Here is a 72,089-nt window from a genome sequence, read left to right on the forward strand (position 1 = left end):
AATCATTGCTTGTCCTCAAGCAATTCACACATAATCAAATGCAATGATTCAAGAGGTGAAACAATATATGCACTTTTGTCAAATTTAATTCCTCATGACCTGAAAAATAATCATCATACAATTGTTCAAATTACATTAAATACTCATAATATCAAGTAAAGGAAAGATAATTATACCTTAATTCAACACGTTAAACGTACTCTCTTACCCTAACCTAATTTCACAAATAAGCAAATCACATAGTCGATTTATAGCCTTCCTCCTCCTATAATCATCTTTTTCTCAAAATTTTACATCTAAGAGGGATTTATTCATACTAATTTTACTTAATTAGTGAGAATGCCTTTTTACGCGAAAATCGACACTTTTAGGTGAAAATTCCCGATTATTCAACATTTCACTTATTGAAGTTGCAATGCATACTCTTAATTCAAGTACCTTTTTACGCGAAAATCGACATTTGTAGATGCCAACCCCCGGTTACTCGGTACAAAAATCATTGGAGTAGAATAATTTTTTCTTTTTTTTTCTTTTTTTTTCCTTTTTTTTTTTTTTTTTTTAGAAATAAAGGACAATAAATAAATATTCCCTCTCAGAAAATATATAAGACTAATCAAAGGAGGAGTATAACCTTTTATCAACTATGTCAATCACTTACTTATAAAATTAAGTAAAGAGAAGAAATTTCATTAAACATGTAAAATTATAGGCATAATTTTCCTCACTTTATCCAATATACTTTCTAAAATGTAAAAATCCTAATTGCATAATAACCATTTTCAAGTTAAATGAGGACTAAACTTTCCAAAATATATATAAAGTTTCAACAATTGGAAGAATTAAACACTTAAGGTTGGAATACTTTGACCCTTTTTGAAATAAAAATGAAAAAATGGAAGAACTTTTGGGCCATAGCGAAATATTGGACAAGATGTTAGAAAAATTTTGACGGAGTTTCCCCATATAAATGGAAGAAAACTCCCTGCCAACAAACCTAATTTCAATCAAATTATCCACATGGCAAATAATTCAAACACAATTCCAACATTTCTAAGCATTTAAATCCACAAAATATCATCACCTAGCAAGTAAATGTAAGTTCAATACTTTCCTCCCCCACACTTAAACTTCACATTGTCCTCAATGTGAGAAAGGAAAAATAACGAAAATAAGAGAAAGTAATACTCCCCTAATGAACTTGCGCGATCCGAATCCATGGCAATGTGATGAATTTCCAACTTTACTTGAAAGAATGGAGACTTCAATTAATGCACCTTGAAAAAAAAAAACAAAAATACAATTCTTAAGAATAAAAGCTTGCAACCTACAAGAAGAAAAGTGGAGTTGAAGGAGGAAAAAGAGGGAAGAATGAGGAAAAGTGGTCCGAGGCTTCGTTTGGAAAGGATCCGAGGTCGTTTTTGAAAGGATCCGAGGTCGGATCATGATAAGTAAGCTCGGATCAAGAAGCTCGAATTTTTTCTGATTGCAGAAGTGGATCCGAGGCCTTGGATCCATATGGATCCGAGCTCGGATCCGTGGCTCGAAGTTTTCTCTGATTGCAGAAGTGGATCCGAGGCCTTGGATCCATATGGATCCGAGGCCTTGGATCCATTAAATCTGCACTTATTGCAGAATTTTTGCAATTTTCAGTTTGAGCTCAATTCTTCAAAATACACCCTAAATCATTTCTATGTCAAAATAAACCATTCACGCACATGTAAAATGATCTAAACATGCATTCTAAACCTCTTTAATGCATCAAAAATCATAATTACTGAATTTGAGGTATTGAGATCTTTGATCAAACTTCTCCTTTTTCACCTCATTTGGTCACTTTTTCAAAACCTACAAATGAAAAACAACAAAATTACTCAAACTTATACTTTAAACATAAAATCACTCCAAAGTAAAATGAACTTAAACAAACATTGGGTTGCCTCCCAATAAGCGCTTCTTTAAAGTCAATAGCTTGACTATATCCCCTCATTTTTCAAGGAGGCTTAGTTAACGAATAATCCACCATTTTAAGCCTTGGTGGATCATTGTAAGGTGACTTAATAGAAAAAGCCACATGATCTAATGATCTGAGAGATGGAAGTGACTTACATATTCCAAGTGTTTCATAGATATTACCTTGAATATGCACCACTTGAGAACTTACCAAAGGAAATGTCATGAGAGTATCTTGGGGAGCAATACCCTTAGAACCTATACTTTCAATGCACTCCTCAAGAGGGGTGAAAAATGAGTCATTAAAACTCACCTCTTGAGGTTCAAAGTTAGTTCCAAAGATATTATCATGTGAAATGGACATTTGCTCATTGAAACACAATTGAGATTCATCATTTTCATCAAAATGCAATCCATTTTCACATACAACATTCCTACCATTCATGCTAGGATCATTTTGCAATTTATTAGAAGAAATAACTTCACACAATGCACTCAATTGCTCATGTATTCGACCAAAGTGAGAAGCTAATTCATCTATTCTTTCCTCAATCCTATCAAAACGATCGGAAGTTGCATTTGCTAGCTTTTCTAATGCTAAATCAAATTGATTAGAAAAATTTTCTACAGCTAGCTCCCAAGATGCATTAGAATCATTAGCTAATGGTTCACTTTCTAACTCCCAAGGCAGAGGTGCATTAGCTAACTTCTCTATTGCCAACTCCCAAGATGGTTTTGATTCATATTAGACACTTTTAGGTTGGTAATCATAAAAACATGAATAATCACTATAAGTACATTGATCATCCCAACCATAAGCAGGAGAATTGCTCCAATTAGCACTATATTGATCAAAACAAGGATTGTAATGCTCTAATTCATCATAATAATCCACATTTTGTGCTTGCATACATGTATTAGTAGCATGATAACCTCCACACAAGTCACAAATCATATGATAAGAATTAAAAGTATTAACATTCCTCCCTTGCTCAATTTCATGCATAATTGTGTCCATTTGAACTTGTAACATGATTACATCAAATTTTGCCTTTAAGCACTTCAAACCATTTTCAAAAGACATACCTTCAGTAATTTCTTGGTTACCTCTGTTGAAGGAGCTTTGCACTTGGTAACCATCCATTACCAATCTTCCACTTCTCAAGCATTGTCCTCCAAATTGACCTACCCTCCTCATTACCTAAAATTGCTTTTAAACAACTTAAAAGCAAGATTAGTAAGAAGAATAGGTGATAAAACACATACACATATAAAATACTAAAATAACAGAAAATAACATCCACATTATAACTAATATTATGTCTAAACTAATAAAGTTGCTCTTCACACCGATATTGCCAAATCTTCCCCGGCAACGGCGCCAAAAACTTGACGTGCGCAGGGTATACATATCAATTTAACCTCATTCTAATCAAGTTTTACATTTATAAACTCCTAAACACCCCACACGCGATTTATCGCAAGTATACGAATCGTGAGCGAGTATAGGGTATTAAGGGTCGATCCCACAAGGAAGATTGCAATTACCGGTACTACTAAAGCTTCTCTATTATTTAGACTATCAATAAATTATAACAAATTTAACCTACTGAAATTATACAAAATGATAGCAAATGAAAGCTCCTTAGGTTGTGGTATCCCTAACTACTCATGCAAGTGCTATATTTGGATCATTGAGTGCTACATCTAGGCTAATTATAGTGTAATTTCCTTAAACATGTGGAACCTACTTTCGTAGTGAATCAACTATACTCATAACTAATCCATACCTATTTTCATGGTTATGAAATTAGCTACAAGTTCATTTTTTCAATGAAATTACATGAAATGAATCACTAAAAACCACATAAGTGCACCTCTACTTTCGTGAGTGTACTCCCTATGTTTAGCACCTCTTGAACTAGTGTTAAATCTCAATTTTCATTGCAGAAACAACACCTTAGATAATCACAATCAATGGTACCAGATTAATCATGATTTAAAGAGCCAAAGTGCTAAATAACTTGCTTAAATCATAGCAGTCAAATAACCAAAGAATAAACACTCACAATCATAGAAAGTTCAACCAAACCCAAGGTATAAACTTTAAAGACACATATTAAACACAAAATCCAGAACTTGTATATTAGCTAAACTTGGAATCAAGTACAAAAGATAAAGAGTTTGGAAGGAATACAACCCTTGTCACATGAGCTTTCTTCCTTGCCTTCTTCATCCTCCATCTTCATCCTAATCTAGATAATAAACAAGAATGGAAAAGCTACACTACTTTATACTAAGCTAAACTAACACTAGGAAGATGAAAGAGCTACATTTCTGCAGCTTCAAGCTTTCTCCCGTAGCTCACTCTATCTCTTACTCTATCATCCCCCCTCTTCCTTTTGCAATGAATTTGGCTATTTAATGATGAAAGGTTGGTCAAGAAATGATGTTTTCAACTCCCTTTTACAGCTGGGAATGTTTCTCACATGTCTAGCATCACATGTGAGTTGGTGGAGGTGAAATTGAGTTTTACGCGTATAAAGCAGCCTTTTCTGACCAGTGATCCGAGCTGCTACAGTGCCTCGGATCCGTATGGATCCGAGCTCGGATCCACTAACCCAGAAACAGCCGAGGGTTCGGATGAATAGTGGATCCGAGTGTGGATCACTTGCTCTGTTTTTGGCCCAACTTCAACCGATCTTTTCTTGATGTTAGAGGCTGAACCAGCTCATGTCTAAAACATGAAAGTTGTAGCCTTTTGAGTTATCTTTCCAATGCATCAAGAATCACCTCATTTGGATCTGTGTAGGCTGAGATATGACTGAAATACCCTTGACTGCTCATTGCCCTGTTTCAGTTTCGACCAGTAGAAATTTGCTATTGTAATTCAGCATTTTGACCTGGAAAACCTTCAAACTGGATTTAGATGTCTTCACCAAAGTTGTAGATCTATCTCTTATCTTCAAATTGGTTCAAGAATCATCTTAAGCCGATCAGTGTAGCTCAAGTTATAGCCGAAATACAAAAATGTGTCAAAACTGTCAAAATACACAAAATCCAAGTAAAAAGTGATAAAAACCTCATTTAATTGAACAAAAGCATTTTATACCAATTATAGCCAAAATGAATCATTTTCTTCCAATAATATACTCAAAGTGACTAAAAATAATATAAAATATCATACAATTATTACGTAAATTAGTCACTTATCAATAATGCAAGCTGAATAGTGAAGTTAAAAATTTGCTAGAGTGGAGGATGGGATTTAAAATCATTATGAAAAATGTTATCGAGTCCATAATATTGTTATTGAAATCTTATGATACGTGTTGCAAGTAAACCAAAAGGGTTGCGAAGAAAAGGTTGTATAACATCCAAATAAAGAATGGAGTGTTTATTATTAGGTGGAAATCACACTCCACTACTAATCAAAACCAGGCCGATAGTAACAACTTTAAAAAAATTAAGCTTGATTTGTATTTTAATCAAGAACTCTTTTTTTTGGTAGAAGGTCAATTGTAATCCAACTAAGCTACTATGGGAGGCTCCAGACCCACAGTGACAGCTATAAAAGAAGGAGGGTTATTATCACTTTACCCTCTTAACGTTCAGTGCCACTATCAATTTTTTTCTTAACGTTATTTTATAGTCATTTTGCCTCCAAAACTAACGATCAAATTTAATGGAATATGTTAATTAAAGTAAAAAGACATGTTTAACCCTTAAAATTATTATCACTTTATCCCTTTAAACTATAACAATCAAAAAAGGATACCATTTGAGGTAGACATTGCTTCCCGCGTTTTCCATCTGCAATCCTGAATTAACTCATGCGTGCAAGCTATTCTTTGTAATCTCAAGTAATCCCTTTTCAGCCACTACATTTTTCTTGGTCCTAAACGGTTTTAATTCTCTTTAAGCTTCTTCATTTCTCATCAGCCCCTGGCCTTTACTCTATCTCTATCTCACCTTCCTTTTCACGTATCACTTTCCTCTTTAGTAGTATAAATTAAGTTTCAAAACATCCCCAGTATCCCCCCAATCGTATCAGATCTGCTTTTGCCGTAACCATTGTAAGGTTTTTCGCTCTGGACTTCTTTTTAATTATTGATATGAACCGACCTACTATGTACTCTTCCTCTTTATTATTATTTTTTTCTGAAAAATTCGAACAATGGCAAGATACAAGAACAGGGAGAAAAATTTACTCATAACTAGCAGTAGTATGTTTTTCTAACCATATTTCTGTTTACATTTTGCAGGTCTACTAGAAAATGGTAACTTTGAGGAAGGGCCAAAGGTATCAAACCTTAAGAAAAGACAGATCATAGGAAAATACTCCTTGCCCAAATGGAAAATTCATGGCATAGTTGAATATGTTTCAAGTGGACGGCAACCTGGTGGTTTTTACTTCGCAATCCCTCGTGGGGCTCAGGCAGCGAGGCTTGGAAATGAGGCTTCCATATCTCAATATGTTAAGGTGAAACCTGGAGCGATATACTCATTGACCTTTGCAGTCACCAGGACTTGTGCCCAAGATGAGAAGCTAAGGGTTCCTGTCCCTGGTTTTTCGACTGAACTCCCAATTCAAACACTGCTTAGCAGCGATGGTGGTGATACTTATGCATGGGCTGTTAAGGCAACTTCTGATGTTGTCAAGGTTACATTTCATAATCCTGGAATTCAAGAGGATCCTACCTGTGGACCTCTTTTGGATGCAATTGCAATCAAGGAGATGCTTCCTCTCAGATACACTAAGGGTAAGTCCTCTTCCAAATTTGGAATTTTTTTCCTATATCATCTGCCTCCCAGATCTTTAAGCAGATATGTGAAAGCTCGATATTGGCCAGTACAAGAAAAATGTTAATGGCGCACACTTATCTGTTAATGATACTCCTCTTGACTTTTCTAATGGCAGCTGTAAATTCAAAGAAAAACATGGCAATTTTTATCTGATTCATATGGCAAAAGGTTGAAAAAAAAAGGGTGCCGTTCACAGAGAAAGGAGTGCCATTAACATTTATCCCAAAATAATTGTCTGAATTGTTGGGCAATGGTCGTAAGTTGATGACAACTATGGCTGCAAACGAGCCAAGCCGAATCGAGTTTTGAGCTAATCGAGCCGAGTCTCGACTAAATTTTACCAAGTTCGAACTCGAACTCGAGCTCGACGAGCCGGCGATTTTCAAGGTCGAGCTCGAAAAAAATAAAAAAATAATTATTTTATTTAAAAAAAATAAATAAAATAATATTTTTTTAAATAAATAATAAAAATATTAAGGATATATATGTAATTTTACTATGAAAATAAATATATATATAATATACGTAATTTTATTTTTAAATAAAAATAATAATAAAAAAAATATATATATACTAAAGGCTTGCGAGCTAACGAGTTTAATATTGTAAGCTCGAGTTTGACTCGAGCTCGACTCGAGCTTGACTCGAGCCGCTCGCAAGCGGCTCGATTCGTTTGCAACCCTAATTACAACCCAACTGCCTTTTTGTTCTTTTTATTATTGACTGTTGATATTCGTTCACGAAGACACTATCTTTAAAATATAAATTTGTAGTTTCTTCTAAATATATAGTAAATGTTAACCAATGCAATGTATATTTCATAATTCATAGAAAGCTCCTAATTTGCACTGAAATTATGCAGGTACCTTGGTCAAAAATGGTGATTTTGAAACTGGCCCTCATGTGTTCAAGAATTTCTCAACTGGGGTGCTGCTCCTCCCTAAGAGGACGGACATCTACTCATCGCTCCCTGGATGGATTGTTGAATCCCTCAAACCAGTTAAGTATAGGGATGGCAACGGGGCGGGGTTGGGGCGGGGGACCCCTCCCCCATCCCCCGCCCCGCTACCTACAAACTCCCCTCTCTCCCGCCCCGTCCCGCCCCGCTTCTCCCGCTGGTGCTTCCGCGGGGCTAATAAAAATTTGTTATATAATTTTATTATAATCAAATTTTAGCAAATAATCAAGTACTAAATATCAACACATCATCAAATTATTATTCATTGTAATTTTACAATTGAAACTTATAAAAACAATCAAACAAAAATTATTTGAATATAATCCAACATGATGAAATAAATATAACTAAAGTAGTCAAGTTTTCACTTTTGACACAAATACAATCACTAATTCATTATTGTGCTTGTGCTTTTTTTAAGAAAAAATGTTATTGTATTAATTGTAATTAGGGATTTAGTATAAATGTATTAGTAAATTTAGTATAACCAATTAATAATTTGTATTAGTACACATATATAATTATTAGTATAATTAATAATATCAATTATATTATATATACTAATAGACATCATATAATACATATAACTAATAATATCATTATCATAAGTTTGTAACTAATTAAATTATATATTATATATATAATTATATATATATTTTTTATTTTTATTTTTTTTAAAGAGGCCCGCCCCCGCCTCGTTTCTAAGTGGGGGGGGAAAAATTCCCCCCTCTCCATTAGCCCCATGCGGGGCGGGTGACCCCGCCCCATTGCCATCCCTAGTTAAGTATGTTGACTCGAAGCATTTCTCTGTTCCCCAGGGACTTGCAGCTATTGAATTGGTTGGAGGAAGAGAAACTGCTATTGCACAAATCATAAGAACAGTACCTAACAAGTTCTACTTTCTTTCCTTCGCTTTTGGGGATGCTAGGAATGGTTGTCATGGATCTATGACGATTGAAGCTTTTGGAGCTAGGAAAACCATAAAAGTTTCATTTACATCAACTGGAATTGGTGGATCCAAGACTGCCATCCTCAAGTTTCAAGCACTTTCAAACAGAACAAGAATAACTTTTTATAGCCCAAATTATCACACAAAGCTTCATGACTATGGTCACATATGTGGTCCTGTTTTGGATGATGTTAAAGTGTTTCCTATCAAATAGTCACTATTAGGGTGAACATCAAAAAGCAACATATAGTTTTGGAAGCTTTTTCTTTTCTTTTTTTTTTTTGTTAGTTCATGAACAAGACAACCCAAACCCATAAACATCGATCCACGGTATGAGGGAGGGGAAGCGGGCATGAGATATAAATTGTGTAATTTATATCTCTATACTATTAAAAAAAAATCTTTCTAGTTTCTAAAGTTTAGGCTTCAAATATTGCATAGGATCAATTTAAGCCATTCATTTTATTTGTTTTTTGTTTTTTGTTGTTATGTCATTGGTGTGTAATGTTGAAAACTACAACCTTGGATTTAAGCTTTTTTTTTTTTTTGGCTAACATTGCATTTTTTTTAAAAATATCTTGACATTACTACAAGTCTATAACCTTGGATTTAAGAAGTGTTTTTTTGGCTAACATTGCAATTTTTAAATATCTTGACATCTATCATTGCTGTGCTGTTATTAGGATTATATAAGAGATAATTTCAAAAACCTCCCTTGAGGTTTTTTCTAATCACACCTAACACCCCTCAAGTTTCTAAAATCACACTTAACACCCTTAGAATGACAACCTTTGTAACATAATAGCCCTTTTATGTAAAAATATATTAAAAAATATGTTTAGTAGAGGGACTATAGTATTCTTCCAATTTTGCCCTTTTGTTAGTTGATTTTTAAATTTTAGAAGATGAAAATAAAAACAAATAGAACTACAATATTTGCATAGAAATTGAAGGAGTGTAAGTACAATAACTGCTGAATTGTATCATTTTTGTTGATTCATATGACCATTATAAGATCTGTGCCAAAGTTTTTGATAGAAAGGAAAAAAAAAATTTGAATACTGTTTGTTAACCAGTTTTTTCAAAAATTTTGTTTTTGATAATTGAAAACCATTATAGGTATATTTAATATGCATTTTTTCCATGATTTCAATTGCATCCCAGCATTTTTTTCACCAAATGAATGATTTTAACATATTTTTCCCTCACCTCTTACTGATTAAACTACATAACAAGATAAAATCGTAGTTAAAAAAAGATAGATTTTCTATGTTTAGATTATCTAAGTACCTCAACGCTGAGTTGAGCTATGACACTGATCCATCGGAAAACAAGCTTGTAGCATTACAGAAGGCTCGGGCTCATCTTCGGCGGTCGCAAGGGGTGGAGCATATGTTTTGGCAACAAAAATCAAGGGTCAAATGGTTGAAGGATGGAGATCGAAATTCGAGATATTTCCATGCAGTGGTGGCAGAGCGCCACCAACGGTCGGTAATCCATCGGATTAAATCATCCACCGGGGATTGGCTGGAGTCTGCGGATGACATTGAGAGTGAAGCCGAATCCTTTTTTAAACGGTTATTTACGGCAGAGTCCCCTAGTGCATCCTTTAATGCTCTTGACGTTATACCGAAATTGCTGACGGACCAGGATAATGACATGCTAGACGAGATCCCTTCTAAGGAAGAAGTTAAGTCAGTGATTTTTGCAATGGATGGTGGGAGTGCGGCTGGGCCGGATGGGTTCTCGGGTAGGTTTTTTACGTGTGCATGGGACATTGTGGCAGAGGATGTCCATGCGGCTGTGGTAAGTTTCTTCTGTGGAGAGGTGCTGCCTAGGAGTATATCTTCCACTTCAATAGTGCTGATTCCGAAGGTCCAGTCTCCGCAGGATTTTACCCAATTCCGTCCGATTAGCTTGTGTAACTTTATCAATAAGGTGATATCCAAGGTTTTGTCGGACAGATTAGCATGGATCTTGCCGAAGATTATTTCCCCTCAGCAGAGTGGCTTTGTGAAAGGAAGGCATATCTCTGATAATTTTCTGTTGGCTCAGGAGCTTATATCTGGTATTCGTCGCTCTAATAGGGGAGGGAATGTGGTGTTAAAGTTGGACATGGCCAAGGCTTACGACCGCATTTCATGGGTTTTCTTGTTACAAGTACTGCGTCGATTTGGTTTCACGGAGAGGTGGATTGATATGATTTGGCGATTAATCTCCAATGTTTGGTTTTCGGTTCTGGTCAACGGCTCTCCTTGTGGCTTTTTCCAATCAACTAGGGGGCTCCGACAAGGTGACCCCATTTCACCGGCTCTTTTTGTTATTGGGGCAGAGGTCCTGTCTAGGTTGCTTAACTCTTTGGTTGGCCAGCGTGGATTCCTGCCGTTTAAGATTCCTTCCACATGTCCTGTCATTACACATCTAGCTTTTGCAGATGACGTAATTATTTTTTGTAGCGGGGTTAAGAGTACTTTGCGGCATGTTATGAAGGTATTGGGGATGTATTGTAGTATGTCTGGGCAGCAGGTAAATTGTCTGAAGAGTTGCTTTGTTACTCATGATAAGTTGAGCCCTGCTCGCCGACGAGTGGTGTCACAAGTTTCTGGTTTTCAGGCCAAGTCCCTCCCACTTAAGTATCTTGGATGCACTCTCTATTCCGGAAGACGGAGATGTAGCTACTTCTTGGACATCTGCTCCTCAGTTGCAAAGCGGGATCTATCGTGGAAGGAAAAGTTATTGTCGCCTGGTGGGCGTTTGGTTTTAATCAGGAGTGTTTTGTCGTCGTTGCCTCTACACATCCTTGCTGTCACGGATCCTCCAAAGGGTGTGCTTCATACCCTCGAGAAGGTTTTTGCAAATTTCCTTTGGGGAAGGTCTGAGGGGGGTAATCGCTACCATTGGATTAGATGGGAGACTATGTGCAAACCGCTTGATGAAGGGGGGATTGGCGTGCGGTCCCTGGCGGATGTGTTGGAGACATTTTCAGTGAAGCTATGGTGGTCCCTCAGGCAATGTTTATCCCTCTGGGCAAAATTTATGCACGATAAATACCTCCATGGCGGTCATGTGTGTGAAGCGGAACTTCAGCGCTTTCAATCTCCCACCTGGAGGAGGCTGGTCAGGTGCCAGGCTCTGGCAGATTCCCATATCCAGTGGGTGTTGCAGAATGGAATGGTCGACTTTTGGCATGAGAATTGGATGGGTGCAGGGTCGTTGTGTCAACAGGTTGAGAATTTTGGTGATCACGCCGTAGCGGACTTCGTGTTGAATGGGAGCTGGAACGTTTCGATGCTTCATCAATGGCTACCTGATAGCATTGTTTCTAGGATTATGCAAATACGCCCTCCTGATATTTTTTCTACACGCCCAGATAGGATGGTGTGGGACTTGGAGACAACTGGTTCCTTCTCCTTCTCATCTGCATATAATTTGGTCCGACAGAAATCCAACATTTCCATCTTCTCCTCTAATATTTGGTTGTCAGCTTTGCCTGTAAAAATCTCTTTTTTTATGATTAGGATGTTATCGGGCCGCCTGCCTGTGATGGAATCGCTGCAGAGGCGGGGTGTCTGCGGTCCATCTCGGTGTTCTTGCTGTGTCAACCCAGCGGTGGAGTCAGTTGATCATGTCTTTTGTGCTGGAGATGTCCCACGGTGGGTATGGAATTCTTTTCAGGTAGAGGCAGGAGACTTTGCACATGTCTCAACGGTAAAACATGCAGTCATTCAATGGTGGATGCGCCCGGCTAAGAACAAGTTGATGAAATTGTTGTATCAGATATTGCCTTCGCTTATTTGTTGGCATCTTTGGAAGGCTAGGAATGTGGCGGTGTGGGAAGGAAAGGTGTTGTCAGCGATACAGGTCCATGGCTTTATTCTTTCGGATCTCTGTGATATTCTTCAGATGCACTTTAAGGATATGGGGGTGGGACGTTATTCGTGGCATCGACTACACATTTCGCTGATGGGGTGGAAGAAGGAAATGAGGGTCACATTAGTCAGGTGGCTGCCTCCGGCTTCTACCCTCCTAAAACTGAACACTGATGGGTGCTCCTTAGGGAATCCGGGGAGGAGTGGAGGTGGTGGGATTTTGCGAGATAGTGCAGGAATTTTCAGACTTGGTTTTGCGGGTTATTGGGGAGAGACGACGAGCCTACATTCAGAATTGAAGGCCTTGTTATTTGGGATTAAGTTGTGTGTCACGCAAAGCTTTTGTTGCTTGCACCTGGAGTCTGATTCCATTCTTTTAGTCCAAATGGTCACGGGGGTTGGTAGATGCCCATGGGCCTTGCAACGAGAGCTGGACGAGTTGCTTGCCTTTCGGAATGCTTTTCAAGCTGTCTCCCACTGTTATCGCCAAGCGAATGTGCCAGCAGATCGGCTTTCTAAGATTGGGACAGATACCCGCTCTACTGTTATCTATAACTCGTTTGCGCAATTGCCGCGTTTGGTTCGAGGAGACCTTAGGTTGGATAGGCTTGGCTATCCTAACTTCCGTGCTTCTTGAGCGCCGGCGTGCTTGTGTTTAGTGATGTTTCCATGTACTGGTTCAGGAAAAAGGGGGGGATAGGTGAGGATAGGTCAAGTCTTTTGTTCATGGCCATGCTGCAAATCTTGTAACTTTTATGATTTTGTATTGAATAAAAACAAATATTATATGGAAAAAAAAAAAAAGATTATCTAAGTACCTCAAAACCTATCTTCTGTTGCATATGCAAAAAAAATAGAGCCCAAATTTTATGGCATTTTTGTTACTTTATTTTTACATAATCGAACATAAATGTTTTTTCCTTTTTCTTGCCTTTTCTTGCATAAGAAATATGAAAAGGCAAAAAGGAATCAACTTGTTTTTATTTTCATCTTCTAGTTTTCAAAAATCAACTTGCAAAAGGGCAAATGTGGAAGAATATTATAGTCTCTCTCTTAAATACATTTTTAATACTATTTTTACCTAAACGGGTTGATATGCTACAAAAGTTGTCATTCTAAGGGTGCTAAGTGTGATTTCAAAAACTTTAGGGGTGCTAGGTGTGATTAGGAAAAACCTCAAAGAAGGTTTCTGAAATTATCCCGTTATATAATTTGAGCTATGATTTGATGTATCTGTTATTAGGATTATATAATCTGAAATATGATTTGATGTATTCATGTGTGTATGTATGTGTGTTTTTAAACGATTTATTCGTTGGATCCTGATTTTGAAAACTTGAATTTAGTATTTGGGTTGCTAGTCATTTTCTTTTTTCATTGGAAGGGAGAACATACTAAATTAATGTAACCACCAAACCATCAATCGATAATCCATTCAGTCTATCCGTCATAGAGTTTTGTTTTAAAAGCGCAATCTGTCCTGATGACCTACCAATTCTTTTGACCGCTCATGGTTATGAAAAAAATTTTAACTAATTACAAATTATTTATTTTTAACTAAAGACTAGCATATGTGAAAATAATTTATAAGTAAGTTGTTTTGAAGGCTTGTAATTAATATAGCTAACCATAGGATGTGGAAGTGTTCATGTTTGAAAGGAAGAAGAAAAATCGCAAATATACACTACACATAGACCATAAGGAAAAAACTCAACATATACATAAGTGAAAATTAAGTAAGTAAAGAAACAAGCATGGATTGTTGCCCATATCAATCAAGACGAAATTAGTAATTAAAACCTGCTAAAATCCTTGTCCTTGTTTATACATTGCATACAACAACACCACTACTGTAATCAAAATATGTATGATACTTCTACTTATTGCCTGAATTCTCACCATCAATTTTGAGAGAGGTCATATTGACACATAACCACCAGCACAACCATTTTGCCATGCTAAGTTGGACAAATCAGTACCACCAATAGCATACTTCCAAACATCCTCCATATTGAAATCAGAGGGGATCATGGTACCCCCTGATAAATGGACCGGTTCCATACTCAAATTAGAGGGCATCATGGTACCCTTTGATAAATGGAACGGTTCAGTGAACTCTTGAGTACTTTGAGTAATTGCTTCGAGCCCACCATGAGAATTAGTGTATCCTTGGAAATCTTGAAATAGATCATGAGGAAATTGGAAACTAGAAAGATCATAGATAACCTGGTTTGAATTGGCATCACCTCCTGTGTCTAGAGCGCTGGTAATATACTCCATACATTGATCGTTTGTAGAACCAGCAGCCAAATCATTGTCCTCATTCTGCATGGGAGCTTCATTCACTGTAAGACACTGGTCAAGATTTTCCCTCATCAATTCTTCCGTGTCACCTTCATTTTCATCTTTGTTTTTGCGTTTTATGTTCATATACAATCTACACAAAACTGGATCCGACTGTCAAAAATGAACAACATGTTAGTAATGTATAATGGAGTTTGGAAATAAAAAAAGCCATGCAAATGGACAGCCTATATTATTTGAGAAGTGGTTACTGAGCACTTAGTAGAATATTGTTGTAAAGACTTGTAGATTAAGAAGTGGACACCACTACTCTTTTACATAATAGTGTATGTATGTACTATACTGACAGAAATCAAGAAGTAAATTGTTCTTGACTTGGTGGGTAGAGCTCGGTTGTCAAAGAGTTTTAATCACCACTTCCCGAAAATTATCAAAAAAAAAAAAAAAAACCCTAACTTGTTTCCTACTGAAAACTTATTCTTATGCTGTATATGAAGATTTCTACCTTCTAATGATTATATCTGTTGGACTCAAGCATGAAAACTGGGAGCGCAGGGAGAGGAAATCTCCTCCCAAGTTCTATATATTCATATTTTTTTTGAAAATTTTTCTATGTTGGTTCTGAAATTTACATGTGCATGCATGTTACATCTTCAAATCCATCGTTGGTTGGGCAACATATATGTCTAGCTACCTAGGCGCACTATGTGTATAAACATCCAAAATGTGCCTATATATCCAAACTAAGACATGCATAGATAACACATAAAAGACATTAAAATGTTTCATGAAATAATCAGATGAGAAGGAGAAGAGAAGAAGTGAGAATAAGCATAGCATGAATTGTTATTCTTATTACTGTCCATTGAAAAGATTATAAGAATACCTTGAAGTATATAAATAATATATAAAGCAAGTTAATCAGAAAATAAGTACTGGCTTGTACCTTGGGGTTATTTGCATGAATTCTATATTCATGCATCTTCCAAGCCGTTTTTTGACCAGGCCCAAGTAAGAAATCTAGTGACTTCCGGTAGCCGACGGTATTGCCATTGTAATAAATCTTCTTGTCTTTGCCGGTGGGTTTCCAAAATCCACCATCTCCACATGATCGAGAGGGACGGCTGCCTTTGGGGTATTTGTTCGTCAAATAGGTGAAGAAGTACCATCCGTTCACGTTATGAAAGCTATCCGATTTGTATCTATCTGCGCATATATAATCAAAAAAGAAATAAGCAAATATATAGCATAGTCATGCAATATTACAACAAAATAAAGAAAAAGGGGATCATAATTTATTTATCAAGGCTGCTTTTATTCAAATTTTGTTAGGGACAAATACCCATTTTTCAGACAGACAAGAATGTTAGTTATTAAATTAGACACATAGCCCAAACCCTAAACTAATCACTTTTACGTACGTGCATCAATGAGAAACCCTCTAACCCCAAATCTCATCTCTATGACGATGGTGTTTTCGTGATCTAAGGTGGTGGGTAGTATTTTAGGGTATCTTTTTGGTCCACCAACTATTTTTCGTGGAACACAATTCACAATAAAATCCACAATCGGAAGAAACCAATCAAAAAACTTGAAATCATGAAGCCTAAAGATGGTTTAAATTTCAAAGATTTTGCCTAATTAATTGGGGATTATGGAATTAAAAGGGGTTCAATTATGCTCTATCGTTAAACAGCAAACACTTGTACATAGCATATTGTTATAAGAACATCAGACTATGTCAAATACTTTCCTTCGCATGGAGTAAAGTTCCCGAAAGGGTTTTCAGAACATATTTATCGAGAAAACGCCTAAAAGATGTTTTCCGAGTTCTTTATCCGAAAACTAGAAAAACAACTGTTAGAATAACATAAAGTTTTTTCAATTGTATAGATACTAACTTGTAAGTTCTTGAGGATTGTGGCCGTAGACATTGGCTTCATGAATTCTGTTAAGTGGTAATGGAGCCTTGGCGATCCTTTTCCTCAAGTAGTGTACAATTAGCTCTTCATCAGTGGGGCAAAACCTGTAACCGCGAGGCATAGAATCCAGAAAATTCTGTGAATTTTCGTGGAGAATTATGCCTTGCTGAACCGGTTGCTGCTGATCATTGAGGAGATACGGCTGGTGTTGATGTTGCAGTGGCTGCTGCTGTTGGCCCTGCAAGGGCGGCCAGTGGTGGTGGAGGAGGTGATCATGGAGGAGGTATGGCTGCTCCTCCCTCTGCTGGTGGTGATTATCCATGCTTGTTGAATGTTGAAGAGGCTTCTTTCGCTGGAGGCGCAGTTACCTAAAATAAGCGCCAAATGAGGTATATATATATTTTTGTCGTTGGGCTGCCAACCTGGCACTAAATGTCCGGTACATCCGTACAAGTGGGGTCGGGTATAGACTCCAGTTGCAGTACAATTCTACTTCTTCTTCTACTTCTCCCCGAATTATACTCAATTATTTTGAAATTTTGGATAACAATAAGAACATTCTTCCATGCCGCCTGTCTATATATCATAATTTTTATAATTTAATACCTAAGGTAATAAAGTTTTAATAAATTTATAATCTAAGACAAAAGAATAAGAGTTAAAGTTGTCTTAATGTAGCATAATCTTTGAAAATTATAGTAATTTAATCCATATTTGTCGTTCCATAACTTTTAAATATTGTTAGTCCACATATAGATTTATGAATTAATCTTCTATATATTGGCACTTTCGCTATTGGATGCGTGATACACAATCTGAATTTAAATTAATCCAAATTTTATATATGTGTCATGTATCTAACCGTGATATTGTACACATTGTTAGTGTATATAAGAATAACTCTAGATTTATACATTTTTTTTTTCTAACTTATGGTATAGGTCCATACCCGTGTTATATCCATCCCATATTTTACTAACTATGCTTATCACTTTATTGTTGAAACTTAACATCGCACTTGTGAAGCTTACCCATAATATTCATGAAAATAAATTTAAGTTTTTTATGGACAAATAGTATGTAAATGGCTAAAACTATAATTTTATAATAATCTTAAATTTACATACCATAATCGAGTGTATATTGCTTCTTGTTTTGAAATTTGCACTAACTTCACTATTCCTATTATTGTTATTGGTAAAAATGCTTCGATTTAAAACACAATAAAATCAAATTTTGTGGCCTTTCTAATATAGTGGTTATTTTTACTCGAAAATTAGTAAATCTTGCTTACATTACACAGATTGTATGCTTTTTCACCAATATAATCAAAAGAACTTTATACCTTGACAAAACAAATAGAAAAAATGACAACACCATGAGTATAATGGTGAGCAACTGCCATACATGTCACATTATGAGTTTAGGCATGATTTGTATAAATAATAACTAATCTAATAATTGGTTGACATGCGATGCATATGACAGGTTAGGGGATTTCAATTGCAACATGAAAATGAAAATGTGATTCTTTTTAAAGAATATCAATAGTGGTTTTCTATAAATGGAAATATATTGTAGCATATACCACTTATGCATTGAAGGAATTTGTAGTTTGAATCGTAGCAATTGAGTACCTATTGCTTTTTAGTTTTTTAAGTACCTATTATTTATTTCATTACAAAGTTTAAATATTTACATTCAGATAGAGTAATGCTAATGACACTTCAATTATTGTTAACGACACTGAGTTTACCTTTATAAAAGTTGGTCAAGAAAATGAAGTGTCAATGACAACAATTGTTAAACTAAAACAATTTTCTTTCTTTTGGGAAAATCAAACTACTTTCCCAAGTATATATTTCACTTTTATGTTTTAAAAAATCTCAATCTGTTAATTAAATTCACAATGTTGCTATTATAAAAAATATTCCTTCTCAAATTAACATGAATGAGTAGATGTAAGATATAAATGTGGTAAAATATCGCTCATACACATGTCATGGATTTTTTAAATTTTCAACAAACAATGATTTTGTTGTTAAAAATATAACATGGTAATCTGTTGTGGTAATTATTTTAGGATTCTTTTGTACATGAAATGAATTTAATTTAAATTACACAATAGATTATATGGGCATGTGAATTTTTTTATTGGTTGAGGTAATTAATATCTTTTTATTGAACCGTTAGTGGTGATTGCTAGTCTTTTTTTTTTTTTTTTTTTTTAGCAGATTCAACGATCACAGATCATTTTCCCTTGATAAGTGATAACTAGTTCCATAATTTCTGTTGCCAAAACCAAGTTCACTTCTGGACACCCTTGCACTTGCGCACATACATGACATCGATAACCAGTATATCCTCAACGTAACAAGAAATATTTATTTCAACAGCACAACATCATTATCCATCAATGGATCAAAATTACTTTTATGTTTAAGACAGAAGATGCAGAAGGAGGGCGCAGAATAAGGAACAAGGTTCATATTTTGGCATCAGAATTTGCAGGAGTGAACTTGAGTGAAATGCTATTGACACAATGACGCTCGTCTGTTGGTGTCGGGAATCCTTCACCCTTAAACACATGACCAAGATGCCCACCACAAGCAGCACATGTAATTTCTATCCTCCTTCCATCTGGGTCAGGAGTGCGATTTATTGCTCCAGGAATGCCCTCATAGAACGCTGGCCATCCACATCCAGAGTTAAATTTAGTTGTGGACCTATACAGGGGAGTTCCACATCCTGCACAGTTGTAGACACCTTCACCATAGAACTTGTCATATTCCCCTGTACCTGGATACTCGGTCCCTTTTTGTCTGAGAATGCGGAACTGTTCAGGAGAAAGAACTGCACGCCATTCTTCCTCAGACTTCTGAACTGATCCGGGTGCAGCAGTCATGGCTACGACCCCACCTCTGATGCCTCTCTTGCTCTGATAGTGAACCGATGCCAAGTGGTGATTGCTAGTCAAGGGTGAAACTACAATAAAAAATAAAGTTAGTGAGAAAAGTGCAAATGGCTATGGGTTTTAGTGCTTAAAACAAAACAAAAAAAGGATAAAATTTTTCTTTTTGAGTTATAAAGTGTCCTTCCATGTGATAGAACTCTCTATTAAAATTTGAAACGGTTAAGAATTCACAAAATTTTTTAAATTTTAATAGTAAGTTTAACTTAAAGAAAAATAAATTTTATCAACCAGGAAATTTACTGAAATTGTAAATTTCCTATATGACTAAAACTTACTGTTTTAGGGGATGTACTTACCAATTTTCTAATAAACTTACCAACACTAATATTGATTATTTAATACGATATTGGAAAAAATGCTAAAAAACTAAGGGGGTGCTTGGTTGGAGGGTATAGGAATCAAGAATTGGATTGAGCCCCAAAATTGTTGCTTGGCTAATGGGTATAGGTTTTGAAATTTTGGAATGATTCATGAAAAATTAGTCACTCTCCATACCCAAGTAGATTGGAGGGTTTTGATGAATCCCACATTTGATTCCAAAATCTTAAAAAAAAAAATTATTTTTGGGATTTTTTTTAAATATATACTGGCTCTGTTTCTATATATTAATATTTATTATTTCAATTTTGTTTTATAATATGTATATTAATATATATTTAATATATATATAAATATATATATTTATTTCAATTGATATAATATATCTAATATACATATTAATATTAATATAATTTATATATATAATAAAATATAAATATTAATTGAAATATACATATTATAAAACAAAATTGAAATAAATATATTTATATATTTATATAAATATATTTTAAACAAAAATATTTATATATAAATATATATTATTTATTTCATTTGATATAATATATATAATATACATAATTGAAATATACATATTAATATTACTATAATTTATATATATATAATATACATAATTGAAATATACATATTAATATATATTAATATACATATTATAAAACAAAATTGAAATAAATATATTTATAAATTTATATAAATATATAAATCAATACTATCAAAACTATAATAGGCTTGAATACATTAGATGGTAATCACGAAGTTAACCAGTCTCATCTAATCAGATCTAAACTTGTAGATCTACACTATCAGTAGCATAAATAAGAAAGATGGTAATCACGAAGTTAATAAACTATTTTTCCTAAACAGATTATAAAGGATAGTGTGAAAATTTACAAGAAAAGATCTTACCTTTTGAGAAGAATTAACTATACATGACGACCATATTTCCATCATATTAAAGATAGTAAAATAAACCTACGAGAATAGATCTAAATCTTTTGAGAAAGATTAACTATGCATGACGACCATATTTCCAAACAAAATCATAAGATTGATAGTAAAAACCCATTTTCCCTGGATCTGATCTTGTGACACTTCCCCGTCCTAGAGCATCACACCCTAAGAACCTCAACGCCCCTACAGAGCCAAATCCCTCATGGTCTTACCTGGACCGGACGTTGGCACTTACTGGATCCATGTCATTCAATCAGATCCAAAGTTGTGAAATCAATACTATCAAAACTATAATAGACTTGAATACATTAGATGGTAATCACGAAGTTAACCAGTCTCATCTAATCAGATCTAAACTTGTAGATCTACACTATCAGTAGCATAAATAAGAAAGATGATAATCACGAAGTTAATAAATTTCATCAGGAAGATTTAATCTTGTAGATCTACACTACCAACATCATAATGGTATACTAAATATAAATAAATTTATAAATATATATAAATATATTTTAAACAAAAATATTTATATATAAATATATATTATTTATTTCAATTGATATAATATATATAATATACATAATTGAAATATACATATTAATATTACTATAATTTATATATATAATATACATAATTGAAATATACATATTAATATATATTAATATACATATTATAAAACAAAATTGAAATAAATATATTTATAAATTTATATAAATATATATAAATAAATATATTTATATAAATATATTTTAAACAGAAAATTAATATTTATATATGAATATATATATATGGTGGATGAGTATGTGGGATAAGCATTTGAACGAGGAAGAAGAAAGATATGAAAAGAAAAAAGAAATTAAAGGTAAAAAATTGATTATTAAATTTTGATACCCATTCCTTACCAATATTTACCAAGCAACCCCATTTGTAATCATACCTTTGTCCAAAACCCATACTAATTTTTTGTAAATGTTTCCAATTACAATTCCGATTCCTAAACATGAACCAAGCGGCCCCTAATCTTTTGCCAAAGTTAATGGAATCCGGCAGTAGTGGATTACCCCATTGTTGTTACTATGACTTGCAATACCGTAGCATTGTCCTTTAATAAGGACACGCTGGGAGAGGAATGGGTTGGATAGTAAGAAGGGGTGAATGTAAGTAAGAGAAATCTCCTATTTATATTTAAGAAAAAAAGTTCACAGTATAATGCAAGCAGAATAGTGAAGTTAAAAATTTGCTAGAGCGGAGGATGGGATTTAAAATCATTATGAAAAATGTTATCGAGTCCATAATATTGTTATTGAAATCTTATGATACGTGTTGCAAGTAAACCAAAAGGGATGCCAAGAAAAGGTTGTATAACATCCAAATAAAGAATGGAGTGTTTATTATTAGGTGGAAATCACACTCCACTACTAATCAAAACCAGGCCGATGGTAACGACTTAAAAAAAATTAAGTTTGATTTGTATTTTAATCAAGAACTCTTTTTTTTGTTAGAAGGTCAATTGTAATCCAACTAAACTACTGTGGGAGGCTCCAGACCCACAGTGACACCTATAAAAAAAGGAGGGTTATTATCACTTTACTCTCTTAACATTCAGTGCCACTATCAATTTTTTCCTTAACGTTATTTTATAGTCATTTTGCCTCCAAAACTAACGATCAAATTTAATGGAGTATATTAATTAAAGTAAAAAGACATGTTTAGCCCTTAAAATTATTATCACTTTATCCCCTTAAACTATAACCTCATTATCAATTTACTCCATAGAGTTTTTTTTAGACAATTTATCTCACCATTAAATTAACTTAGTAAGTTAAAGAGTTTTAGAAGAAAGTACCCTCCTTTTTGTATAATAAAAATAATAAAAAATTTAGAGTGACTCTTCTCCTTTTTAGTATCAAGAAAAAAAAGTCAAAGTGCTAATCTCTTTCTTCTTGACAATTTTATTAATATTGAAAAAATAGAAAGATAGGGAGGGGAATGGGAGAGAGAGAGAGAGAGAGTTCAATTCTTTTTTTTAAAATACAAATAAGAAAGAATTAAATACTTTTATTATATAAAAATTAATTCACTTTTCTGTTTACGACCAAATTCCAATCCTAATTCCGACAACCTTAAAGTAATATGATAATGCTAGACTCTTCTTTATTTTCTTTCTTTGCAAAATCTGATATTCTGTCTCCTTCTTTCCTATCTTCTTTTCTTTTCCAAATATTAATAAGTGTGAAAAATTTTTTGAGAAAACCATTTTATTTTTATGTTTTTGGATCTCTTAAAGTAAAAAAAAACGGAAGAATAACCTTTTCAATTTTTTTTTAATTATATACAAAAAAGAGTAAATATATTAAAATTTTTTTGACCATACTAGTTAGAGTAACGATGAGATAAAATGCCTAGAAAATAATGTTAGGAATTAAAACGACTGTATCACTATAATTTTAAGGGATAAAGTGATAATAATAATAATGTGATAATGCTATAAAATAACGGAATATTTTTGTCTAAAATTTCTTAATATGTTGGATTGAATTACTTATAGGGTGAAATGACTAAAAGATAATGTTAAGGGTTAAATTGATAGTAGTAATATAGTTTAAAGGGATAAAGCGATAATAATCCAAAAAAAATTAAGCTTGATATGTATTTTAATCAAGATTTTTGTTGGTATTTTAATGCAACTAAACTACTAGGGGAGGCACCTATTAAATCTACTAATGGAGATTTGATTGAGGCCACTGGCCATTTGGTCCAGTGGTCATCACCATAATGGTGATGCTGGAGGTCAGGGGATCAACCCCTGCCTCCCACAATTTGGCCACAATATGTGGCTGGTCTTAGTTGACCATCCCTTTGCCCCTTCCCCTAGACTAGGCTAGAGTAGGTTATACAACATCTATCGTTGCGATAAAAAAAAAAGGATTTGATTGAGGGATCTGCTTCAGAAATTTATACTCATCACCGTACCCAAGTACGGCCACGTGCTCGCAATTCTTGGAGTTGGTATTTTAAGGATGATGTTTTTACCCGATCTTCAACATCGCCAAAAACTTCTAACCATAACTAGTAAAATGCTTTCATATCAATTACGAGATTAGTTATCAATTGGGATCAATACGTTGGTTCCTTTACAATGCCAATCCCATGTTTATTATTTTGACATTCAATTAATGTCTCACTCAATAGATAAGTGAAGCATATGATCTACACATGCTTATATAGTTCATTAGAAGATGCCGTTAGAATAAAGAAACTCAAGATCCAATCTCAAGTGCCAAGCAAGACCTTGAAAGTACTTTGGAGGTATTTGAATATCAAGAACTGAAATAAAAGAAATGAAGCTTCGTCATGTGGGATATCCAGAGATTCAAAGTACATAGTACAAATCACGCCAACCTATGAAGACTTCAGTACCCTTTGGAAATGGAATTGCAGACTTTATCACTCATCTCAACGGCTAGATTAATGTCCAAGATGGGCCTAATATTTGTTTTTTGTTTTGGGAACGAGAAATTGAGACAATCCGACACACTCAAGCCTGGTTGTATGGCATGATATTGATAACATGTCCCTCTTATCTATTCTTAGACCTTCTAACTTAAGTTTTAAATATATGTATACATTCTCATTTGCTTTTATCCTGCGTCACATTGGCAGTTTCACTGCTAAAAATGGCTTCCATTCTCTCCCTCTGCATTTTATTCATAATGTGTATTTACCAAAGCCTTTCTTTCGCGGCTGTTGCGCCATTTCTTGATGGTATGCTTTAAATAGTCTTTAATTTTTTTCATATAAAATTGCTAAATTAACTTTTCTTAGGTACGAGCTAACCCTGGTACAATTTTTTTTTTTTTTTTTTTTGGGTTTATGCCAAATAAAGTCACTTTACCATATCATTTTTATGTCAGCACTCAGCACATGACGGAGCGAATATCAAATCTTACCTATTAATTTCACTTGACATGCAAACATGATCCACGTAAATTGTAGAAAAATCAAATGCGCAGCGTTAATTTTCTCTAACATGTTCAACATCAAGAGCAACACGAACCCGTTTGAATTTTTGATTTTGAATCTAATGGTGTTTGACTTGTCTTTTCGATACTTGGAAAAGGTTTTTCGCTCTGGACTTCTTTTTAATCATTGATATGAACTGACCTTCTATGTACTCTTCCTCTTTATTATTATTTTTTCTGAAAAATTCGAACAATGGCAGGATACAAGAACAAGGAGAAAAATTTACTCATAACTGGCAGTAGTAGTATGTTTTTCTAACCATATTCCTGTTTACATTTTGCAGGTCTACTAGAAAATGGTAACTTTGAGGAAGGGCCAAAGGTATCAAACCTTAAGAAAAGACAGATCATAGGAAAATACTCCTTGCCCAAATGGGAAATTCATGGCATAGTTGAATATGTTTCAAGTGGACCGCAACCTGGTGGTTTTTACTTCGCAATCCCTCGTGGGGCTCAGGCAGCGAGGCTTGGAAATGAGGCTTCCATATCTCAATATGTTAAGGTGAAACCTGGAGCAATGTACTCATTGACCTTTGCAGTCACCAGGACTTGTGCCCAAGATGAGAAGCTAAGGGTTTCTGTCCCTGGTTTTTCGACTGAACTCCCAATTCAAACACTGTTTAGCAGCGATGGTGGTGATACTTATGCATGGGCTGTTAAGGCAACTTCTGATGTTTTCAAGGTTACATTTCATAATCCTGGAATTCAAGAGGATCCTACCGGTGGACCTCTTCTGGATGCAATTGCAATCAAGGAGATACTTCCTCTCAGATACACTAAGGGTAAGTCCTCTTCCAAATTTGGAATTTTTTTCCAATATCATCTGCCTCCCAGATCTTTAAGCAGATTTGTGAAAGCTCGATATTGGCCAGTACAAGAAAAATGTTAATGGCACACACTTATCTGTTAATGATACTCCTCTTGACTTTTCTAATGGCAGTTGTAAATTCAAAGAAAAACATGGCAATTTTTATCTGATTCACATGGCAAAAGGTTGAAAAAAAAAAGGGTGCCGTTCACAGAGAAAGGAGTGCCATTAACATTTATCCCAAAATAATTGTCTGAATTGTTGGGCAATCGTCGTAAGTTGATCACAACCCAACTGCCTTTTTGTTCCTTTTATTATTGACTGTCGATATTCGTTCACGAAGACACTATCTTTAAAATATAAATTTGTAGTTTCTTCTAAATATATAGTAAATGTTAACCAATGCAATGTATATTTTATAATTCATAGAAAGCTCCTAATTTGCACTGAAGCTATGCAGGTAACTTGGTCAAAAATGGTGATTTTGAAACCGGCCCTCATGTGTTCAAGAATTTCTCAACTGGGGTGCTGCTCCTCCCTAAGAGGACGGACATCTACTCATCGCTCCCTGGATGGATTGTTGAATCCCTCAAACCAGTTAAGTATGTTGACTCGAAGCATTTCTCCGTTCCCCAGGGACTTGCAGCTATTGAATTGGTTGGAGGAATAGAAACAGCTATTGCACAAATCATAAGAACAGTACCTAACAAGTTCTACTTTCTTTCCTTCGCTTTTGGGGATGCTAGGAATGGTTGTCATGGATCAATGACGATTGAAGCTTTTGCAGCTAGGAAAACCATAAAAGTTTCATTTACATCAACTGGAATTGGTGGATCCAAGACTGCCATCCTCAAGTTTCAAGCACTTTCAAACAGAACAAGAATAACCTTTTATAGCCCAAATTATCACACAAAGCTTCATGACTATGGTCACATATGTGGTCCTGTTTTGGATGATGTTATAGTGTTTCCTCTCAAATAGTCACTGTTTGGGTGAAGATCAAACAGAGTGATCAAAAAGCAACATAGTTTTGGAAGCTTTTTCTTTTCTTTTTTGTTAGTTCATGAACAAGACAACCCAAACCCATAAACATCGATCCACGGTATGAGGGAGGGGAAGCGGGCATGAGATATAAATTGTGTAATTTATATCTCTATACTATTAAAAAAAATCTTTCTAGTTTCTAAAGTTTAGGCTTCAAATATTGCATAGGATCAATTTAAGCCATTCATTTTATTTGTTTTTTGTTTTTTGTTTTTTGTTGTTATGTCATTGGTGTGTAATGTTGAAAGCTATAACCTTGGATTTAAGCATTTTTTTTTTTTGGCTAACATTGCATTTTTTTTTAATATCTTGACATTACTACAAGTCTATAACCTTGGATTTAAGAAGTGTTTTTTTGGCTAACATTGCAATTTTTAAATATCTTGACATCTATCATTGCTGCACTGTTATTAGGATTATATAAGAGATAATTTCAAAAACCTCCCTTGAGGTTTTTTCTAATCACACCTAACACCCCTCAAGTCTCTAAAATCACACTTAACACCCTTAGAATGACAACCTTTGTAACATAATAGCCCTTTTATGTAAAAATATATTAAAAAATATGTTTAGTAGAGGGACTATAGTATTCTTCCAATTTTGCCCTTTTGTTAGTTGATTTTTAAATTTTAGAAGATTAAAATAAAAACAAATAGAACTACAATATTTACATAGAAATTGAAGGAGTGTAAGTACAATAACTGCTGAATTGTATCATTTTTGTTGATTCATATGACCATTATAAGATCTGTGCCAAAGTTTTTGATAGAAAGGAAAAAAAAATTTTGAATACTGTTTGTTAACCAGTTTTTTCAAAAATTTTGTTTTTGATAATTGAAAACCATTATAGGTATATTTAATATGCATTTTTTCCATGATTTCAATTGCATCCCAGCATTTTTTTCACCAAATGAATGATTTTAACATATTTTTCCCTCACCTCTTACTGATTAAACTACATAACAAGATAAAATCGTAGTTAAAAAAAGATAGATTTTCTATGTTTAGATTATCTAAGTACCTCAAAACCTATCTTCTGTTGCATATGCAAAAAAAATAGAGCCCAAATTTTATGGCATTTTTGTTACTTTATTTTTACATAATCGAACATAAATGTTTTTTCCTTTTTCTTGCCTTTTCTTGCATAAGAAATATGAAAAGGCAAAAAGGAATCAACTTGTTTTTATTTTCATCTTCTAGTTTTCAAAAATCAACTTGCAAAAGGGCGAATGTGGAAGAATATTATAGTCTCTCTCTTAAATACATTTTTAATACTATTTTTACCTAAACGGGTTGATATGCTACAAAAGTTGTCATTCTAAGGGTGCTAAGTGTGATTTCAAAAACTTTAGGGGTGCTAGGTGTGATTAGGAAAAACCTCAAGGAAGGTTTCTGAAATTATCCCGTTATATAATTTGAGCTATGATTTGATGTGTCTGTTATTAGGATTATATAATCTGAAATATGATTTGATGTATTCATGTGTGTATGTATGTGTGTTTTTAAACGATTTATTCGTTGGATCCTGATTTTGAAAACTTGAATTTAGTATTTGGGTTGCTAGTCATTTTCTTTTTTCATTGGAAGGGAGAACATACTAAATTAATGTAACCACCAAACCATCAATCGATAATCCATTCAGTCTATCCGTCATAGAGTTTTGTTTTAAAAGCGCAATCTGTCCTGATGACCTACCAATTCTTTTGACCGCTCATGGTTATGAAAAAATTTTTAACTAATTACAAATTATTTATTTTTAACTAAAGACTAGCATATGTGAAAATAATTTATAAGTAAGTTGTTTTGAAGGCTTGTAATTAATATAGCTAACCATAGGATGTGGAAGTGTTCATGTTTGAAAGGAAGAAGAAAAATCGCAAATATACACTACACATAGACCATAAGGAAAAAACTCAACATATACATAAGTGAAAATTAAGTAAGTAAAGAAACAAGCATGGATTGTTGCCCATATCAATCAAGACGAAATTAGTAATTAAAACCTGCTAAAATCCTTGTCCTTGTTTATACATTGCATACAACAACACCACTACTGTAATCAAAATATGTATGATACTTCTACTTATTGCCTGAATTCTCACCATCAATTTTGAGAGAGGTCATATTGACACATAACCACCAGCACAACCATTTTGCCATGCTAAGTTGGACAAATCAGTACCACCAATAGCATACTTCCAAACATCCTCCATATTGAAATCAGAGGGGATCATGGTACCCCCTGATAAATGGACCGGTTCCATACTCAAATTAGAGGGCATCATGGGAGAAAGTGATTTGGTGAAGGTTATTTGAAGACTAAATGGTGAAAAGTGGTGTTTTAGTGAGTGGTGTGTGTTTGAGGTGTTAGTATGTGAGTTGGGTTGAAGAAGAAGGGAGAAAAATTGTGAGAAATCCGTGAAACGGATTCATCTTACGCTGGTTACTGTTCACAATCCGGCCAGAAATTGGAGGGATTCGTGGAGGGATTGCTGGAGGGATTCTGGGCAGAAATTTTTTTTTTTTTTAATTTTTACTGTTGCATATCCGGCCAGTTTCTGGCCGGATTCTTGGCCGGATTTGCTACAGTGGATTTTTTTTTTTTTTTACAATCCGGCCAGTTTTTGGCCGGATTTTCGGCCGGATTCTGTCTAGAATGCTCGAAAAAATTTTCTTTTCTCCCCTGACTATCCGGCCTTCAATCCGGCCAACATTTGGCCGGATTTGCTGCAGAAAAAGCTGTTTTCTGCAGTTTTTCCTCCAAATTTGCTTGGCCAACCTTCCACATTCAACCTACTTCATGTTCTTTGAATAAAATTCAAATTTAACATGATCATGCATGAATATAACTTAAACATGAAACACCTTACATGCATGAAATGCAGCAATTGAACATGAAAACTCCCTTTTTGCCTTAATATAAACACCTTTGCAATTGAAATCATTTGCATGAACCCTTGTCATTGCCACCTACAAAACACACAAAAACATTAATCGAACAACTAAAACTTACTAAAAACAAGCCAACATGAAGAAAAGTGGAGTTGAAAAGTGATCCAAGCCTTCGTTTTTAAAAGGATCCGAGGTCGTTTTTGAAAGGATCCGAGGTCGGATCATTGTGAGTGAGCTCGGATCAAGAAGTTCGAATTTTTTTCTGATTGCAGAAGTGGATCCGAGCTCGGATCCATTGAATCTGCACTTATTGCAGAATTTTTGCAATTTTCAGTTTGACCTCAATTTTTCAAAATACACCCTAGATCATTTCTATGTCAAAATAAACCATTCACGCACATGTAAAATGATCTAAACATGCATTCTAAACCTCTTTAATGCCACAAAAACCACAATTACTGAATTTGAGGTATTGAGATCTTTGATCAAACTTCGCTCTTTTCACCTCATTTGGTCACTTTTCCAAAACCTACAAATGAAAAACAACAAAATTACTCAAACTTATACTTTAAACATAAAATCACTCCAAAGTAACACCAACTTAAATAAGCATTGGGTTGCCTCCCAATAAGCGCTTCTTTAAAGTCAATAGCTTGACTATATCACCTCATTTTTCAAGGAGGCTTAGTTAACGAATAATCCACCATTTTTGGTCGTGGTGGATCATTAAATGGTGACTTTATAGCCAAAGCCACATAATCTAATGATGTGAGAAATGAAAGTGACTTACCTATCCCAAGTGTTTCATAGATATTACCATGAATATGCACCACTTGAGAACTTACCAAAGGAAATGTCATGAGAGTATCTTGAGCAGGAATACCTTTAGAACCTATACTTTCAATGCACTCCTCAAGAGGGGTGAAAAATGAGTCATTAAAACTCACCTCTTGAGGTTCAAAGTTAGTTCCAAAGATATTGAGAGTGTTTGGATATCAAAATTATTCCAAAAAATATTTCGCTTGCATCACAAACACATTTCCCAATCTACCTTTTTATATTTCCAACTACCTTTTTACCTCACATACATCATATCACAAAAAGTGTTACAGTAATTATTCTAAATAATATTTCAAAAAATACACTATCCAAACAAACCCATTATCATGTGAAATGGATATTTGCTCATTAAAACACTCTTGAGATTCATCATTTTCATCAAAATGCAATCCATTTTCACATACAACATTTCCACCATTCATGCTAGGATCATTTTGCAAATTATTAGAAGAAATAACTTCACACAATACATTTAATTGCTCATGTATATCACCAAAGTGAGAAGCTAATTCATCTAACCTTTCCTCAATCCTATCACAACGGTCAGAGGTTGCATTTGCTAGCTTTTTTATGGCTAAATCAAATTGATTAGAAAAATTTTCTACAGCTAGCTCCCAAGATGCATTAGAATCATTGGCTAATGGTTCATTTTCTAACTCCCAAGGTAGAGGTGTATTAGCTAACTTCTCTATTGCCAACTCCCAAGATGGTTTTGATTCATATTGGACACTTTCAGGTTGGTAATCATAAAAACATGAATTATCACTATAAGTACATTGATTATTCCAACCATAAGCAGGAGAATTGCTCCAATTAGCACTATATTGATCAAAACAAGGATTGTAATGCTCTAATTCATCATAATAATCCACATTTTGTGCTTGCATACATGTATTAGTAGCATGATAACCTCCACACAAGTCACAAATCACATGATAAGAATTAAAAGCATTAGCATTCCTCCCTTGCTCAATTTCATGCATAATTGCGTCCATTTGAACTTGCAACATCATAACATCAAATTTAGCCTTTAAGCACCTTAAACCATCTTCAAAAGACATACATTCAGTAAATTCTTGGTTACCTCTATTGAAGGAGCTTTGCACTTGGTAACCATCCATTTCCAATCTTCCACTTCTCAAGCATTGTCCTCCAAATTGACCTACCCTTCTCATTACCTAAAATTGCTTTTAAACAACCTCAAAAGCAAAATTAGTAAGAAAATTAGGTAATGAAACACATACACATAAAAAACACTAAAATAACAGAAAATAACATTCATATTATAACTAATATTATGTCTAAACTAATAAAGTTACTCTTCACACCGATATTGCCAAATCTTCGGCGCCAAAAACTTGACGGGTATTTTACATACGTGCAAGCTAAAAAATACCGAATTACACCCGTTCACTGCAAGTATACAGATCAACTAGTAGTTTAGGGTATATATCGGGTCGATCCCACAAGGAAGAGTGAACAATTACCGGTATTACTAAAGTTCTCTATTATTTAGACTATCAATAAATTATAACAAATTAAAACCTATTGAAATTATACAAGAAAATAGCATATGAAAGCTCCTTAGGTTGTGGTATCCCTAACTACTCATGCAAGTGCTATATTTGGATCATTGAGTACTACATCTAGGCTAATTATAGTGTAATTTCCTTAAACATGTGAAACCTACTTTCGTAGTGAATCAACTATACTCATAACTAATCCATACCTATTTTCATGGTTATGAAATTAGCTACAAGTTCATTTCTTTAATGAAATTACATGAAATGAATCACTAAAAATTACATAAGTGCACCTCTACTTTCGTGAGTGTACTCCCTAAGTCCCTATGTTTAGCACCTCTTGAACTAGTGTTAAATCTCAATTTTCATTGCAGAAACAACACCTTAGATAACCACAATCAATGGTACCAGATTAATCATGATTTAAAGAGCCAAAGTGCTAAATAACTTGCTTAAATAATAGCAGTCAAATAACCAAATAATAAACACTAACAATTATAGAAAGTTCAACCAAACCCAAGGCTTAAACTTTAGATACACATAATGAACACAAAATCCAGAACTTGTATATTAACTAAACTTGGAATCAAATACAAAAGATAAAGAGTTTGGAAGGAATACAACCCTTGTCACATGAGCTTTCTTCCTTGCCTTCTTCATCCTCCATCTTCATCCTAATCTAGATAATAAACAAGAATGGAAAAGCTACACTACTCTATACTAAGCTAAACTAACACTAGGAAGATGAAAGAGCTACATTTCTGCAGCTTCAAGCTTTCTCCCGTAGCTCACTCTATATTTTTCTGCTATGGACTCCAATCTCTGCTATCTACTCCAATCTCTTCCTATCTTTGCAATCAATTTGGCTATTTTATGATGAAAGGTGGTCAAGAAAATGAGGCCTATACCACCCTTTTACAGCTGGAAATGTTTCTCACATGTGTAGCATCACATGTGAGTTGGTGGAGGTGAAATTGAGTTTTCCGCGTAAAAAGCAGCCTTCTCTGACCACAATCCGGCCAGGAATCCGGCCACAAATCCGGCCAAATTCAGGCCGGATTGCTACAGTAAATCTGGGCTGCTACAGTGATCCGAGCTGCTACAGTACCTCGGATCCACTAACCCAGAAACAGCCGAGGGTTCGGATGAATAGTGGATCCGAGTGTGGATCACTTGCTCTGTTTTTGGCCCAACTTCAACTGATCTTTTCTTGATGTTAGAGGCTGAAACAGCTCATGTCTAAAACACGAAAGTTGTAGCCTTATGCGTTATTATTCCAATGCATCAAGAATCACCTCATTTGGATCTGTGTAGGCTGAGATATGATGGAAATACCCTTGCCTGCTCCATGCCTTGTTCCAGCTTCGACCATTAGAAATTTGCTATTGTAATTCAGCTTTTTGACTTTGAAAACCTTCAAACTGGATTCAGATGTCTTCACCAAAGTTGTAGATCTATCTCCTATCTTCAAATTGGTTCAAGAACCATCTCAATCCGATCGCTGTAACTCAAGTTATAGCCGAAATACGAAAATGTGTCAAAACTGTCAAAAATACACAAAATCCCACTAAAAAGTGATAAAAACCTCATTTAATCACTTAAAAGCATTTTTCACCAATCATAGCCAAAATGATTCATTTTCTTTCGATAATATAACCAAAGTGACTAAAAATAATATAAAATATCATACAATTATTACGTAAATTAGTCACTTATCAGGGTCGATCCCACAGGGAAGAGTGAACAATTACCGGTATTACTAAAGCTTCTCTATTATTTAGACTATCAACGAATTATAGCAAATTTAAACTACTGAAATTATACAAGAATAACAAATAAAAGCTCCTTAGGTTGTGGTATCCCTAACTACTCATGCAAGTGCTATATTTGGATCATTGAATACTACATCTAGGCTAATTATGGTGTAATTTCCTTATGCATGTGAAACCTACTTTCGTAGTGAATCAACTATACTCATAACTAATCCATACCTATTTTCATGGTTATGAAATTAGCTACAAGTTCATTTCTTCAATGAAATTACATGATATGAATCACTAAAAACCACATAAGTGCACCTCTACTTTCGTGAATGTACTCCCTATGTTTAGCACTTCTTGAACTAGTGTTAAATCTCAATTTTCATTGCAGAAACAACACCTTAGATAATCACAATTAATGGTACCAGATTAATCATGATTTAAAGAGCCAAAGTGCTAAATAACTTGCTCAAATCATAGCAATCAAATAACCAAATAATAAACACTAACAATTATAGAAAGTTCAACCAAACCCAAGGTATAAACTTTAAAAACACATATTACACACAAAATCCAGAACTTGTATATTAACTAAACTTGGAATCAAATACAAAAGATAAAGAGTTTGGAAGGAATACAACCCTTGTCACATGAGCTTTCTTCCTTGCCTTCTTCATCCTCCATCTTCATCCTAATCTAGATAATAAACAAGAATGGATGAACTATACTACTCTATACTAAGCTAAACTAATACAAGGAAGATGAAAGAGCTACATTTCTGCAGACTCCAAGCTTCTCCCGTATGTCTCTCTATATCTTACTCTATCATCCCTTTTCTCCACCCCAGCTCGTTACCACCTGTCAATTGTTGGCAGGTGGAGGTATTGCGATTCCTGCCTTAATTTGTCTTATTCTGAACCCTAAATTGCGAAAATTTTGCACCTTTGCTTGGGCTTCTTGTTGGAAAACAGCGGGCAGTAATTTTGGGCATTTTCTGGTCTAATTTTGGGTAGAGTTGAGTTAAACTGCTGCGATATTTGGGGTACTTTGGGAGTTAGTTGACCATTGCTTCTGGCTTTAATTTCCGTTCATTTTTGGCGCTGTTTGGGTGTTCGAATCTATTTTGTGCACTGGATTGGTTATTTGCTTTAATTTCTCCCTATGCACTCACCAGTGGTACTGGTGACGGTAGTTGTTTAATATCTGATAATCCTGTGTTCTGGATTGCCTAATTAAGCGAGTTGTGCCTATTGGGCGTTTTTGGTTGAGTCGTTCCAGTCCACCCTGAGTTTGAGTTTCTTTATAGCTAATAGCAGGGGTGATTTAGGCATATTCTGGGGGTGCTTTTTGGACAGAATTGGGTTTAATTGCTGCCATAGTGGGGGTATTTTCTGTTATTTATTGAATTATTGGCCGCTTGATTATTTTTCCCTGTGACTCACCAGTGGTACTGGTTGATTAATTTTCCAGTTTAAGTTCTTGCGGTTGAGTTGCTGCCGTTGAATTTAATTCTTTCCTGTCTGTGCACCAGTGGTACTGGTTGCAGTGTTGCTTTCCATTTCTTAATCCTCTGTACTGGCCTGCCTATTTGATTCTTGGGTTTTGGTGCCTGAACTGTTCTCGAATTCTAACCATTGGTTGTTGCCATTGCCTGTTGCTTGGCCCAATTGCTAAGTTTTGATCGTTTGAGTTGTGCAATTTCTTGTCCAATTGGAGCCATTTGGACAGATTTTGGGTGGGCAAGTTTTGCCGCTCTCTGTTGATCTTTGGGAGGCATTTCTGACCGTATTCTACGTATTCAAATTGGTTGAATTCACTGCTTTGTTAAGGTTATTTTTGGTATCACTTGGGTTCTACTTGGCTGATTTCTGTCTTGCGTCCCTTGAAGTGCCTTTGGTTGGGTATTTTCTGCATTTGTTTGTTGAATTGGAAGGCTACTGTGCCACTTCCATTGCTTATTGCTGTTGGTGGCGTCTAATTGACTTGCTGGGAGTATTTTACCTATTGATTTCAATTGCTAAATCTTTAGAGCATTTGTTGCGATTTTGGACTGCCTGCATTTGACCCAATTGGGGCCACCCGTGAGTATTGATTGAAATTGCTGTATTGTTGGGATATTTGTCTTGTCTCCGGGTGCCTGGGTTGTGCATTTTGTTGATTGGGTTGTCTACTAGGGAGGCACCGGTGGCTATTAAATTATTATTGCTTTGAATTTGCTGTTTACATTACCTGTGGGCAATTTTTGTCTCTTGTTGATTGAAATGACATTTGGAGAAAATGGTAAGACCCGAGCCCTCTTCTTCTGCGCCTCCCCCATCGATGGCCTCTGATGTAAGTCGCACCACTTGCGGGCTCAGATTCACAACGTAGATGAGCGAGTGACGAACATCACCCGCCAAGTGGCAAGGATATCTCAGAACTCGGCTTCCCCCCACTGTTCCCTCCTATCCCTTAGCTGTTCAACAGGGAAGTTTCATTGTTCTCTTCGCTTTCATTACTTTATTACCTCCATTGAGGACAATGTAGGATTTAGGTGTGGGGGGAGCAGTTATGGTGCTAGTGTCTTTCATTTTTTTTTTCTTTCTTTTTAGTGATTGGCTCGTAAGTGCATGCCAAGGTTTGATGTTGGATTATTGCCTCTATTTCTACTCTTGCCAAGTTTTAATAATAAAAGGGTATCAAGTTCATGTGGTTGAATCCAAGAATATCTCTTTGGTGAATATCGATGATTGTTTTACTCTTATAATTTTTGGTTAACTTTCCTAGGCATAGGGAATGATTATTGGCATTTTCATGTGAATTGGTCCGGTTATTAACTTTAGTTCTCCATGTTTGAAAATGAGGCTAGCTGATGCAAGTTTTCTTTTGGTTTTTGTGTTATATTGAGTTTTTGTGATTTTTAGCTATGAATAAACTTGACTGTACTCCGCTAGTATTTACTACCGAGTAACCGGGGATTTTCACCAAAAGTGTTGATTCTCGCGTCAAAAAGTAGTAATTGCTATGAGTACGTGGTCACGTGGCAATAGAAGCTGAGTAACCGGGCTCCTTCATCTGGCCAATGTTGGAGTTCGCGTCAAAAGGCTCTAATGGCTAGCGACTAAGTCTTTTGTTACTATTCAAAAAAAAAGAAAAAAAAAAGAGAAAAGTAGAAAAAAATGTGAAAAAAAAAGTGAAGGTTGTGTTAGTGTGTAATAAAAGTCAGCTTGCCGAATTATGGATTTAATGTTGAGATTTTGGTTAATAGTTGGACCATTTGCTGATAAATGTTATGTGTTATTCCTTTTTCTTAGATTAGTTAACCTGAAATTGGAGAAATTTGTGGTTTAGAAGCTAACCGGAGTGATGTTTCTTGGATCTTGATCACCCATGCTTGATATATATTTTTCTTGGTATCTTGGCAAATTGTTGGATAGAGCAATAGCCATTGTCAAATATTAGTACTTGTTTGCTGTTCTCATGCTTGAGGACAAGCATGGTTTAGGTGTGGGGGAAATTGATAGGTTGCGATTTTATCATTTATTTTATTATTAATTTCTCCTATTACCTGACCCAATCTGGATTAATTGTGGAATTCTACTCACTTTTAGTATTTTACATATATTTCAGGGAGTAGAACGAAAATATAATAACAGGTGCTAATTTGGCAGAAAAAGAGTTCAGATGATAGAGATTGTCCTAGGGGCATTTTTTGGAACAACAAAACATGAGCCCTTGTTGGGCAAATTGGGCCGAAGTCTTCATTTTTCCGCACAGGAGCCGCCGCAAGGGGCACTACTTTATATAGGACAATTGCGCAGGAGAAAAGGGGTCTTCTTCCCCCTGGGGGAGCCGTCGCACAGAGGGAGCTGGCTTCCTTCTTAGTTTCTTCCATTTTTATAGTTTAGCTTTTCCTTTGACCGTTTGGTCTCCTTCGTCTTGTAGTGGAGAGCTTTTGACTTTTCCTTGGAATATTTTGTGGCTACCTCTACGTGAGTCAGGAGCACTGAAGACTAAATCATCCATTGTTACTTTACTTTGCTTTATTCCTTCGAGTGAATTGCATTTCCCAATTTCGGAGTTGATGGCCGCGACTCTTGTTACAATTTTGTGTGGATTTTGTTCATCAATTATGAACTAATTTCCTCACTCTAGTCAAGGAACAACGAAGGCTCTGGGTCGTCTAAAATTTGTGAAATCGATTTAATTTTATCTTTTTCTTTCATTTATTGGTATCCGCATATTTCTTGGTTGCTATGCTTATGGTTATTTAATTAATTGATTGTCTTGGATCCAGATAATTAGTTGATTGGATAATCTATTGTCAATTAGGGCATTAAATCCGTAATTGTTTAATTGCTCTAAAATAGTGGCAACTGGCATGATTAGGTTTGTGTCAGGGAAATACGCGGGCTAATCTAAAATAACCCTGGTAGTGCGTTATTTGATTAGAATAGGGCTCCTCTAATATGTAAGGCAATTGGGGAATTAAATCTTATGGGCGTACCTAGGATTATTTCTCAATTAGAGCAGTGATTAACGGGCGTACCTTGATCACCGACACAGTAAGGAGGGGTTGACTGCCATCGCTTGTTTGGTAGTTATAACCTATTTATTAATAAATAATTGGAATTGCCTTTGCTTATCGATGATCAATTAGGTGAACCATTGCTGAAGTTATTCCTTGGCTAGATCCTTAATTATCACTCATTAGATTTTATTAATTTGTTATTTAATTTTTAGTAGTTTCTTAGATTTTATTTGAATTTATTTGATTGTCACTGTCTGCACAAAAACACCCCCTTGTCACTGTGAACTTGAAAAGAAACAATTACTCCCAGTCCCTGTGGATTCGACCCTACTCACCACTATCTACAGAAATTATTTTTAGTTTGAGCAGGTATTTATTATTGCACAGGCTGACGACCTGTCAGCCATCCTCAAGTTTCAAGCACTTTCAAACAGAACAAGAATAACTTTTTATAGCCCAAATTATCACACAAACCTTCATGACTATGGTCACATATGTGGTCCTGTTTTGGATGATGTTAAAGTGTTTCCTATCAAATAGTCACTGTTTGGGTGAAGATCAAACAGAGTGATCAAAAAGCAACATAGTTTTGGAAGCTTTTTCTTTTCTTTTTTGTTAGTTCATGAACAAGACAACCCAAACCCATAAACATCGATCCACGGTATGAGGGAGGGGAAGCGGGCATGAGATATAAATTGTGTAATTTATATCTCTATACTATTAAAAAAAAAATCTTTCTAGTTTCTAAAGTTTAGGCTTCAAATATTGCATAGGATCAATTTAAGCCATTCATTTTATTTGTTTTTTGTTTTTTGTTGTTATGTCATTGGTGTGTAATGTTGAAAACTACAACCTTGGATTTAAGCTTTTTTTTTTTTTGGCTAACATTGCATTTTTTTTAAAAATATCTTGACATTACTACAAGTCTATAACCTTGGATTTAAGAAGTGTTTTTTTGGCTAACATTGCAATTTTTAAATATCTTGACATCTATCATTGCTGTGCTGTTATTAGGATTATATAAGAGATAATTTCAAAAACCTCCCTTGAGGTTTTTTCTAATCACACCTAACACCCCTCAAGTTTCTAAAATCACACTTAACACCCTTAGAATGACAACCTTTGTAACATAATAGCCCTTTTATGTAAAAATATATTAAAAAATATGTTTAGTAGAGGGACTATAGTATTCTTCCAATTTTGCCCTTTTGTTAGTTGATTTTTAAATTTTAGAAGATGAAAATAAAAACAAATAGAACTACAATATTTGCATAGAAATTGAAGGAGTGTAAGTACAATAACTGCTGAATTGTATCATTTTTGTTGATTCATATGACCATTATAAGATCTGTGCCAAAGTTTTTGATAGAAAGGAAAAAAAAAATTTGAATACTATTTGTTAACCAGTTTTTTCAAAAATTTTGTTTTTGATAATTGAAAACCATTATAGGTATATTTAATATGCATTTTTTCCATGATTTCAATTGCATCCCAGCATTTTTTTCACCAAATGAATGATTTTAACATATTTTTCCCTCACCTCTTACTGATTAAACTACATAACAAGATAAAATCGTAGTTAAAAAAAGATAGATTTTCTATGTTTAGATTATCTAAGTACCTCAAAACCTATCTTCTGTTGCATATGCAAAAAAAATAGTGCCCAAATTTTATGGCATTTTTGTTACTTTATTTTTACATAATCGAACATAAATGTTTTTTCCTTTTTCTTGCCTTTTCGTGCATAAGAAATATGAAAAGGCAAAAAGGAATCAACTTGTTTTTATTTTCATCTTCTAGTTTTCAAAAATCAACTTGCAAAAGGGCGAATGTGGAAGAATATTATAGTCTCTCTCTTAAATACATTTTTAATACTATTTTTACCTAAACGGGTTGATATGCTACAAAAGTTGTCATTCTAAGGGTGCTAAGTGTGATTTCAAAAACTTTAGGGGTGCTAGGTGTGATTAGGAAAAACCTCAAGGAAGGTTTCTGAAATTATCCCGTTATATAATTTGAGCTATGATTTGATGTGTCTGTTATTTGGATTATATAATCTGAAATATGATTTGATGTATTCATGTGTGTATGTATGTGTGTTTTTAAACGATTTATTCGTTGGATCCTGATTTTGAAAACTTGAATTTAGTATTTGGGTTGCTAGTCATTTTCTTTTTTCATTGGAAGGGAGAACATACTAAATTAATGTAACCACCAAACCATCAATCGATAATCCATTCAGTCTATCCGTCATAGAGTTTTGTTTTAAAAGCGCAATCTGTCCTGATGACCTACCAATTCTTTTGACCGCTCATGGTTATGAAAAAAATTTTAACTAATTACAAATTATTTATTTTTAACTAAAGACTAGCATATGTGAAAATAATTTATAAGTAAGTTGTTTTGAAGGCTTGTAATTAATATAGCTAACCATAGGATGTGGAAGTGTTCATGTTTGAAAGGAAGAAGAAAAATCGCAAATATACACTACACATAGACCATAAGGAAAAAACTCAACATATACATAAGTGAAAATTAAGTAAGTAAAGAAACAAGCATGGATTGTTGCCCATATCAATCAAGACGAAATTAGTAATTAAAACCTGCTAAAATCCTTGTCCTTGTTTATACATTGCATACAACAACACCACTACTGTAATCAAAATATGTATGATACTTCTACTTATTGCCTGAATTCTCACCATCAATTTTGAGAGAGGTCATATTGACACATAACCACCAGCACAACCATTTTGCCATGCTAAGTTGGACAAATCAGTACCACCAATAGCATACTTCCAAACATCCTCCATATTGAAATCAGAGGGGATCATGGTACCCCCTGATAAATGGACCGGTTCCATACTCAAATTAGAGGGCATCATGGTACCCTTTGATAAATGGAACGGTTCAGTGAACTCTTGAGTACTTTGAGTAATTGCTTCGAGCCCACCATGAGAATTAGTGTATCCTTGGAAATCTTGAAATAGATCATGAGGAAATTGGAAACTAGAAAGATCATAGATAACCTGGTTTGAATTGGCATCACCTCCTGTGTCTAGAGCGCTGGTAATATACTCCATACATTGATCGTTTGTAGAACCAGCAGCCAAATCATTGTCCTCATTCTGCATGGGAGCTTCATTCACTGTAAGACACTGGTCAAGATTTTCCCTCATCAATTCTTCCGTGTCACCTTCATTTTCATCTTTGTTTTTGCGTTTTATGTTCATATACAATCTACACAAAACTGGATCCGACTGTCAAAAATGAACAACATGTTAGTAATGTATAATGGAGTTTGGAAATAAAAAAAGCCATGCAAATGGACAGCCTATATTATTTGAGAAGTGGTTACTGAGCACTTAGTAGAATATTGTTGTAAAGACTTGTAGATTAAGAAGTGGACACCACTACTCTTTTACATAATAGTGTATGTATGTACTATACTGACAGAAATCAAGAAGTAAATTGTTCTTGACTTGGTGGGTAGAGCTCGGTTGTCAAAGAGTTTTAATCACCACTTCCCGAAAATTATCAAAAAAAAAAAAAAAAAAAAACCCTAACTTGTTTCCTACTGAAAACTTATTCTTATGCTGTATATGAAGATTTCTACCTTCTAATGATTATATCTGTTGGACTCAAGCATGAAAACTGGGAGCGCAGGGAGAGGAAATCTCTTCCCAAGTTCTATATATTCATATTTTTTTTGAAAATTTTTCTATGTTGGTTCTGAAATTTACATGTGCATGCATGTTACATCTTCAAATCCATCGTTGGTTGGGCAACATATATGTCTAGCTACCTAGGCGCACTATGTGTATAAACATCCAAAATGTGCCTATATATCCAAACTAAGACATGCATAGATAACACATAAAAGACATTAAAATGTTTCATGAAATAATCAGATGAGAAGGAGAAGAGAAGAAGTGAGAATAAGCATAGCATGAATTGTTATTCTTATTACTGTCCATTGAAAAGATTATAAGAATACCTTGAAGTATATAAATAATATATAAAGCAAGTTAATCAGAAAATAAGTACTGGCTTGTACCTTGGGGTTATTTGCATGAATTCTATATTCATGCATCTTCCAAGCCGTTTTTTGACCAGGCCCAAGTAAGAAATCTAGTGACTTCCGGTAGCCGACGGTATTGCCATTGTAATAAATCTTCTTGTCTTTGCCGGTGGGTTTCCAAAATCCACCATCTCCACATGATCGAGAGGGACGGCTGCCTTTGGGGTATTTGTTCGTCAAATAGGTGAAGAAGTACCATCCGTTCACGTTATGAAAGCTATCCGATTTGTATCTATCTGCGCATATATAATCAAAAAAGAAATAAGCAAATATATAGCATAGTCATGCAATATTACAACAAAATAAAGAAAAAGGGGATCATAATTTATTTATCAAGGCTGCTTTTATTCAAATTTTGTTAGGGACAAATACCCATTTTTCAGACAGACAAGAATGTTAGTTATTAAATTAGACACATAGCCCAAACCCTAAACTAATCACTTTTACGTACGTGCATCAATGAGAAACCCTCTAACCCCAAATCTCATCTCTATGACGATGGTGTTTTCGTGATCTAAGGTGGTGGGTAGTATTTTAGGGTATCTTTTTGGTCCACCAACTATTTTTCGTGGAACACAATTCACAATAAAATTCACAATCAGAAGAAACCAATCAAAAAACTTGAAATCATGAAGCCTAAAGATGGTTTAAATTTCAAAGATTTTGCCTAATTAATTGGGGATTATGGAATTAAAAGGGGTTCAATTATGCTCTATCGTTAAACAGCAAACACTTGTACATAGCATATTGTTATAAGAACATCAGACTATGTCAAATACTTTCCTTCGCATGGAGTAAAGTTCCCGAAAGGGTTTTCAGAACATATTTATCGAGAAAACGCCTAAAAGATGTTTTCCGAGTTCTTTATCCGAAAACTAGAAAAACAACTGTTAGAATAACATAAAGTTTTTTCAATTGTATAGATACTAACTTGTAAGTTCTTGAGGATTGTGGCCGTAGACATTGGCTTCATGAATTCTGTTAAGTGGTAATGGAGCCTTGGCGATCCTTTTCCTCAAGTAGTGTACAATTAGCTCTTCATCAGTGGGGCAAAACCTGTAACCGCGAGGCATAGAATCCAGAAAATTCTGTGAATTTTCGTGGAGAATTATGCCTTGCTGAACCGGTTGCTGCTGATCATCGAGGAGATACGGCTGGTGTTGATGTTGCAGTGGCTGCTGCTGTTGGCCCTGCAAGGGCGGCCAGTGGTGGTGGAGGAGGTGATCATGGAGGAGGTATGGCTGCTCCTCCCTCTGCTGGTGGTGATTGTCCATGCTTGTTGAATGTTGAAGAGGCTTCTTTCGCCGGAGGCGCAGTTACCTAAAATAAGCGCCAAATGAGGTATATATATATTTTTGTCGTTGGGGTGCCAACCTGGCACTAAATGTCCGGTACATCCGTACAAGTGGGGTCGGGTATAGACTCCAGTTGCAGTACAATTCTACTTCTTCTTCTACTTCTCCCCGAATTATACTCAATTATTTTGAAATTTTGGATAACAATAAGAACATTCTTCCATGCCGCCTGTCTATATATCATAATTTTTATAATTTAATACCTAAGGTAATAAAGTTTTAATAAATTTATAATCTAAGACAAAAGAATAAGAGTTAAAGTTGTCTTAATGTAGCATAATCTTTGAAAATTATAGTAATTTAATCCATATTTGTCGTTCCATAACTTTTAAATATTGTTAGTCCACATATAGATTTATGAATTAATCTTCTATATATTGGCACTTTCGCTATTGGATGCGTGATACACAATCTGAATTTAAATTAATCCAAATTTTATATATGTGTCATGTATCTAACCGTGATATTGTACACATTGTTAGTGTATATAAGAATAACTCTAGATTTATACATTTTTTTTTTCTAACTTATGGTATAGGTCCATACCCGTGTTATATCCATCCCATATTTTACTAACTATGCTTATCACTTTATTGTTGAAACTTAACATCGCACTTGTGAAGCTTACCCATAATATTCATGAAAATAAATTTAAGTTTTTTATGGACAAATAGTATGTAAATGGCTAAAACTATAATTTTATAATAATCTTAAATTTACATACCATAATCGAGTGTATATTGCTTCTTGTTTTGAAATTTGCACTAACTTCACTATTCCTATTATTGTTATTGGTAAAAATGCTTCGATTTAAAACACAATAAAATCAAATTTTGTGGCCTTTCTAATATAGTGGTTATTTTTACTCGAAAATTAGTAAATCTTGCTTACATTACACAGATTGTATGCTTTTTCACCAATATAATCAAAAGAACTTTATACCTTGACAAAACAAATAGAAAAAATGACAACACCATGAGTATAATGGTGAGCAACTGCCATACATGTCACATTATGAGTTTAGGCATGATTTGTATAAATAATAACTAATCTAATAATTGGTTGACATGCGATGCATATGACAGGTTAGGGGATTTCAATTGCAACATGAAAATGAAAATGTGATTCTTTTTAAAGAATATCAATAGTGGTTTTTGATGGGTTTTTTTTACATACATGCAAGTTTAATTCCGATTTTACACCCGTTGGACTGCAAGTATACAGGTCGCAATTGTAGTACAAAATGTGTATCGAGTCGATCCCACGAGGAGCAATTTAAACAATTACTAAGCCCTTGTTTTCTCTATTATTTAGACTTACAATGAATTTGAGCAGAGAAAGTCTAATGCTGTAATCTACAAATCTGATATACAAATCTAGTTTAACAAATGCTGAATGCAAATAGAGAAATTTCACTTAAGGAAGATTCTAGGGATGTAGATTCCACTTATGGCATAAACAACACAAATGAAAGGATTTACTTCTTGATATTATTCTTGTTTAACCAGAGATTCATTTTCAAAATTTCCAAGTCTCATTTTCATGATGAAATGGCCTAAAGCAATATAGATTTCCCTATTTTCATGGTGAAATACTACTACTACTCTGTTTTATTTCATGAAATGCTAAATAATCCACCTAAGTGTATCTCTATTTTCATGAACATACAACTCAAGCTCTACTCATGTGTTTCCATTGTTATTACCAATTCTCATTGAACAATAACAACTATAACCAAACTATTGGTGATCAATCAATAGCAAGTAATCACAGCTACACAAGTAGACAAGTTAATACAAGATATAACAAGTGTAAATCACATTCAATTTATACTACTTAGCCATAAGTTTCATCTACTCCCTAGATGAAGAAAGTTAGCTACTCATGTATGATTCAACAATCAGAATCACAAGTTTATTGCTGCAAAACATCATACAGTACAAGTATAAGAAAGATAAAAGAAAGCTTAGCCAACTGAAGGTGAAGCTCTCTAATTCCTGCTATGCTCTTGCACAATCTGATTACAAGTGAAAAACTTTAAAGACAAAGTGCTTCTCCAAGAACTCCTAACTAGAGAGAAACTTGTTACAAAATGAAAAAGTAGCTACGTCTGGTAATGCCAGGCTTCTCCTCTGTGTTTCTGCATAAAAGGTGGAAGAAATTCCATTCCTCTCACTTCATAATTTCCTCCACTCAGATTTTGTAAAAAGAAGTCAAAGATATGATGTTTCCTTTTGTCCATACTCATTTGGTCTTCTCTTTTGTTGCAGAAGCATGTGCCACCGATTTCTGTCCCTCAAAATAGCTGGAAAGTTGTGAAAAAGGTAAAGAAAAACGGCTGTTGCACTTGCTGAGGAGAGAGACAGATCCGAGCCTCGGATCTGAGGAGTGAAAATGGATCCGAGCTCGGATCTTCAGGATCCGAGGGATTTCATAATGGATCCGAGGTCGGATCGTCCTGACCTCGGATGCTCTCCGCCAGAAGTACAGACGAGGGTTCGGATCCATCTTGTGCACACGGATCCGAGCTCGGATCCGTGTTGACCAATTTCCAGTTTTTCACTTCTTCTCTTTTTCTACATTTTTGCTCCCAATTTCTTGTGTACTTTGTCCTCTGGATGACCCTTACATTTCTTTGAACTTGTGCATGAATTTCATACATCAATTACCTTCACAAATTCACAAGATTAACGCATTAATTCACTCATTTATCAATTTTTGAAACCTTAATCAATATTTAAGCAATTATCACCAAAAGAGTTCAAATATGGCTTAATCTTCTCAGAACATACCAAAAATTAATGCCAAATTCATACAAAATGTACGTTAAATATTCACTTATCAGTTTTCTATAAATGGAAATATATTGTAGCATATACCACTTATGCATTGAAGGAATTTGTAGTTTGAATCGTAGCAATTGAGTACCTATTGCTTTTTAGTTTTTTAAGTACTGACGTGCGCAGGGTATACATATCAATTTAACCTCATTCTAATCAAGTTTTACATTTATAAACTCCTAAACACCCCACACGCGATTTATCGCAAGTATACGAATCGTGAGCGAGTATAGGGTATTAAGGGTCGATCCCACAAGGAAGATTGCAATTACCGGTACTAAAGTTTATACCTTGGGTTTGGTTGAACTTTCTATAATTGTTAGTATTTATTATTTGGTTATTTGTTTGCTAAGATTTGAGCAAGTTATTTAGCACTTTAGCTCTTTAAATCATGATTAATTTGGTACCATTGATTGTGATTATATAAGGTGTTGTTTCTGCAATGAAAATTGAGATTTAACACTAGTTCAAGAGGTGCTAAACATAGGGAGTACACTCACGAAAGTAGAGGTGCACTTATGTGGTTTTTAGTGATTCATTTAATGTAATTTCATTGAAGAAATGAACTTGTAGCTAATTTCATAACCATGAAAATAGGTATGGATTAGTTATGAGTATAGTTGATTCACTACGAAAGTAGGTTTCACATGTTTAAGGAAATTACACCATAACTAGCCTAGATGTAGTATTCAATGATCCAAATATAGCACTTGCATGAGTAGTTAGGGATACCACAACCTAAGGAGCTTTTATTTGTTATTTTCTTGCATAAGTTCAGTAGATTTTACTTGTTATAATTTATTGGTAGTCTAAATAATAGAGAAGCTTTAGTAATACCGGTAATTGTTCACTCTTCCTTGTGGGATCGACCCGATATATACCCTAAACTACTAGTTGATCTGTATACTTGCAGTGAACGGGTGTAATTCGGTATTTTTTAGCTTGCACGTATGTAAAATACCCGTCAGTACTACTAAAGCTTCTCTATTATTTAGACTATCAATGAATTATAACAAATTTTACCTACTCAAATTATACAAAATAACAAATAAAAGCTCCTTAGGTTGTGGTATCCCTAACTACTCATGCAAGTGCTATATTTGGATCATTGAATACTACGTCTAAGCTAATTATAGTGTAATTTCCTTAAACATGTGAAACCTACTTTCGTAGTGAATCAACTATACTCATAACTAATCCATACCTATTTTCATGGTTATGAAATTAGCTACAAGTTCATTTCTTCAATGAAATTACATGAAATGAATCACTAAAAACCACATAAGTGCACCTCTACTTTCGTGAGTGTACTCCCTATGTTTAGCACCTCTTGAACTAGTGTTAAATCTCAATTTTCATTGCAGAAACAACACCTTAGATAATCACAATCAATGGTACCAGATTAATCATGATTTAAAGAGCCAAAGTGCTAAATAACTTGCTCAAATCATAGCAATCAAATAACCAAATAATAAACACTAACAATCATAGAAAGTTCAACCAAACCCAAGGCTTAAACTTTAAACACACATATTGAACACAAAATCCAGAACTTGTATATTAACTAAACTTGGAATCAAATACAAAAGATAAAGAGTTTGGAAGGAATACAACCCTTGTCACATGAGCTTTCTTCCTTGCCTTCTTCATCCTCCATCTTCATCCTAATCTAGATAATAAACAAGAATGGAAAAGCTACACTACTCTATACTAAGCTAAACTAACACTAGAGAGATGAAAGAGCTACATTTCTGCAGACTCCAAGCTTTCTCCCGTAGCTCACTCTATTTTTCTGCTATGGACTCCCATCTCCTTCCTTTTGCAATGAATTTGGCTATTTAATGATGAAAGGTTGGTCAAGAAATGATGTTTTCAACTCCCTTTTACAGCTGGGAATGTTTCTCACATGTCTAGCATCACATGTGAGTTGGTGGAGGTGAAATTGAGTTTTACGCGTATAAAGCAGCCTTTTCTGACCAGTGATCCGAGCTGCTACAGTGCCTCGGATCCACTAACCCAGAAACAGCCGAGGGTTCGGATGAATAGTGGATCCGAGTGTGGATCACTTGCTCTGTTTTTGGCCCAACTTCAACCGATCTTTTCTTGATGTTAGAGGCTGAACCAGCTCATGTGTAAAACATGAAAGTTGTAGCCTTTTGAGTTATCTTTCCAATGCATCAAGAATCACCTCATTTGGATCTGTGTAGGCTGAGATATGACTGAAATACCCTTGTCTTCTCATTGCCCTGTTTCAGCTTCGACCAACAGAAATTAGCTAATGTAATTCGGCTTTTTGATTTTGACAACCTTCAAACTGGATTCGGATGTCTTCACCAAAGTTGTAGATCTATCTCTTATCTTCAAATGGGTTCAAGAATCATCCCAATCCGATCATTGTAACTCAAGTTATAGCCGAAATACGAAAATGTGTCAAAACTGTCAAAATACACAAAATCCAAGTAAAAAGTGATAAAAACCTCATTTAACCACTTAAAAGCATTTTATACCAATTATAGCCAAAATGAATCATTTTCTTCCAATAATATATCCAAAGTGACTAAAAATAATATAAAATATCATACAATTATTACGTAAATTAGTCACTTATCAAACTCCCCCACACTTAAATCATTGCTTGTCCTCAAGCAATTCACACATAATCAAATGCAATGATTCAAGAGGTGAAACAATATATGCACTTTGTCCAATTTAATTCCTCAAGACTTGGAAAATAATCATTATACAATTATTCAATTTACACTAAATACTCATAATATCAAGTAAAGGAAAGATAATTATACCCTAAATTCAACAAGTTAAACTTAATCTCTTACCCTAACTTAATTTTACAAATAAGCGAATCACATAGTCAATTTATAGCTTTCCTCCTCCTATAATCATCTTTTTCTCAAAATTCTATAACTAAGAGGGATTTATTCACACAAATTTTACTTAAATAGTGAGAATGCCTTTTTACGCGAAAATCGACACTTTTAGGTGCAGATCCCCGGTTACTCAACATTTCACTTATTCAAGTTGCTATGCATACTCTTAATTCAAGTACCTTTTTACGCGAATGTCAACATTTGTTGATGCCAACTCCCGGTTACTCGGTACATGAATCATTGGAGTAGAACAATTTTTATTTACTTTCTCTTTTTTCTCTTTTTTTTTTTCTTTTTTTTCTTTATTTTTCCCTCATAGAAAAAAAAATATTTATAGAAATAATCAAAGGAGGAGTATAACCTTTATCGACTATATCAATCACTTACTTGCAAAATTAAGTAAAGAGAAGAAATCTCATTAAACATGTAAAATTATAGGCATAATTTTCCTTACTTTACCAAATATACTTTCTAAAATGTAAAAATTCTAATTGCATAATACTATTTCCAAGTTAAATGAGGACTAAACCTTCCAAAATACATATAACATTTCAACAATTGGAAGAATAAGGTTGGAACAATTAGCCCTTTTTGAATGAAAATGCAAGAATTTGAAGAACTTTTGGGCCATAGTGAAATATTGGAAAAGATTTTAGAAAAAATTTCACAGAGTTTCTCCTTATAAATGGATGAAAACTCCCTGCCAACAAACCCAATTTCAAGCAAATTATCCACATGGCAAATATTTCAAACACAATTCCAACATTTCTAAGCATTTAAATCCACAAAATATCATCACATAGGCTTAAAATGCAAGTTCAAATATTTTCCTCCCCCACACTTAAACTTCACATTGTCCTCAATGTGAGAAAAGGAAAATAAATAAAGAGTAAAAGAAAATACTGCTCAATTGAACTTGCGCAATCCGAATCCATGTCCAAGTAATGAATTTCCAACTGTATTTAAGAAAGAGTGGAGAGTTCACTTATTGCACCCTGAAAAAGACAAAATAAAAACAAATAAATTTCTTAAAAATAAAAGGTTGCAATCAACAAAATCATGCAATTTAAGGAAAAAGGAAAAATGATCAAGCATGTGGAACCATACAATGTTCAAGGGATAAAAACATGAAATGAGCTAATCTTTGCTAATCAAATATATGCATTAGTATCCAAAGCAAAGGGAAGCTAATTTCACACAAAAAATCCACAATCATGAACAAAATAAGTTTCATTTATACATTTTGTCATCAATGATCAAATCCCCGCAAGTACAAAAGCAATCTCAAAATGGAGGCGAACACACCAAGCCAAAATATAAATGACCTTCTTGAGAATTCATGAAATACTAGAAACCATTGAACCACAAGGATTATAAGCGCATTTATGAATTTCATCAATTAAGGTCATCTTCAATTCACCTTTTCTTTTAGAATTACCTAAGAATTCAAGAAATTATTCAACCAAGCCCCTTTTCATTCATTTGGTAATCTAAATTACTCACATGAATATCATAAACTCCCACAAAGCTAATTAAAATGCTACATTGGCCACTTAATATGCAACTTTGTCACCAAGCCAAATTAGGCATAAATTTAGCAAAAATTCACCAAATAATTACAAACTCATGAGTTAAATATCACCAATAATCATCAATAAGTTCAATAAGCACAATGTAAAGCACCAAACTTCACAAAATGAAAAAAATTCGAAATTGCCCCAAAAAATAAAAAAAAATAAAAATTGGCAAAATTCAAATGACAACATTTGGTGAAGATTTGTTACCTCAAACTTGTTGGTTGATGATTATGGATGCAAATGGTGAAGAAACCCCCAAAAATTTCACTCCAATTCGGCCTCAAATGGATAGTTCAAAAATTTGAAACCCTTGTTCTTGCTAAGCTCAAATCCGAATTTAGACTTGTTTTTGAAGAATTTTTAGCTATGAAATCATCTCTCAAGTGAAAAAGGAGTGTTTTGGTATACTTGGTTTGAAGATTGGATGGTGAAAAGAGTGAGTTTAGTGAGTAGTGTGTGTTTTAGGTGTGAGTGCGTGTGTAAGTTGAAGAAGAGAGGAAAAAGAAAATGGGGAATCCGTGCGCGGATTCCTCTTTTTGCGCAAAACTGGACAGAATCCGGCCAGTTTCCGGCCGGATATCCGGACGGATTGTCGGCCGGATTCTGGCCAGTGAGTTGGAAAAAAATTTCGGATTGCAGAAGTGGATCAGAGGCCTCGGATCCATATGGATCCGAGCTCGGATCCGTGGCACGCAGTTTTCTCTGATTGCAGAAGTGGATCCGAGGCCTTGGATCCATATGGATCTGAGCTCGGATCCGTGGATTCTGCATTTATTGCAGAAATTTCTGCAATTTTTAGTTTGGCCCCAACTTGAAACACACTCTCTAATTCGTGCTCTACAATGAAATTTTGAACAATTCAACACTTTACACACATGGAAAGTGACTTAAACATGAATCTCAACACCTCAAATCAAATCAAAAACATGTAGAATCCAAATTGAGGGTTGAAGTTCTTGGATCAAATAGTCCCCTCGACACTTCCAAAGCACATGATGGTGCTCAAATGGTTCAAAAGAGTGCAAATAGGTCATGAACACATTTAAACACTTGAATGCACTTCAACTTCATTCAAATGACTAACTTAACCTCATAACATAAAATTAAGCATTGTAAAACTCAAAAAATAAAGGTTAAGCTTCCCTTTTTCGCATTAGTCTCCACTCCTTATAAACTCCTTTGCACTTGAAATAATTCGCATGATTCCTTGTCATTGCTACCTACAAAACACACAAAAACATTAATCAAACAACCAAAACTTACTAAAAACAAGAAATCGTTGGGTTGCCTCCCAACAAGCGCTTCTTTATAGTCATTAGCTTGACTATATCACCTCATTTTTCAAGGAGGTTTAGTTAACGAATAATCCACCATTTTAGGCCGTGGTGGGTCATTAAAAGGTGACTTTATAGCAAAAGCCACAAGATCTAATGATGTGAGAAATGGAAGTAGCTTACCTATTCCAAGTGTTTCATAGATATTACCTTGAATATGCACCACTTGAGAACTTACCAAAGGAAATGCCATGAAAGTATCTTGGGTAGGAATATCTTTAAAACCTGTACTTTTTATACACTCCTCAAGAGGGGTGAAAAATGAGTCATTAAAACTCACCTCTTGAGGTTCAAAGTTAGTTCCAAAGATATTATCATGTGAAATGGACATTTGCTCATTGAAACACAATTGAGATTCATCATTTTCATCAAAATGCATCCCATTTTCACATACAACATTCCCACCATTCATGCTAGGATCATTTTGCACATTATTAGAGGAAATAACTTCACACAATGCACTCAATTGCTCATGTATATCACGACGTGCGCAGGGTATACATATCAATTTAACCTCATTCTAATCAAGTTTTACATTTATAAACTCCTAAACACCCCACACGCGATTTATCGCAAGTATACGAATCGTGAGCGAGTATAGGGTATTAAGGGTCGATCCCACAAGGAAGATTGCAATTACCGGTACTACTAAAGCTTCTCTATTATTTAGACTATCAATGAATTATAACAAATTTTACCTACTCAAATTATACAAAATAACAAATAAAAGCTCCTTAGGTTGTGGTATCCCTAACTACTCATGCAAGTGCTATATTTGGATCATTGAATACTACGTCTAAGCTAATTATAGTGTAATTTCCTTAAACATGTGAAACCTACTTTCGTAGTGAATCAACTATACTCATAACTAATCCATACCTATTTTCATGGTTATGAAATTAGCTACAAGTTCATTTCTTCAATGAAATTACATGAAATGAATCACTAAAAACCACATAAGTGCACCTCTACTTTCGTGAGTGTACTCCCTATGTTTAGCACCTCTTGAACTAGTGTTAAATCTCAATTTTCATTGCAGAAACAACACCTTAGATAATCACAATCAATGGTACCAGATTAATCATGATTTAAAGAGCCAAAGTGCTAAATAACTTGCTCAAATCATAGCAATCAAATAACCAAATAATAAACACTAACAATCATAGAAAGTTCAACCAAACCCAAGGCTTAAACTTTAAACACACATATTGAACACAAAATCCAGAACTTGTATATTAACTAAACTTGGAATCAAATACAAAAGATAAAGAGTTTGGAAGGAATACAACCCTTGTCACATGAGCTTTCTTCCTTGCCTTCTTCATCCTCCATCTTCATCCTAATCTAGATAATAAACAAGAATGGAAAAGCTACACTACTCTATACTAAGCTAAACTAACACTAGAGAGATGAAAGAGCTACATTTCTGCAGACTCCAAGCTTTCTCCCGTAGCTCACTCTATTTTTCTGCTATGGACTCCCATCTCCTTCCTTTTGCAATGAATTTGGCTATTTAATGATGAAAGGTTGGTCAAGAAATGATGTTTTCAACTCCCTTTTACAGCTGGGAATGTTTCTCACATGTCTAGCATCACATGTGAGTTGGTGGAGGTGAAATTGAGTTTTACGCGTATAAAGCAGCCTTTTCTGACCAGTGATCCGAGCTGCTACAGTGCCTCGGATCCACTAACCCAGAAACAGCCGAGGGTTCGGATGAATAGTGGATCCGAGTGTGGATCACTTGCTCTGTTTTTGGCCCAACTTCAACCGATCTTTTCTTGATGTTAGAGGCTGAACCAGCTCATGTGTAAAACACGAAAGTTGTAGCCTTTTGAGTTATCTTTCCAATGCATCAAGAATCACCTCATTTGGATCTGTGTAGGCTGAGATATGACTGAAATACCCTTGTCTGCTCATTGCCCTGTTTCAGTTTCGACCAACAGAAATTAGCTAATGTAATTCGGCTTTTTGATTTTGACAACCTTCAAACTGGATTCGGATGTCTTCACCAAAGTTGTAGATCTATCTCTTATCTTCAAATGGGTTCAAGAATCATCCCAATCCGATCATTGTAACTCAAGTTATAGCCGAAATACGAAAATGTGTCAAAACTGTCAAAATACACAAAATCCAAGTAAAAAGTGATAAAAACATCATTTAACCACTTAAAAGCATTTTATACCAATTATAGCCAAAATGAATCATTTTCTTCCAATAATATATCCAAAGTGACTAAAAATAATATAAAATATCATACAATTATTACGTAAATTAGTCACTTATCAAGTACCTATTATTTATTTCATTACAAAGTTTAAATATTTACATCCAGATAGAGTAATGCTAATGACACTTCAATTATTGTTAACGACACTAAGTTTACCTTTATAAAAGTTGGTCAAGAAAATGAAGTGTCAATGACAACAATTGTTAAACTAAAACAATTTTCTTTCTTTTGGGAAAATCAAACTACTTTCCCAAGTATATATTTCACTTTTATGTTTTAAAAAATCTCAATCTGTTAATTAAATTCACAATGTTGCTATTATAAAAAATATTCCTTCTCAAATTAACATGAATGAGTAGATGTAAGATATAAATGTGGTAAAATATCGCTCATACACATGTCATGGATTTTTTAAATTTTCAACAAACAATGATTTTGTTGTTAAAAATATAACATGGTAATCTGTTGTGGTAATTATTTTAGGATTCTTTTGTACATGAAATGAATTTAATTTAAATTACACAATAGATTATATGGGCATGTGAATTTTTTTATTGGTTGAGGTAATTAATATCTTTTTATTGAACCGTTAGTGGTGATTGCTAGTCAAGGGTGAAACTACAATAAAAAATAAAGTTAGTGAGAAAAGTGCAAATGGCTATGGGTTTTAGTGCTTAAAACAAAAAAAAAAGGATAAAATTTTTCTTTTTGAGTTATAAAGTGTCCTTCCATGTGATAGAACTCTCTATTAAAATTTGAAACGGTTAAGAATTCACAAAATTTTTTAAATTTTAATAGTAAGTTTAACTTAAAGAAAAATAAATTTTATCAACCAGCAAATTTACTGAAATTGTAAATTTCCTATATGACTAAAACTTACTGTTTTAGGGGATGTACTTACCAATTTTCTAATAAACTTACCAACACTAATATTGATTATTTAATACGATATTGGAAAAAATGCTAAAAAACTAATCTTTTGCCAAAGTTAATGGAATCCGGCAGTAGTGCATTACCCCATTGTTGTTACTATTACTTGCAATACCTTAGCATTGTCCTTTAATAGGGACATGCTGGGAGATGAATGGGTCGGATAGTAAGAAGGGGTGAATGTAAGTAAGAGAAATCTCCTATTTATATTTAAGAAAAAAAGTTCACAGTATAATGCAAGCTGAATAGTGAAGTTAAAAATTTGCTAGAGTGGAGGATGGGATTTAAAATCATTATGAAAAATGTTATCGAGTCCATAATATTGTTATTGAAATCTTATGATACGTGTTGCAAGTAAACCAAAAGGGATGCCAAGAAAAGGTTGTATAAAATCCAAATAAAGAATGGAGTGTTTATTATTAGGTGGAAATCACACTCCACTACTAATCAAAACCAGGCCGATAGTAACGACTTAAAAAAAATTAAGCTTGATTTGTATTTTAATCAAGAACTCTTTTTTTTGGTAGAAGGTCAATTGTAATCCAACTAAACTACTGTGGGAGGCTCCAGACCCACACTGACAACTATAAAAAAAGGAGGGTTATTATCACTTTACCCTCTTAACGTTCAGTGCCACTATCAATTGTTTCCTTAACGTTATTTTATAGTCATTTTGCCTCCAAAACTAACGATCAAATTTAATGGAGTATATTAATTAAAGTAAAAAGACATGTTTAGCCCTTAAAATTATTATCACTTTATCCCCTTAAACTATAACATCATTATCAATTTACTCCATAGAGTTTTTTTTTAAACAATTTATCCCACCATTAAATTAACTTAGTAAGTTAAAGAATTTTAGAAGAAAGTACCCTCCTTTTTGTATGATAAAAATAATAAAAAATTTAGAGTGACTCTTCTTCTTTTTAGTATCAAGAAAAAAAAGTCAAAGTGCTAATCTCTTTCTTCTTGACAATTTTATTAATATTGAAAAAAATAGAAAGATAGGAAGGGGAACGGGGGAGAGAGAGAGCGAGAGAGAGAGAGAGAGAGAGAGAGAGAGAGAGAGAGAGAGTTCAATTCTTTTTTTTTAAATACAAATAAGAAAGAATCAAATACTTTTATTATATAAAAATTAAGGGTTAAAAACAAAAAAAAACCCCTGTAGTAAGCCTAATACACAGAAAAGTCCCTTATGGTTTCAAAATATACAACACGACACCTCATGCTGTGTATTAGGTTTATCACAGGGGGCTTTTTTGTTTTTTACCCAAAAATTAATTCACTTTTCTGTTTACGACCAAATTCCAATCCTAATTCCGACAACCTTAAAGTAATATGATAATGCTAGACTCTTCTTTATTTTCTTTCTTTGCAAAATCTGATATTCTGTCTCCTTCTTTCCTATCTTCTTTTCTTTTCCAAATATTAATAAGTGTGAAATTTTTTTTGAGAAAATCATTTTATTTTTATGTTTTTGGATCTCTTAAAGTAAAAAAAAAAGGAAGAATAACCTTTTCAATTTTTTTATTTTTAATTATATACAAAAAAGAGTAAATATATTAAAAATTTTTTGACCATATTAGTTAGATTAACGATGAGATAAAATGCCTAGAAAATAATGTTAGGAATTAAAACGACTGTATCACTATAATTTTAAGGGATAAAGTGATAATAATAATAATGTGATAATGCTATAAAATAACGGAATATTTTTGTCTAAAATTTCTTAACATGTTGGATTGAATTACTTATAGGGTGAAATGACTAAAAGATAATGTTAGGGGTTAAATTGATAGTAGTAATATAGTTTAAAGGGATAAAGCGATAATAATGTGATAATGCTATAAAATAACGGAATATTTTTGTCTAAAATTTCTTAACATGTTGGATTGAATTACTTATAGGGTGAAATGACTAAAAGATAATGTTAGGGGTATAATTGACAGTAGTAATATAGTTTAAAGGGATAGCGATAATAACCCAAAAAAAATTAAGCTTGGTATGTATTTTAATCAAGATTTTTGTTGGTATTTTAATGCAACTAAACTACTAGGGGAGGCACCTATTAAATCTACTAATGGAGATTTGATTGAGGGATCTGCTTCAGAAATTTATACTCATCACCGTACCCAAGTACGGCCACGTGCTCGCAATTCTTGGAGTTGGTATTTTAAGGATGATGTTTTTACCCGATCTTCAACATCGCCAAAAACTTCTAACCATAACTAGTAAAATGCTTTCATATCAATTACGAGATTAGTTATCAATTGGGATCAATACGTTGGTTCCTTTACAATGCCAATCCCATGTTTATTATTTTGACATTCAATTAATGTCTCACTCAATAGATAAGTGAAGCATATGATCTACACATGCTTATATAGTTCATTAGAAGATGCCGTTAGAATAAAGAAACTCAAGATCCAATCTCAAGTGCCAAGCAAGACCTTGAAAGTACTTTGGAGGTATTTGAATATCAAGAACTGAAATAAAAGAAATGAAGCTTCGTCATGTGGGATATCCAGAGATTCAAAGTACATAGTACAAATCACGCCAACCTATGAAGACTTCAGTACCCTTTGGAAATGGAATTGCAGACTTTATCACTCATCTCAACGGCTAGATTAATGTCCAAGATGGGCCTAATATTTGTTTTTTGTTTTGGGAACGAGAAATTGAGACAATCCGACACACTCAAGCCTGGTTGTATGGCATGATAACATGTCCCTCTTATCTATTCTTAGACCTTCTAACTTAAGTTTTAAATATATGTATACATTCTCATTTGCTTTTATCCTGCGTCACATTGGCAGTTTCACTGCTAAAAATGGCTTCCATTCTCTCCCTCTGCATTTTATTCATAATGTGTATTTACCAAAGCCTTTCTTTCGCGGCTGTTGCGCCATTTCTTGATGGTATGCTTTAAATAGTCTTTAATTTTTTTCATATAAAATTGCTAAATTAACTTTTCTTAGGTACGAGCTAACCCTGGTACAATTTTTTTTTTTTTTTTTTGGGTTTATGCCAAATAAAGTCACTTTACCATATCATTTTTATGTCAGCACTCAGCACATGACGGAGCGAATATCAAATCTTACCTATTAATTTCACTTGACATGCAAACATGATCCACGTAAATTGTAGAAAAATCAAATGCGCAGCGTTAATTTTCTCTAACATGTTCAACATCAAGAGCAACACGAACCCGTTTGAATTTTTGATTTTGAATCTAATGGTGTTTGACTTGTCTTTTCGATACTTGGAAAAGGTTTTTCGCTCTGGACTTCTTTTTAATCATTGATATGAACTGACCTTCTATGTACTCTTCCTCTTTATTATTATTTTTTCTGAAAAATTCGAACAATGGCAGGATACAAGAACAAGGAGAAAAATTTACTCATAACTGGCAGTAGTAGTATGTTTTTCTAACCATATTCCTGTTTACATTTTGCAGGTCTACTAGAAAATGGTAACTTTGAGGAAGGGCCAAAGGTATCAAACCTTAAGAAAAGACAGATCATAGGAAAATACTCCTTGCCCAAATGGGAAATTCATGGCATAGTTGAATATGTTTCAAGTGGACCGCAACCTGGTGGTTTTTACTTCGCAATCCCTCGTGGGGCTCAGGCAGCGAGGCTTGGAAATGAGGCTTCCATATCTCAATATGTTAAGGTGAAACCTGGAGCAATGTACTCATTGACCTTTGCAGTCACCAGGACTTGTGCCCAAGATGAGAAGCTAAGGGGTTCTGTCCCTGGTTTTTCGACTGAACTCCCAATTCAAACACTGTTTAGCAGCGATGGTGGTGATACTTATGCATGGGCTGTTAAGGCAACTTCTGATGTTTTCAAGGTTACATTTCATAATCCTGGAATTCAAGAGGATCCTACCTGTGGACCTCTTCTGGATGCAATTGCAATCAAGGAGATACTTCCTCTCAGATACACTAAGGGTAAGTCCTCTTCCAAATTTGGAATTTTTTTCCAATATCATCTGCCTCCCAGATCTTTAAGCAGATTTGTGAAAGCTCGATATTGGCCAGTACAAGAAAAATGTTAATGGCACACACTTATCTGTTAATGATACTCCTCTTGACTTTTCTAATGGCAGTTGTAAATTCAAAGAAAAACATGGCAATTTTTATCTGATTCACATGGCAAAAGGTTGAAAAAAAAAAGGGTGCCGTTCACAGAGAAAGGAGTGCCATTAACATTTATCCCAAAATAATTGTCTGAATTGTTGGGCAATCGTCGTAAGTTGATCACAACCCAACTGCCTTTTTGTTCCTTTTATTATTGACTGTCGATATTCGTTCACGAAGACACTATCTTTAAAATATAAATTTGTAGTTTCTTCTAAATATATAGTAAATGTTAACCAATGCAATGTATATTTTATAATTCATAGAAAGCTCCTAATTTGCACTGAAGCTATGCAGGTAACTTGGTCAAAAATGGTGATTTTGAAACCGGCCCTCATGTGTTCAAGAATTTCTCAACTGGGGTGCTGCTCCTCCCTAAGAGGACGGACATCTACTCATCGCTCCCTGGATGGATTGTTGAATCCCTCAAACCAGTTAAGTATGTTGACTCGAAGCATTTCTCCGTTCCCCAGGGACTTGCAGCTATTGAATTGGTTGGAGGAATAGAAACAGCTATTGCACAAATCATAAGAACAGTACCTAACAAGTTCTACTTTCTTTCCTTCGCTTTTGGGGATGCTAGGAATGGTTGTCATGGATCAATGACGATTGAAGCTTTTGCAGCTAGGAAAACCATAAAAGTTTCATTTACATCAACTGGAATTGGTGGATCCAAGACTGCCATCCTCAAGTTTCAAGCACTTTCAAACAGAACAAGAATAACCTTTTATAGCCCAAATTATCACACAAAGCTTCATGACTATGGTCACATATGTGGTCCTGTTTTGGATGATGTTATAGTGTTTCCTCTCAAATAGTCACTGTTTGGGTGAAGATCAAACAGAGTGATCAAAAAGCAACATAGTTTTGGAAGCTTTTTCTTTTCTTTTCTTTTCTTTTTTGTTAGTTCATGAACAAGACAACCCAAACCCATAAACATCGATCCACGGTATGAGGGAGGGGAAGTGGGCGCATGAGATATAAATTGTGTAATTTATATCTCTATACTATTAAAAAAAATCTTTCTAGTTTCTAAAGTTTAGGCTTCAAATATTGCATAGGATCAATTTAAGCCATTCATTTTATTTGTTTTTTGTTTTTTGGCTAACATTGCATTTTTTTTTAATATCTTGACATTACTACAAGTCTATAACCTTGGATTTAAGAAGTGTTTTTTTGGCTAACATTGCAATTTTTAAATATCTTGACATCTATCATTGCTGCACTGTTATTAGGATTATATAAGAGATAATTTCAAAAACCTCCCTTGAGGTTTTTTCTAATCACACCTAACACCCCTCAAGTCTCTAAAATCACACTTAACACCCTTAGAATGACAACCTTTGTAACATAATAGCCCTTTTATGTAAAAATATATTAAAAAATATGTTTAGTAGAGGGACTATAGTATTCTTCCAATTTTGCCCTTTTGTTAGTTGATTTTTAAATTTTAGAAGATTAAAATAAAAACAAATAGAACTACAATATTTACATAGAAATTGAAGGAGTGTAAGTACAATAACTGCTGAATTGTATCATTTTTGTTGATTCATATGACCATTATAAGATCTGTGCCAAAGTTTTTGATAGAAAGGGAAAAAAAATTTTGAATACTGTTTGTTAACCAGTTTTTTCAAAAATTTTGTTTTTGATAATTGAAAACCATTATAGGTATATTTAATATGCATTTTTTCCATGATTTCAATTGCATCCCAGCATTTTTTTCACCAAATGAATGATTTTAACATATTTTTCCCTCACCTCTTACTGATTAAACTACATAACAAGATAAAATCGTAGTTAAAAAAAGATAGATTTTCTATGTTTAGATTATCTAAGTACCTCAAAACCTATCTTCTGTTGCATATGCAAAAAAAATAGAGCCCAAATTTTATGGCATTTTTGTTACTTTATTTTTACATAATCGAACATAAATGTTTTTTCCTTTTTCTTGCCTTTTCTTGCATAAGAAATATGAAAAGGCAAAAAGGAATCAACTTGTTTTTATTTTCATCTTCTAGTTTTCAAAAATCAACTTGCAAAAGGGCGAATGTGGAAGAATATTATAGTCTCTCTCTTAAATACATTTTTAATACTATTTTTACCTAAACGGGTTGATATGCTACAAAAGTTGTCATTCTAAGGGTGCTAAGTGTGATTTCAAAAACTTTAGGGGTGCTAGGTGTGATTAGGAAAAACCTCAAAGAAGGTTTCTGAAATTATCCCGTTATATAATTTGAGCTATGATTTGATGTATCTGTTATTAGGATTATATAATCTGAAATATGATTTGATGTATTCATGTGTGTATGTATGTGTGTTTTTAAACGATTTATTCGTTGGATCCTGATTTTGAAAACTTGAATTTAGTATTTGGGTTGCTAGTCATTTTCTTTTTTCATTGGAAGGGAGAACATACTAAATTAATGTAACCACCAAACCATCAATCGATAATCCATTCAGTCTATCCGTCATAGAGTTTTGTTTTAAAAGCGCAATCTGTCCTGATGACCTACCAATTCTTTTGACCGCTCATGGTTATGAAAAAAATTTTAACTAATTACAAATTATTTATTTTTAACTAAAGACTAGCATATGTGAAAATAATTTATAAGTAAGTTGTTTTGAAGGCTTGTAATTAATATAGCTAACCATAGGATGTGGAAGTGTTCATGTTTGAAAGGAAGAAGAAAAATCGCAAATATACACTACACATAGACCATAAGGAAAAAACTCAACATATACATAAGTGAAAATTAAGTAAGTAAAGAAACAAGCATGGATTGTTGCCCATATCAATCAAGACGAAATTAGTAATTAAAACCTGCTAAAATCCTTGTCCTTGTTTATACATTGCATACAACAACACCACTACTGTAATCAAAATATGTATGATACTTCTACTTATTGCCTGAATTCTCACCATCAATTTTGAGAGAGGTCATATTGACACATAACCACCAGCACAACCATTTTGCCATGCTAAGTTGGACAAATCAGTACCACCAATAGCATACTTCCAAACATCCTCCATATTGAAATCAGAGGGGATCATGGTACCCCCTGATAAATGGACCGGTTCCATACTCAAATTAGAGGGCATCATGGTACCCTTTGATAAATGGAACGGTTCAGTGAACTCTTGAGTACTTTGAGTAATTGCTTCGAGCCCACCATGAGAATTAGTGTATCCTTGGAAATCTTGAAATAGATCATGAGGAAATTGGAAACTAGAAAGATCATAGATAACCTGGTTTGAATTGGCATCACCTCCTGTGTCTAGAGCGCTGGTAATATACTCCATACATTGATCGTTTGTAGAACCAGCAGCCAAATCATTGTCCTCATTCTGCATGGGAGCTTCATTCACTGTAAGACACTGGTCAAGATTTTCCCTCATCAATTCTTCCGTGTCACCTTCATTTTCATCTTTGTTTTTGCGTTTTATGTTCATATACAATCTACACAAAACTGGATCCGACTGTCAAAAATGAACAACATGTTAGTAATGTATAATGGAGTTTGGAAATAAAAAAAGCCATGCAAATGGACAGCCTATATTATTTGAGAAGTGGTTACTGAGCACTTAGTAGAATATTGTTGTAAAGACTTGTAGATTAAGAAGTGGACACCACTACTCTTTTACATAATAGTGTATGTATGTACTATACTGACAGAAATCAAGAAGTAAATTGTTCTTGACTTGGTGGGTAGAGCTCGGTTGTCAAAGAGTTTTAATCACCACTTCCCGAAAATTATCAAAAAAAAAAAAAAAAAAAAAAAACCCTAACTTGTTTCCTACTGAAAACTTATTCTTATGCTGTATATGAAGATTTCTACCTTCTAATGATTATATCTGTTGGACTCAAGCATGAAAACTGGGAGCGCAGGGAGAGGAAATCTCCTCCCAAGTTCTATATATTCATATTTTTTTTGAAAATTTTTCTATGTTGGTTCTGAAATTTACATGTGCATGCATGTTACATCTTCAAATCCATCGTTGGTTGGGCAACATATATGTCTAGCTACCTAGGCGCACTATGTGTATAAACATCCAAAATGTGCCTATATATCCAAACTAAGACATGCATAGATAACACATAAAAGACATTAAAATGTTTCATGAAATAATCAGATGAGAAGGAGAAGAGAAGAAGTGAGAATAAGCATAGCATGAATTGTTATTCTTATTACTGTCCATTGAAAAGATTATAAGAATACCTTGAAGTATATAAATAATATATAAAGCAAGTTAATCAGAAAATAAGTACTGGCTTGTACCTTGGGGTTATTTGCATGAATTCTATATTCATGCATCTTCCAAGCCGTTTTTTGACCAGGCCCAAGTAAGAAATCTAGTGACTTCCGGTAGCCGACGGTATTGCCATTGTAATAAATCTTCTTGTCTTTGCCGGTGGGTTTCCAAAATCCACCATCTCCACATGATCGAGAGGGACGGCTGCCTTTGGGGTATTTGTTCGTCAAATAGGTGAAGAAGTACCATCCGTTCACGTTATGAAAGCTATCCGATTTGTATCTATCTGCGCATATATAATCAAAAAAGAAATAAGCAAATATATAGCATAGTCATGCAATATTACAACAAAATAAAGAAAAAGGGGATCATAATTTATTTATCAAGGCTGCTTTTATTCAAATTTTGTTAGGGACAAATACCCATTTTTCAGACAGACAAGAATGTTAGTTATTAAATTAGACACATAGCCCAAACCCTAAACTAATCACTTTTACGTACGTGCATCAATGAGAAACCCTCTAACCCCAAATCTCATCTCTATGACGATGGTGTTTTCGTGATCTAAGGTGGTGGGTAGTATTTTAGGGTATCTTTTTGGTCCACCAACTATTTTTCGTGGAACACAATTCACAATAAAATCCACAATCGGAAGAAACCAATCAAAAAACTTGAAATCATGAAGCCTAAAGATGGTTTAAATTTCAAAGATTTTGCCTAATTAATTGGGGATTATGGAATTAAAAGGGGTTCAATTATGCTCTATCGTTAAACAGCAAACACTTGTACATAGCATATTGTTATAAGAACATCAGACTATGTCAAATACTTTCCTTCGCATGGAGTAAAGTTCCCGAAAGGGTTTTCAGAACATATTTATCGAGAAAACGCCTAAAAGATGTTTTCCGAGTTCTTTATCCGAAAACTAGAAAAACAACTGTTAGAATAACATAAAGTTTTTTCAATTGTATAGATACTAACTTGTAAGTTCTTGAGGATTGTGGCCGTAGACATTGGCTTCATGAATTCTGTTAAGTGGTAATGGAGCCTTGGCGATCCTTTTCCTCAAGTAGTGTACAATTAGCTCTTCATCAGTGGGGCAAAACCTGTAACCGCGAGGCATAGAATCCAGAAAATTCTGTGAATTTTCGTGGAGAATTATGCCTTGCTGAACCGGTTGCTGCTGATCATTGAGGAGATACGGCTGGTGTTGATGTTGCAGTGGCTGCTGCTGTTGGCCCTGCAAGGGCGGCCAGTGGTGGTGGAGGAGGTGATCATGGAGGAGGTATGGCTGCTCCTCCCTCTGCTGGTGGTGATTATCCATGCTTGTTGAATGTTGAAGAGGCTTCTTTCGCTGGAGGCGCAGTTACCTAAAATAAGCGCCAAATGAGGTATATATATATTTTTGTCGTTGGGCTGCCAACCTGGCACTAAATGTCCGGTACATCCGTACAAGTGGGGTCGGGTATAGACTCCAGTTGCAGTACAATTCTACTTCTTCTTCTACTTCTCCCCGAATTATACTCAATTATTTTGAAATTTTGGATAACAATAAGAACATTCTTCCATGCCGCCTGTCTATATATCATAATTTTTATAATTTAATACCTAAGGTAATAAAGTTTTAATAAATTTATAATCTAAGACAAAAGAATAAGAGTTAAAGTTGTCTTAATGTAGCATAATCTTTGAAAATTATAGTAATTTAATCCATATTTGTCGTTCCATAACTTTTAAATATTGTTAGTCCACATATAGATTTATGAATTAATCTTCTATATATTGGCACTTTCGCTATTGGATGCGTGATACACAATCTGAATTTAAATTAATCCAAATTTTATATATGTGTCATGTATCTAACCGTGATATTGTACACATTGTTAGTGTATATAAGAATAACTCTAGATTTATACATTTTTTTTTTCTAACTTATGGTATAGGTCCATACCCGTGTTATATCCATCCCATATTTTACTAACTATGCTTATCACTTTATTGTTGAAACTTAACATCGCACTTGTGAAGCTTACCCATAATATTCATGAAAATAAATTTAAGTTTTTTATGGACAAATAGTATGTAAATGGCTAAAACTATAATTTTATAATAATCTTAAATTTACATACCATAATCGAGTGTATATTGCTTCTTGTTTTGAAATTTGCACTAACTTCACTATTCCTATTATTGTTATTGGTAAAAATGCTTCGATTTAAAACACAATAAAATCAAATTTTGTGGCCTTTCTAATATAGTGGTTATTTTTACTCGAAAATTAGTAAATCTTGCTTACATTACACAGATTGTATGCTTTTTCACCAATATAATCAAAAGAACTTTATACCTTGACAAAACAAATAGAAAAAATGACAACACCATGAGTATAATGGTGAGCAACTGCCATACATGTCACATTATGAGTTTAGGCATGATTTGTATAAATAATAACTAATCTAATAATTGGTTGACATGCGATGCATATGACAGGTTAGGGGATTTCAATTGCAACATGAAAATGAAAATGTGATTCTTTTTAAAGAATATCAATAGTGGTTTTCTATAAATGGAAATATATTGTAGCATATACCACTTATGCATTGAAGGAATTTGTAGTTTGAATCGTAGCAATTGAGTACCTATTGCTTTTTAGTTTTTTAAGTACCTATTATTTATTTCATTACAAAGTTTAAATATTTACATTCAGATAGAGTAATGCTAATGACACTTCAATTATTGTTAACGACACTGAGTTTACCTTTATAAAAGTTGGTCAAGAAAATGAAGTGTCAATGACAACAATTGTTAAACTAAAACAATTTTCTTTCTTTTGGGAAAATCAAACTACTTTCCCAAGTATATATTTCACTTTTATGTTTTAAAAAATCTCAATCTGTTAATTAAATTCACAATGTTGCTATTATAAAAAATATTCCTTCTCAAATTAACATGAATGAGTAGATGTAAGATATAAATGTGGTAAAATATCGCTCATACACATGTCATGGATTTTTTAAATTTTCAACAAACAATGATTTTGTTGTTAAAAATATAACATGGTAATCTGTTGTGGTAATTATTTTAGGATTCTTTTGTACATGAAATGAATTTAATTTAAATTACACAATAGATTATATGGGCATGTGAATTTTTTTATTGGTTGAGGTAATTAATATCTTTTTATTGAACCGTTAGTGGTGATTGCTAGTCTTTTTTTTTTTTTTTTTTTTTAGCAGATTCAACGATCACAGATCATTTTCCCTTGATAAGTGATAACTAGTTCCATAATTTCTGTTGCCAAAACCAAGTTCACTTCTGGACACCCTTGCACTTGCGCACATACATGACATCGATAACCAGTATATCCTCAACGTAACAAGAAATATTTATTTCAACAGCACAACATCATTATCCATCAATGGATCAAAATTACTTTTATGTTTAAGACAGAAGATGCAGAAGGAGGGCGCAGAATAAGGAACAAGGTTCATATTTTGGCATCAGAATTTGCAGGAGTGAACTTGAGTGAAATGCTATTGACACAATGACGCTCGTCTGTTGGTGTCGGGAATCCTTCACCCTTAAACACATGACCAAGATGCCCACCACAAGCAGCACATGTAATTTCTATCCTCCTTCCATCTGGGTCAGGAGTGCGATTTATTGCTCCAGGAATGCCCTCATAGAACGCTGGCCATCCACATCCAGAGTTAAATTTAGTTGTGGACCTATACAGGGGAGTTCCACATCCTGCACAGTTGTAGACACCTTCACCATAGAACTTGTCATATTCCCCTGTACCTGGATACTCGGTCCCTTTTTGTCTGAGAATGCGGAACTGTTCAGGAGAAAGAACTGCACGCCATTCTTCCTCAGACTTCTGAACTGATCCGGGTGCAGCAGTCATGGCTACGACCCCACCTCTGATGCCTCTCTTGCTCTGATAGTGAACCGATGCCAAGTGGTGATTGCTAGTCAAGGGTGAAACTACAATAAAAAATAAAGTTAGTGAGAAAAGTGCAAATGGCTATGGGTTTTAGTGCTTAAAACAAAACAAAAAAAGGATAAAATTTTTCTTTTTGAGTTATAAAGTGTCCTTCCATGTGATAGAACTCTCTATTAAAATTTGAAACGGTTAAGAATTCACAAAATTTTTTAAATTTTAATAGTAAGTTTAACTTAAAGAAAAATAAATTTTATCAACCAGGAAATTTACTGAAATTGTAAATTTCCTATATGACTAAAACTTACTGTTTTAGGGGATGTACTTACCAATTTTCTAATAAACTTACCAACACTAATATTGATTATTTAATACGATATTGGAAAAAATGCTAAAAAACTAAGGGGGTGCTTGGTTGGAGGGTATAGGAATCAAGAATTGGATTGAGCCCCAAAATTGTTGCTTGGCTAATGGGTATAGGTTTTGAAATTTTGGAATGATTCATGAAAAATTAGTCACTCTCCATACCCAAGTAGATTGGAGGGTTTTGATGAATCCCACATTTGATTCCAAAATCTTAAAAAAAAAAATTATTTTTGGGATTTTTTTTAAATATATACTGGCTCTGTTTCTATATATTAATATTTATTATTTCAATTTTGTTTTATAATATGTATATTAATATATATTTAATATATATATAAATATATATATTTATTTCAATTGATATAATATATCTAATATACATATTAATATTAATATAATTTATATATATAATAAAATATAAATATTAATTGAAATATACATATTATAAAACAAAATTGAAATAAATATATTTATATATTTATATAAATATATTTTAAACAAAAATATTTATATATAAATATATATTATTTATTTCATTTGATATAATATATATAATATACATAATTGAAATATACATATTAATATTACTATAATTTATATATATATAATATACATAATTGAAATATACATATTAATATATATTAATATACATATTATAAAACAAAATTGAAATAAATATATTTATAAATTTATATAAATATATAAATCAATACTATCAAAACTATAATAGGCTTGAATACATTAGATGGTAATCACGAAGTTAACCAGTCTCATCTAATCAGATCTAAACTTGTAGATCTACACTATCAGTAGCATAAATAAGAAAGATGGTAATCACGAAGTTAATAAACTATTTTTCCTAAACAGATTATAAAGGATAGTGTGAAAATTTACAAGAAAAGATCTTACCTTTTGAGAAGAATTAACTATACATGACGACCATATTTCCATCATATTAAAGATAGTAAAATAAACCTACGAGAATAGATCTAAATCTTTTGAGAAAGATTAACTATGCATGACGACCATATTTCCAAACAAAATCATAAGATTGATAGTAAAAACCCATTTTCCCTGGATCTGATCTTGTGACACTTCCCCGTCCTAGAGCATCACACCCTAAGAACCTCAACGCCCCTACAGAGCCAAATCCCTCATGGTCTTACCTGGACCGGACGTTGGCACTTACTGGATCCATGTCATTCAATCAGATCCAAAGTTGTGAAATCAATACTATCAAAACTATAATAGACTTGAATACATTAGATGGTAATCACGAAGTTAACCAGTCTCATCTAATCAGATCTAAACTTGTAGATCTACACTATCAGTAGCATAAATAAGAAAGATGATAATCACGAAGTTAATAAATTTCATCAGGAAGATTTAATCTTGTAGATCTACACTACCAACATCATAATGGTATACTAAATATAAATAAATTTATAAATATATATAAATATATTTTAAACAAAAATATTTATATATAAATATATATTATTTATTTCAATTGATATAATATATATAATATACATAATTGAAATATACATATTAATATTACTATAATTTATATATATAATATACATAATTGAAATATACATATTAATATATATTAATATACATATTATAAAACAAAATTGAAATAAATATATTTATAAATTTATATAAATATATATAAATAAATATATTTATATAAATATATTTTAAACAGAAAATTAATATTTATATATGAATATATATATATGGTGGATGAGTATGTGGGATAAGCATTTGAACGAGGAAGAAGAAAGATATGAAAAGAAAAAAGAAATTAAAGGTAAAAAATTGATTATTAAATTTTGATACCCATTCCTTACCAATATTTACCAAGCAACCCCATTTGTAATCATACCTTTGTCCAAAACCCATACTAATTTTTTGTAAATGTTTCCAATTACAATTCCGATTCCTAAACATGAACCAAGCGGCCCCTAATCTTTTGCCAAAGTTAATGGAATCCGGCAGTAGTGGATTACCCCATTGTTGTTACTATGACTTGCAATACCGTAGCATTGTCCTTTAATAAGGACACGCTGGGAGAGGAATGGGTTGGATAGTAAGAAGGGGTGAATGTAAGTAAGAGAAATCTCCTATTTATATTTAAGAAAAAAAGTTCACAGTATAATGCAAGCAGAATAGTGAAGTTAAAAATTTGCTAGAGCGGAGGATGGGATTTAAAATCATTATGAAAAATGTTATCGAGTCCATAATATTGTTATTGAAATCTTATGATACGTGTTGCAAGTAAACCAAAAGGGATGCCAAGAAAAGGTTGTATAACATCCAAATAAAGAATGGAGTGTTTATTATTAGGTGGAAATCACACTCCACTACTAATCAAAACCAGGCCGATGGTAACGACTTAAAAAAAATTAAGTTTGATTTGTATTTTAATCAAGAACTCTTTTTTTTGTTAGAAGGTCAATTGTAATCCAACTAAACTACTGTGGGAGGCTCCAGACCCACAGTGACACCTATAAAAAAAGGAGGGTTATTATCACTTTACTCTCTTAACATTCAGTGCCACTATCAATTTTTTCCTTAACGTTATTTTATAGTCATTTTGCCTCCAAAACTAACGATCAAATTTAATGGAGTATATTAATTAAAGTAAAAAGACATGTTTAGCCCTTAAAATTATTATCACTTTATCCCCTTAAACTATAACCTCATTATCAATTTACTCCATAGAGTTTTTTTTAGACAATTTATCTCACCATTAAATTAACTTAGTAAGTTAAAGAGTTTTAGAAGAAAGTACCCTCCTTTTTGTATAATAAAAATAATAAAAAATTTAGAGTGACTCTTCTCCTTTTTAGTATCAAGAAAAAAAAGTCAAAGTGCTAATCTCTTTCTTCTTGACAATTTTATTAATATTGAAAAAATAGAAAGATAGGGAGGGGAATGGGAGAGAGAGAGAGAGAGAGTTCAATTCTTTTTTTTAAAATACAAATAAGAAAGAATTAAATACTTTTATTATATAAAAATTAATTCACTTTTCTGTTTACGACCAAATTCCAATCCTAATTCCGACAACCTTAAAGTAATATGATAATGCTAGACTCTTCTTTATTTTCTTTCTTTGCAAAATCTGATATTCTGTCTCCTTCTTTCCTATCTTCTTTTCTTTTCCAAATATTAATAAGTGTGAAAAATTTTTTGAGAAAACCATTTTATTTTTATGTTTTTGGATCTCTTAAAGTAAAAAAAAACGGAAGAATAACCTTTTCAATTTTTTTTTAATTATATACAAAAAAGAGTAAATATATTAAAATTTTTTTGACCATACTAGTTAGAGTAACGATGAGATAAAATGCCTAGAAAATAATGTTAGGAATTAAAACGACTGTATCACTATAATTTTAAGGGATAAAGTGATAATAATAATAATGTGATAATGCTATAAAATAACGGAATATTTTTGTCTAAAATTTCTTAATATGTTGGATTGAATTACTTATAGGGTGAAATGACTAAAAGATAATGTTAAGGGTTAAATTGATAGTAGTAATATAGTTTAAAGGGATAAAGCGATAATAATCCAAAAAAAATTAAGCTTGATATGTATTTTAATCAAGATTTTTGTTGGTATTTTAATGCAACTAAACTACTAGGGGAGGCACCTATTAAATCTACTAATGGAGATTTGATTGAGGCCACTGGCCATTTGGTCCAGTGGTCATCACCATAATGGT

The 72,089-nt window shown here is 33.7% G+C and overlaps 5 protein-coding genes across 5 annotated transcripts; 3 read left to right on the forward strand and 2 right to left on the reverse strand.

The window, feature by feature from the left end:
• The first annotated feature begins 6,127 nt into the window (after window positions 1-6,127).
• LOC140008645 (protein TEEBE-like) lies at window positions 6,128-8,877 on the forward strand. Its single transcript, XM_072053481.1, has 4 exons — window positions 6,128-6,173; window positions 6,216-6,713; window positions 7,619-7,765; window positions 8,504-8,877. The coding sequence occupies exons 1-4, from the start codon at window positions 6,128-6,130 to the stop codon at window positions 8,875-8,877; spliced, it is 1,065 nt and encodes a 354-aa protein (XP_071909582.1).
• A 10,116-nt stretch (window positions 8,878-18,993) lies between these two features.
• Window positions 18,994-19,708, reverse strand: LOC113694030 (peptide methionine sulfoxide reductase B5). The gene has a single exon (XM_027212880.1). It carries the CDS (start codon window positions 19,661-19,663, stop codon window positions 19,244-19,246), a length of 420 nt encoding a protein of 139 aa, XP_027068681.1. The 5' UTR covers window positions 19,664-19,708; the 3' UTR covers window positions 18,994-19,243.
• A 4,946-nt stretch (window positions 19,709-24,654) lies between these two features.
• Window positions 24,655-26,830, forward strand: LOC113692578 (protein TEEBE-like). The gene is made up of 3 exons (XM_027210998.2): window positions 24,655-24,784; window positions 25,326-25,823; window positions 26,310-26,830. The coding sequence occupies exons 1-3, from the start codon at window positions 24,697-24,699 to the stop codon at window positions 26,828-26,830; spliced, it is 1,107 nt and encodes a 368-aa protein (XP_027066799.1). The 5' UTR covers window positions 24,655-24,696.
• Window positions 26,831-58,435: 31,605 nt separating this feature from the next.
• Window positions 58,436-60,730, forward strand: LOC140008003 (protein TEEBE-like). Its single transcript, XM_072051646.1, has 3 exons — window positions 58,436-58,565; window positions 59,105-59,602; window positions 60,089-60,730. The coding sequence occupies exons 1-3, from the start codon at window positions 58,478-58,480 to the stop codon at window positions 60,607-60,609; spliced, it is 1,107 nt and encodes a 368-aa protein (XP_071907747.1). The 5' UTR covers window positions 58,436-58,477; the 3' UTR covers window positions 60,610-60,730.
• A 6,553-nt stretch (window positions 60,731-67,283) lies between these two features.
• LOC140008517 (peptide methionine sulfoxide reductase B5) lies at window positions 67,284-67,998 on the reverse strand. Its single transcript, XM_072053149.1, has one exon. The coding sequence runs from the start codon at window positions 67,951-67,953 to the stop codon at window positions 67,534-67,536; it is 420 nt and encodes a 139-aa protein (XP_071909250.1). The 5' UTR covers window positions 67,954-67,998; the 3' UTR covers window positions 67,284-67,533.
• Between the last annotated feature and the right edge of the window lie 4,091 nt (window positions 67,999-72,089).

The sequence above is a fragment of the Coffea arabica genome, chromosome 6c, assembly GCF_036785885.1.
Source record: "Coffea arabica cultivar ET-39 chromosome 6c, Coffea Arabica ET-39 HiFi, whole genome shotgun sequence".
NCBI lineage: Eukaryota > Viridiplantae > Streptophyta > Magnoliopsida > Gentianales > Rubiaceae > Coffea > Coffea arabica.

What these genes read in the sequence shown, in the direction of transcription:
- LOC113694030 (XM_027212880.1), bottom strand. Translation starts at nt 19,663, where the DNA reads ATGACTGCTGCACCCGGATCAGTTCAGAAGTCTGAGGAAGAATGGCGT.
- LOC140008003 (XM_072051646.1), top strand. Translation starts at nt 58,478, where the DNA reads ATGGCTTCCATTCTCTCCCTCTGCATTTTATTCATAATGTGTATTTAC. An exon ending in TGTTGCGCCATTTCTTGATG is followed by an intron (nt 58,566 to 59,104) that starts GTATGCTTTAAA and finishes TACATTTTGCAG; the next exon opens with GTCTACTAGAAAATGGTAAC. An exon ending in TCCTCTCAGATACACTAAGG is followed by an intron (nt 59,603 to 60,088) that starts GTAAGTCCTCTT and finishes GAAGCTATGCAG; the next exon opens with GTAACTTGGTCAAAAATGGT.
- LOC113692578 (XM_027210998.2), top strand. Translation starts at nt 24,697, where the DNA reads ATGGCTTCCATTCTCTCCCTCTGCATTTTATTCATAATGTGTATTTAC. An exon ending in TGTTGCGCCATTTCTTGATG is followed by an intron (nt 24,785 to 25,325) that starts GTATGCTTTAAA and finishes TACATTTTGCAG; the next exon opens with GTCTACTAGAAAATGGTAAC. An exon ending in TCCTCTCAGATACACTAAGG is followed by an intron (nt 25,824 to 26,309) that starts GTAAGTCCTCTT and finishes GAAGCTATGCAG; the next exon opens with GTAACTTGGTCAAAAATGGT.
- LOC140008645 (XM_072053481.1), top strand. Translation starts at nt 6,128, where the DNA reads ATGGCAAGATACAAGAACAGGGAGAAAAATTTACTCATAACTAGCA. An exon ending in TCCTCTCAGATACACTAAGG is followed by an intron (nt 6,714 to 7,618) that starts GTAAGTCCTCTT and finishes GAAATTATGCAG; the next exon opens with GTACCTTGGTCAAAAATGGT. An exon ending in CCTCAAACCAGTTAAGTATA is followed by an intron (nt 7,766 to 8,503) that starts GGGATGGCAACG and finishes TAGTTAAGTATG; the next exon opens with TTGACTCGAAGCATTTCTCT.
- LOC140008517 (XM_072053149.1), bottom strand. Translation starts at nt 67,953, where the DNA reads ATGACTGCTGCACCCGGATCAGTTCAGAAGTCTGAGGAAGAATGGCGT.